Genomic DNA, 60948 nt, shown 5'->3' with positions numbered 1-60948 from the left:
AATTGGACTCGTTAGTACATGAATCTAGAGATGTAAGAACCATTAATATAATAGAATAAGTACATATCTTCATGCTTACCTTGGAGCTAGCAGTTGGCAGTTTTTTATAAGCGGGACGCGAAAAACACACAACAGTCACTCGTGACTCAACTCATGGCACTAACGGCTCAAGCGCGTCAGGCGAAACTTGCCGATGGTTGACGGAAATAGCCGAGTAAATACGATCGCGCTATTGTGTATACTTGCCGTTCATTCTCCATCGCTCCCATTACCCGATCGCTCCCATTGCCCCGCGCTCCCCTACTCCCTGTAGCTTGAATTGGATCGGCTCCGTTGTCGCGATGTTGAACGACGGCGGTCACGTGGCCTGTAACGGTCGGTGGTACAGCAAGCTGCTCCAGCTTGAGAGTGAGTTTTTGCACTATCTCCTTGAGTTCCGCAATCTCGTCTGTCTGTCTCTCGCCTGGTGTTTCGCTTGTGCCCTGCTGGAAGACATGGAGGCGACATTGCACGGTGATGTAAGTTCCTGGATACTGCTCTGCCAGCTGTTCCAGAGAGTGTTTAGGCTGTGGAGCTAGCACGGTCTGGATATTATGCGGCAGGCGATTGCTCCATATCGACTGGAGGAAGACATCAGGCACTGAAGGTCCAGCTAGGTCTTGCAGGTGTCGAAGAAATTACGATGGCTCCCTATCATCGAATTCCTCGTGGGTGAGTAATTGTTTCATCTTCTTTTCATGCGAGGCAGAAAGACGCTTGATCAGCTCTGATTTAATTTTCTCGTAGCGGTTATAAGCCGGATGATTAATAATAATATCCTTCACGGACTTAACGTACTGCATATCGAGGTTGTTTGTTACGCTATTAAATTTTATGGCGTCGTCAATAATATTGGGACTATCTATAAACTGACCTATCAGAGCGAACCACAATTCTGGATCTTCAGACGAGAACGGGGGAACTTTAATCTTTGTTTTCAGCATGTTAACTACTTCGCGGTCAGCCGTTGGCATCCGCTCTCGATCCAAATGTTTTTACTGACTCACTACTATCGCTCATTTTAAAATTGTTCACTTTGCGGGGTCCCCAGTTATGGCGGTAGGCGGTGAGTATATTTGTGTAGATGTGTAAGGGCGGCAAATTAAGCAAGCGATTCCTCTAATATATCACCTTTAATCATGAATTGCACGAACAATGGATTACACACAATACAGTCAGACACGAATGTACAGACGCAGATGCCATTTCCGCCACGTCAGCTCGTATCGGGTTCAGAAAACCTTTAATCTGAGCCGCCGTGTCTGCCATAGCCAACTCCGTCCCGAGTCCTGTGGTGGTGGTCGAGTTTGTGGCCATGTTTGTGATTGTAGTTTCTTTCACTTCCACCATTTCCTCAAGTATGCGGTTTGTCTTATTTATTAAGGCTGCCGTGGCCCCTCTGATTTCCTTCCCGATTTCTTCTTTGGAGACGGGTTTAGCTTTGAGGACTTTGAGCTCGTTCTTGATTTCCTCGTAGCTAGGCTCTTCCCGCCTCTTTGGCTCTTCGTCGGGGATTTGAGTATGTGTTGCTGAGTCTCAGAGAGATAGGTCTTGTTTAATGGAGTGTATGTCCGTTGCCAGTGAAGTGACTGTGCGGGTAAGATCGTTGATAGCAGCCTCTAGGTTGTTGGTCTTGGATTTTCTATTAGCCCGGTCATTTTGGTTTTTTTATTAAACATTTCAGTCTCCATCTGGACGGTCTTCACTGATTTCTTTACTACGCCGTCCAGTTCATAATAGAGTCAGCTCTGCACCTCCATAATCGAGCTGTGGGATCCCTCCGAGGAGTCGATGATTTCTCTCATGCGTTCGTCATGACCGAGTTTTAGCTCCTCCAGTCTTTTGGAGTGTGCCCTCTCTATTCGAACCATCTACCTGGCTGCTCTTGTTCGTTCCAACTCTAGATTTAAACGGTGTCTGTTTCTAGAGTCGGCCAATAAGAGTACCAATTCGTAGAGATTGCTGAGGGATTCGACTGCTGTTGTCCTCAGCTCTCTTTTTAGAGTTTTTAAACTCTCCAATGCATCTTTCCCCGTCTGAATAAATTCCCGGGCTCTCTCCGTCGCGAGGTCTTTGCATACTCCCGTATGCGACCCCATTGGTGGGAGTATGCTCAGTCGCCTGTCTGGCAGTCCGATGTCGGGCTATCCACGTCCGTCCAGTTCGCCTCGGAATCATCATCCCTCCCGAAATCCGGGGATGTTTCAATCTTTGTTGGGGTGTTAGAGATCACGTTAGAGTAGTTATCGACTTTTGGAAAGGTGTGGGTGGGTGGCGAGGTGGACTTTCGCGTATCTAGATCAGGTGTTTGTTTTTGTTGTTTGGATAGAGTGGCTTCTAAGGTGTTATCCAGCATGGAAATTTCGGCTAGTTGCCTCGCATCGTCCATGTTAATCTGTCTAGCCTAGCAGTTGATTGGGCCATCCTGGTCGTTACTAACCTCCGTAGGCCCCCTGTTTTGGTTTTTTTTTGGGCGGACATCGCCTGGGCCCAGGTTCTCCCCAGTTCGAGCGGACCCCTCTGGTTTCTTTTTCAATATTACTGATATCAGTATCGGTGACTACCACTCTTTCCAAAAAGGCATCACAGGCTTTTTCCTTATATTTTAGTACTAATTTATGCATACACAAACTGTCCTTTTGCTCAGTAACAAAATCAGGTTGATATTTGATTAATTCACAGTTGTTAAGTTTTCTTTTTTTCCCTTGCTCTAAAAACTTTTCAAATACTGTATTATTTAATGGCAAGCTAGGCCAACCTTTGGACAATTCTTTCGCTGTTATATACTTTAAAGTAGTCCCAACCCTGGAAAGTTTGGTTTTCATCCAATAACAGTCAATGGACATACAGGATGGCTCCTCACTCCTGCGATGTACCCACATCAGAAAAGCTATGGCATGCTTACAGCCCCCTAGTGAAGCCACACAACCATGACATTCAATTGATTTTACTGCTTCTTGCTGTTCGTCCACTACTAAAGTTACTCCATACAACTTTGCATGCACTTTATGTTCCGGGCACATTTTTCCTTTCACTGTGCACAGATTTCTTTCGCGCTTAAGTTGTACCTAGCTTATAGCGTCATCGCCATAGGATGCCCTGGAGGACCTAAAATAAAGAAATGAAATTAATAAATACACAGCTTAATATAAAAATAATATTTCAAAAATGCATCTTAACTCAGACATAACCTCTATTATTAATATGCTATTACTCAAATTTAATATTGTTATATCATTACATTTATGTAATATGTTGTAGTGTTATTATTATACTTACATGGAAGTTTTTATATTTCTAAATTCTGCTGAACAAAAGTCTTTATTAGATGCTAAAAATTCTCATAACATCAAACACATCAATTTTAGGCAAATTAGCACTGTTTGCCTTTGTAAATCCTTGTTCCATGATTCGTGTTATTACACTTATGATTTAGGAATAATTAAAAAATCTGAAACACAACCGAATCGTAAATAAAACCGGAGAACTAGCACATCAGTTTGTTTACTCGCAGTGACTCGTACCACAGAATACACTTGTACTCAAAGGTGACGTCATTTAACATAATATGGCGAACATCCAAAATTCGTAGTTTTATTTTATCGCAATTTTAATTAGCAATTAAAATTAGCAATCCCGTTCTTAATGAAACGATAAACAGGTGTTTAGTATTCCATAAAACAAGTTTCATTAAATAAATGCATTTGTTTAGTGATTTTCAATTACTGTCATCATGCCTATTACAAAAAGGTCTCGATTGTTGTACATATGGTGTGATGTACCGCTGTCCACATATGAAACACCACGCTGAATGCTGACTGAGAGTGCCGTTAAGAATGCCTTTCATGGTTTATCCTTATCAGACTTTTTTTTTCGGGTATCTTATTAGATTTCCTTGGGCAGTTCTTTATAAAATGTCCAGTCTTCTTGCATTTATGGCATTTTGGTGCTTTTCTGGTTGTTGACCTTCAGTCCTGCGCTCATATTCTTATAATAATTTACCTTTGACCACTCACTCGACACTATGTCACTGACACTTTTTATTCTAAAGTATATCTATTTATATATGCTTATCTAAGTATATATGCTGTCGTTATTGTCGAAGAACGAGCTTTTTTGGAACTGTTGATTTACTGACAAGTAAGAGGAAAAGAAAAGTGAGTGATAGAAAAATTAAGCTTAATTCCTATTACGATTCTAGCGTTTGTGATCCAGGCCCTTCTCACGAAAATCGTAATACCTCAATAACGTCTGAAAGTGGCGATGAAGAACAAACTTTGCCCTCAAGTTCATCAAAACCAGCAAAAAAAAAACGTAAAATAGTTTCTCTCAAGAATTTGTCAACTATCTGTGACCGATACGTGATATCCGACAGAGCAGCTGCTGCTGTCGCTTCTGTTGTTTTGCAAGATGTGAAAATTAACAACGAAGTAAACGATAAGTCGAAATTGCGACGTGCGAGACAAAAATTACGAAAAGAAACCTTATTATATTTATCTCAAGGCCAACTAGATACTATTCCTGCCTTATTTTTTGATGGACGAAAAGATAAGACCCTGAAAATTGTTATGAAAGGGGGAAAAAAGATACCGCTCAACATCCGTGGAAGAACATATTTCAATAATCAAAGAACTAGGAACAGTTTATGTCGGATATGCCGTTCCAAGCCATGGAACTGCAAGATCATCAAATCATCTGCCGTCATAAGTAGTAAGTGCTCTCCTGATTTGTCTAATCACTCTCCGGCAAAAATGTCGCATGCCAGGTGACTAACAAAGGCCAACAGGATTTTACGCCTATATGTATCTACTGAGATACCTACAAACGAACTGAAGCAACTCGCTACTTTTGTAGTTAAAGTATATGTTCCTATTTGGTTCGAAATCAAATTAAATCCGACATGTAAAGATGGACAAGGTACTTTTGCAAGTTTGTATTTTATTCTCGATATCTTCCGCAAGAATTAAAGAGTGTTGTTGATCCTGTAATAAAGCGAAATGCTTTTTTTGCGCACCCAGAGAACTTGCTCTTGTCTATGTTATCTGACGAACAAAAACATGTGAGAAAACTTGCCGCTAGACGTATTTTAAAGGCAAGGAAACCATCTGAATCCCTTCAGCTTCGAGTCTTTGAAGTGCGTAAGATAAATTTAAACGCTTCGTCTAACATCGACTTGATAGATTGGCAGCAATCTTACTCGCAACCACCTATATTGACCAATGTTCCGGATGAGACTCTTCATTCCCAAGTTGAGTCAGGTTGTGATGATGAAGTCCTTTTTCTGCGGCTACCATGTCATACTCAAGCTGTGGAGCGGACTTTAAAAACAGTAACAGAGGCATCTATGAAGCTATGCCACAAAACAGCAAGAGAAGCTTTAATTAAGAATAAAATTATTTCAAGAAAGCTTATGCTTAAGTTCGAAAGTAAGAAAGATTTTAACGTGATTTGAAGATATTTTTATTTTGTCTTATTATTTGTTTATTTTTCTTTTTTAATAATAAAATTTAGTCCAAAAGCACTTTATTTTGTTAGTTTACGTAGTTGTTTTTACCTACGAGCTAAATGAGATGAGAAAATTTCAGTTTTTCAAACTCAATGCGCGGGTTGAAGGGGTTGAAATAGAAAAAGAATATTTGTTATTTTTTTCCATAAAAAAGCGACCCGCCCTAATAAATAATATATTTATTTGTTGTGTAATATTGTGTAGTTTTATTGCAGTTGTGTCCAGGAAGTATTATTCCTATAAAATTTTTTTCTTGCAAATTGAGCAAGCATAACAAGTGAAGGGATCATTTTGCATATTGCCTTTGTCCGCATTTGGACGTAGAAGAGTTAGTTTTCAATGAAAGCATTAACAATACTCTTTGATCATATCTTCTATATAAAGTTTCCCGCATAGTATCATAATTAATTTCAGATACTTGTATCTGCTTAAGAAGATTTCTGCCTGTCCTCGAGTTTAAATATTGGCATTTATTAACTTTGTTTACTATCGTGAACTAAAGATAAAAACAAATCCAACCATTCTCTATAATCGCCAGAAAATTTTGGTAAGTGAATTGGTGGTAACTTAGCAACAACTGAAGTAGTTTCTCCTGAATCTTTATGAGTTTTAGACTTACAACCGTCACAAGCAGTATTTATTGCTTTTTTTAAGGGCCCGAAGACGGATCTATCCAGGGGCTGCAATTTGTGCGATCAGTGTGGAGGAAATGAAAGCAAAGTGATTCCATTTTCTTTACAAACATCCAATGTATTAATATGGATGTGAGAAGAATGGTTATCTAGCAATAGTAAGAAGAAACTTAAGCATAGAAATGCGTTGGAGAAGCATTTGCAAATTTCTTGAAATGTTCAAGAAAAACTAAGAATGACGCGTCTTGCATCCAGCCTGAAGGATTTGCAGTTTCTATCGATCCTGGCCCGTCTCTCACAAAATGTTCGTGATAACGAACGCGAGGAAATATAAATAAAGGGGGTATATTATTGCCCAAAGCATTTACTGCAACTGTAGCTGTGACCAATGTGCCTCGTTCAGCTGACGTCAGAGCACCCACTTGGCGTATGCCACGTCTTGCGACAACTGTATCGGGTTTATGGATGGTAGTTACGCCTGTTTCGTCTACATTGTATATATTCTGTGGCTCATAAGTGTGTCTGTCCAAAATATTTTGCAAATTGTTGTAAAAAGCTTCCACGTTTGTTTTATTAAAACTTGTTGCTCTTGAGAGGCTAGTAGCTTGAGCTACACGAACAGATAGTGATGGATTTCTATTAATGAATGAACGAAACCATTCCTCACCAGCCAAGCAGCAGGTCGCTTTAGATTATATTTATTAGTAAGCTCAAAAGCTAACATCCGTACTTCTCTCGGAGACAAACTAAAATAAATTTCAGCACAACGTGTTATGTATTTTGACAGGTGCTGTTCTTGTTCCTCAGAGAAAACTTTATTATGTGCAACATACCCCATGCCGATGCTGTCGTTATTGTGGTCATTGTCGAGTTCATCGCGTTTTCGAATTTACCGTAATAAAGACATACGATTGACTTCGTGCATTTCTGCAGCTCTCCGTAATGATGTTCCTCGTTTCACTTCAGTATAAGCTTCTTCATATTTTACAATTTCACATTGCCCTCTTTCCGCCTTTTTTACGCGTTTTCTTAGGATCTAAAAGCAAAAAACTAATTAAAAAATTGTCACAACGGTACCCAAAGTACTCTTTGACATTGTCATTGAAAACTTTAACTTAACCCCAATTTCACCCGTCCGCCGACGCGTAAACACTCATACTAAGTCGCTTCGTAACGTTTTAAGTTGTTAAAATAAAGAATAGTGGTAAAAAGTTGTCCGAATTGGACGAATTTGGTGTCAAAAGTTGAGGATTTGTGCAGTGTACATAGTGGTGAAAATATAGTGCCGAACGGATTTCATTTCACCCCTTTACAGGGGAAAATACCCGAAAAAGGTAAAATTTTGTACTCTGTGCAGGTAGCCATCAGGACAGAGACCGTTGAGGCGTGGGCCTACTGGGGCACACCTCAAGTACTAGAAAGATTGAACCTGTACAGGCCGAATGATCTGAAACTTCACAAGGACAACGTACGATACCAAATCAACACCCTGAGAAAGTACATGTTCTATGCGAACTTAGATGGAGACTGGGAAATCTTCAGAGCGTAAGCAACACCGAGAAGCGCGCAACATATACAGACGTACCTACACGCACGTCGCACCCCCCTGCACGAGACAACAAAGCAAGCGTGTGCGGATTTCATCTCTGCATTGTTACAACATCTAAAGACCATGAACGTGGAGCTCTGGGATATCGACACCTGGATTCATTTTCCGGAACAGACCGGAACACTGGAACAGTACTACGTCCGCGTCAGGTTACTTCCTGCTCATAACTGACGACAAAATGCTGACAATTTTCTCATTCAAACTCGCCCTACTCCAGGTGCTGCCTTATTTGTACTACACGCAGCATGAAAAAGAAATCGAATACCTGACGTCATCGTACTCGGAGATAGAGGCAGTATCACAAATTTCGTCTGTGAGCGTCAGGCTGCCATATGGGACTACCGACATGAGTGATACATAATGGTACGTCACGTTTTTTACTCGTCAACCTTCCCGAATCTATACCTCTGTTCACCATACTCGGGTATTACACTAAGTTGCTCCCATGTGCAACACCCTACACTGTTTCCACGGCTGCATTCCGAGACCACCTACAATATGATCTGATTAAAGGCATTTTCTCCCTAAGCACCTTTGACGTCGGCAGCGAGGACGATTTCCTCGCACTGCTATTATCTAACAACTACGACGAGGCATACATCATACAATCCTTTCCCTCCATCACAGTAAATATGACATAGCCTCTATACGCGGAAGACATATGCAAGGTAGAAGACGGCTGTAGGCTAAACGCGGACTGGGCTAGCTTTGCCGGGCTCAGTGTGAGAGATGTGGCCATAACATTTGGTGTGCATTATGGAGCACCTGTGGCACTACGTACCCTGGCTAACAGCTGGCGAGCTGCTCGAGGTGGTCTATCTGTCTCTGGACTGGGACTGTGAGGAGGAGTTGTTGGCGACGACACCTATCTTTCCTGACACTATGAGCGCGTCATCATCTATATATGCTAAATTGGTTGATTCAAATCAATTTTCAGACATTTAGTATAGTATGTGGAAGTACCACATATGTATGTTATATTTCAGCTTTTTTTATAATATGGTTAATATTATTTTTAATACTATTTAATTTATTTTAGTGATACCATTGATGATGACAGCATACCAGCATGGCTGAAAAAATGTGAAAATAGAGGAACAGCATCTGGCCCAGGAACATTAAATTTTTTAAAGCATAATAAGTTTTAGCCCTACTAATCTTCTCTGCGGATTTTAAAATTTCTACACAAAACGGTCCAAATTTCAATGAAGGAGGAAAAAATGTTTGGGATTTGAAATGAAACATTTAAAAATTATATACATATTGTTGTTTCATTATTTGTGCAATACAGTTTTTGTATATAGATATACACATTATTATTACTATTCTAGTCTTTATTTATTACATAACCCTTCAAATAAACAAAATATAAATATTACAATTCGATATCTAGTTGTATATAAATAATTATAATATTCTGTTATATTATTGACATTCTTTTTTAAGTAGTCTCATTAGAACTTCATTGACAATTAATTCTTATTCATTCGTTACTGCAAGATAAATATGATCTCATTTGCTTTATGCATGATTAATAGTAAAATTTGCTTACTTATGTATACTTACGTTAGAAAAAACTCTTCGAGTGATAATATCATGCCAAGGTAGCTTTATTTGGTCCTCGAACACGTTTTGAATAGATCACATAGATTTACAGTTTTCACTAGTCTTATTAAGTCGAAGTTAGTTTCGTTTTTTAAAATCGAAATCAAGCTCAAAAAATTCAACTTTCACACGTGGGTCGAAACTAGTTAAAGAAGCAGGAGGATGACCTGGCGCGTTGTCGATTAATAGCATCACTTTAAACGGGATTTGTTTAGATTGACAATAACGTTTGACTTCAGGTATGTAGTGATGACCAAACCAGTCTTCAAAAAGGGAACCCGTCACCCAAGCTTTACGATTCGACTTCCAAATCACGGGCAAACCAGCTTTAGATTTGTTTTTCAATGCTCTTGGATTTTCTGAGCGATAAACTAAGAGAGGTTTTAATTTAAAGTCACCAGCTGCATTCGCGCCAAGCATCACTGTCAATCGATCTTTGGCGGCCTTAAAACCTGGAAAGTTTTCTCTTCACGCGCAATAAAAGTTCTTTTAGGCATCTTCTTCCAAAACAGGCCAGTTTCATCTACGTTGAATATGGTTTGGCTGGTATAGCCACCTTCATTTATCATAGCTTTGAGTTTCTCTGGATAGAGACATGCAGCCTCTTTATCTGCACTTGCCGCCTCTCCACTTTCTGCAATTTTATGCCAGTTACAGCGACTTTTGAACCGGCTGAACCAACCGTTACTGGTTTTAAACGTTTCGTCTTTAGCCATCTCCCCAGCTTCTTCTTTTAATTTCTCGAAAATTTGTTTAGCTTCAAAGCACACCGTGCTCTGATCAATAGGACAATTTTTCACACTTACTTGATTATCACACCATAATTTTAACAACATTATCTTTGGAGTGTAAAGTTAACATTATTAAAGACTACGATGCAAAAATAAAAATTTGTGATTTACCGAAGAAGTATGATCTACCGGAATCGACAGTCAGATCAATTACGAAAAGTAAAGAAAAACATCTCGAAGCTGTGAAAAACGCTCAGTCTTTGAATTCAAGCATCATTTGTAAACGGAATGGTATTATCGCTGAGATGGAAACATTGTTAAAATGACATAAACATAACATAAGCAGCCTGTAAATTTCTCACTGCTGGACTAAGGCCTCCTCTCCCTTTGAGGAGAAGGTATGGAGCATATTCCATCACGCTGCTCCAATGCGGGTCGGCTACATTGACATGTAGCATGTGATAGCTAGCATTTGCGTCAGCAAACCAGTACGGACAGGGCGGCAACTCAGCCCTTACTCAACACTGTTAGAAGTCCACTCGCTAGAGACTTACCTTCCATGCAAATGTTGGCCGCCTATTCTGCCTCTTCTAACGGGTCACATCTAGACTCAGCCCCTGCCTTACGCGGGCTGGTTTACGCATCAGCAGCTTGCGGTGATATGTTCGAGTTGGACCGAACGACAAACCACTTAATACTTTCCACTTAGTAGCCTGTCACTCCAAAGGGGTTGTACCCAGTATTCTCTGCGCTTTCTTTTCTCCTCAGTCTCATCAGTTCACAGAGAACGACCGTCTCTTCGAAATCCATATCGTCAAATGACTTATGTTAGCAGGCGGAAGATCGCGAATGAAAACCGTCAAAAAACTATCAGTGCTGTGCCCAGTGACATCTATAGTTATTGATAAAATCTATTAGTACTTAACATTGTTTTAGTTGACAGGTTTTAAAACAGATGGCAAAGTGTCAAAATAATTATTTCACGGCGGCAATCACGGACACGGACAATCGTCTTGAAAAACAATTTTTTTTATAAGGTTGAGCAAGTGTTTTGTTACGATATTGACATAGTGGTGAATGTTATTTTTTTGGCTGTTTGGAGAGTGGTAAGATATCATACAATTTACATGATCAAATTACTTTGATCTCATAAATGTTTTAAGTTGAGGCTATTTTAATCTGTCCAGTGATAATATGCCACATTTAAAAAAAATCCCTTAGCTAACAACACCGCTCAAGTCCAAAATTGGCGGTATATACATTTTAATACCATTGGATGAAGCTACGCATTGCGCGTCGAACCATTGGTCTCATGAAATAGATTATAGCTTGCTAATATCGTGTGTCGGAATAAAACTCTCAACAAACTATATAATTATTATATATTCTTCAAGTTTAACAATATTCATTGAAAAAGAAAGTCGCGAATAAGAAATAAGAACAGTAAGCTGGTACACGAGAAAAATAGAAGAGAAGATATTGAAAGCGTAAGAAAGTTTAAAGAAATACAATAAGGCGAAATAAAAGCGTATTAAGCGGGCACGATAAAAGCGGACACAGGTTCGACGCAGGGAAACAATAACGGTCTACTGTAGCGGCCGTGGGTCGACTGGTGCTCCACGGTCCGTTGGCTCCGCCCACTTTCGCGCGTCACAAACTGGATATAATAGTGGGACCGAGACGGCCAGTTTGCATCGCTCGCAGCCCATCGATAGTGGTCACCACAAGATTTCAGCCAATCAGAAGCCGTAATTCAAAAAATAGTGACAGCGGTCAAGTCGGTTGGCATCGCAACACCGCACAAGTCGTTAGTCTGTCATACTTTTCGCGCGAAAATACTTCGCGCTCCGTGATCATTAAATTTTTATGTGAATTTTATCACTGAAACGAAGTTTTAATAGAGGATTAAGAGGTAAGCTATAGAATAAAGTGATGTATATTTTTTCTTAACTTAGGCGGTGTTTCAAAATATTTTTTTTTTTTAGGAAACTCAATAATTGAAATACGCTATGGATGGAGAAGAAATTGATTGCTGGAGTGATTTGAGTTCAGGTGATGAATGGTTATGTGCCCAATTACAAGAATCAGGACTGATGCCAAAACATAAACGGCGTAAACAAAGTTGTAAAGAAGATAAAAAAAGAATTAAACTAAGTAGTATGGGTTTGTTTTGAGGTCCGCATTTATTTTTTTGTTACTTATGTTTTTAATGCAATAATTCCTATTATATATTTTAGATTTGAATCAAAAAGATAACACTAGTTCTTCTGAAACCAAAGCATGCAATTCTCCTACTAAATATGAAACTATTGCAACACCAATAAATGGTGAAAACTTCGGGGAGTCCATAAAAAGTATTATAAGTAGCCAGGATAATGTAAACACAATATTTGACCAGAACATGGACTTGGATAATATTGAAAACATTGACATTCATAATCTACAAGTTGTAGAAAAAGTTGGTAATGACTTCTTTGATCTGCAACATATACCACCCGAATTTGCTACAGTGACCATCGAGTATCCTAAGCCTTCTGCATTGAATGTAGCCAATATCTCGGTAGAAAATGAGAATGTTGTACAAGAACTAGGAAATATTGACATCGAAGCTTTCCCTACGAATACTCAAGACCCAGTTTCGGATATAGTAATTAACACAGATACAGATATAACAGATGAAAATAAAACAACCCAAAACAATATACAGCAATCCAGTGGCTCTGCTACTCCATCATGTTCTTCACAAGTGGTCATACTCAGTAATGTTCCTAGTAAATGACAGAACAAGGCGTCAAAAGATGCAAATAAATATAAACGCGATATAAATAAAGAATTATGGATGAAAGGTGAAAATTATTTAGGATACAGAAGAGACAGAAAAGCAAAGATTAATGAAGATCCTGCAAGATCCATGAAACTACCGTGCACTTCTGCGTTTTGCAAGAAATCCAAACTCAGGTCATGTGACAACATAAACGAGCAACAGCGAAAATATTTGTTTGAAAATTTCTGGAAGAACATGAACTGGGAGCAGCGAAGATCATTTATAACTTCTCACTTTTTTCTCGGAATTCTTATGATGTGCAGTGCGATAGCAGGACTCTAATTTCAGGACATAAATCTCCTGTGGCAGCTACATCAAATAAGGATCAATGCCCTGAATCAGTTTTGGCAGTTAATCCTAATCAAAAACCTGTTGATGAGCAAAGAACTCCGGTATCCTTTGCTGCTATAGCAAAGACACCTACTACAGCACCATCTTCTAAGCGAGGTCAAATAAAGCGAAAACAACATGCTACCATTTTAACTGCAACTCCTATGAAAATTATTTTAGAAGATACAGAAAAGAAAAAGGTAGAGAAACTTAAGAAGACAGGAAAAAATGTTGCTAAAGAGAAGAACAAACCTAAGAAACAAAAATCATACAAGAGAAAAAATTTCCAGTCTAGTTCTTCAGATAGTGAAGATGAAGAGCACCTTTGCGACAATGACAACGATGAAAAAATGAATGTGGATGATGAAAATTATAACAAATGCATTATTTGCGAAGAACTTGGAAAAAATAACAAGTTGTTGCACCATCTGTTCAGGGTGGGATTCTCTATATGCATTTATCTGTGATCTGTGTATCCAAAAATAATATATACCATTTTCTAATTCGTCCTACCTCTAACAACAATAATTATTTTATAATACTACGTTAATCGAAGTTACTTAGTATGTTGATTTTAAGTTTAAAAACTTTACCATTTTTGTTAAATTGAAAAAGGCTGATCTTTCGTACAAATGGGGGATAATTTATACTAATTTGTGTTTGTGGACTTTACTATTATTTTATAACGTTGATCTCATTACTGTATCTTTTACCAAATATATTATTGGTTATATTCCAAAAAAATATGTATAAGATAGGTTATTGAGGATGCTCAAAATAAACCACAAATTGTTTCTCTGAAAATACAAAGAAACAACATTTAAAGTTAACTAATATCGCCTCCTCTATTATATCTCTTTATTTTCTTACAAAATCAAAGTTCAAAATAATCTAAACATTATCTGTCATTCTGTCATTCAACCATCAAATGCGCGGCAAACTGACTTTCAGTTACAGATTAAAAACGCGCGGAGCGCAGCAAATTTGGGATAATGAAATGTCATTTCATTACATATGTTTGATCATCATTACCCCCATACCCCCATAGTCAGGGGCCAATGCCGCTCAAGCATGTTGTTTTTTAAATGTTTTTCTACTACTAGTAGATCAAAGATATATGCTTTTATTGTTAAATTGTTTGATTACTTGATTAAATGATTACTCGAGAATTAAAGATTTTGTTACTTTTATCAATTTTGATTTAAAATATATAATTTAAAAAATACACATTCATTACCCTAAATCAAGATGTAGTATATACTTTCCATGGTTGAAATGTCTTTAGTTTTTAAACTTGTTTGCACTGACTTGCTCCTATAATGCACATTTACTTTTACTGTTACTTGAATACAGTTATTAACCATTATTATAGGATCAGTTGTGGTTTCTCTGTCTCGAGTTTTTGGTGTTTCTGAAAAGTTAAATATTCAAGTTTATTACACTTAAATACAATGTAAATAAATAAGTAGTTACATTTATGTACTTTATATACCTATCTAACATTATTTTTGATTTCCCATACTTCAAATTTTAATGTTACTTTTTAACCCACTATCAGTACTTATCTGCAGTAAGCGGAAGAACAAAGTGAACATTAAAGTTTCCAAGTAATAAATGAGTAAAGAAATGTTATAGCACTATATATGTTACATACCTTCATCAGGTTCAATAGCTTCCTGTACAATATTGTCATCTTTTTGCAGTCTCTGTCATGTCCTGACTTTGAACATGGCATCCTTCTTCAATTAGTTTGATAGAGCTTCTCATCCTTTTTCTTTTAGCAATTACTGCACACTGATAATTAGGGTCGCCCAACCGACGCTTGCGATCCTCTTAGCAGAGAAATTTACTTGGCACCACCTCATAGTCAAAAGAATCTTCGAACTAAAGCCCATTTTTTACTTCATGTAATTAATTGTATCTCTTTCCATCTGAAATGTAATAATCAAAGCTATTTAAAAACAGTTTCTGCTATTAAGTTGATCTAAACATTCTAATCAAAAGGTTTTAGGTTATGTATGTTTACTATACTTAAGGTCAGTTCGGCAATGACCGGCATACTTTATTAAAATTTTAATTTTTTGATCATATTAAGCCACCTTTACAATATTTGAGACAAATTTTACTTCGGGATGATTAAACATTTAGTTGACAATTAAACACAACTAAAAAAATTAATAAACCATCATTCGTTTATGAAAAAATCATTACTTTTGAAAAACCCCCAAGTGATGGATTTTTCTGTCATATCGGGTAAGTCCGGCTACTGGAAAAAAAATGTATAAACAGACAGTTTACATGATTGTACATATTGGCTATGTGTGTGTTTTTAAATATCAGTTTAAAATATCCCGCCAAATTTTAAATAAATGGTTCCTGGCGGCTTTTACGTCAAAAAAAGTATTTGTCGGATAAGTCCGGTATGCATCATCATTCAGAGTTAAAAAACAATTTTATTACTCAAATATTTTTATTTTTTCTACAATATCAATCTTTATTATTTCTTAAGTAGGTAATTAAATAGAAATAAAAAAACAGCACACTCAAAAATATTATGACTTTAAAAGATATTATAAAAACTCAAAAGTAGATCGAATTTTCATCACAATTTACAAAAAAATAGGTTAATGTTTCAAGATTTTGTATTAAATCAACTTTTTTTACTATAGATAAGGCAGGAACATCATCACGATCGATTTTTTTTTGTCATTTTAAATGTTAGCTTAGGTTTTTTTATTGTTTTATAAAATATTATAGAATACAATGGTTCTTCATTTTCATCCATCGTTTTAATAATATTTTCTATGCGCCCCACGTAGTATGTCCATTTTTGTCTAGTGTAGTATCTCACTAAAACGTCGTCCCCAGTACGGTATGTTGAGACTTCTTCATCATCATGGTTTGATATTAAATCCATTAGGTCTGAATCGCTATAGCAGCTGATTGAACCAGAAACACTGGTAGTCGTAGAAGATCGTCGTTTACGTATGCTTTTACAGACTCCCGATGGACCTGGTTTGGGGTTGGAAAAAATTGTGTCTTTAACATTTTTTTTATTATTTATTGATTCTTTATGTGACTGTTAAATAACATTATTGAAATATTTATTTTCTTTCTCTGATAATTTGGCATTCTTATGTTTTTGTTTTCTTTCTTTAACTTTCTCTTTTTCAATATCAGGTTTTTTTATTTGTACATTCGAAATAATATTAATTGGTGTCCGTAAACAAAAAGGGAGGTCACTTAGATTTTTTGCTATAAATGGTTGCAATTGACAATTACTTTTAGACATATTTGATATATTAATAACATCATCTGTAATTGGGGTTTTTGAGCTTGCATCTTTTTTTAACTTCTTATCGATTATTATTTTTTCGTATTTTGTTTGTTCTTCCCTTTTCTTCTGCAAAACATCCTTGTGAGTTATTACTTCAGCACCTGGTGCTACCTTTCGGCGTCGTGGTTTTGGTGAGCTGTCACCACGTTTTAGCTTTTGTAGTAGTAGTTCTTCGAATGTTATATTAAGATTCATTGAAATATTTGTTTTCTCTAAAATAGTCGGTATCTGATGTATTGCGATATCGTTGAAAAATTTTAGTGTTAATGTCAACAAGCTTTTTGGGTTTTTCTTTATATCTTGGTCCATATGCGAAACATCCCGAGTACTTTCATATGCTCTCCAATGTTTTAGTTTTAAGCTATCAAACTGATTTTCATTTATTTCTTCGCGATTTACAGGATTTATACCCGCTTTTCTAAATCCATTACGAAGCACCTGAGAATCTATCCCAGCCCATACTTGTCCAATCAATCTCGCAAACTCAGTTTTTGGCATAACGCTTCCGATGTTCAACCTCTGCCACTGAACCAATAAAGCATCCCACCGATCTTTAAATGGTTTCATTACTGCAATGTCTAAAGGTTGTAAAACGTGACTGGTGTGTGGTGGCAATTTTAAAATTGTTATATTTGCCTTACGGGCCTCTTCAATAATATTCAATCCAACATGTGTGGTGTGTCCATCGTATATAAGAAGCAAAGGGCATTTATCTTTGACAATGGGTAAGAAAGTTTTTTTAAAAAATGATTCAAAAACCTCTGTCTCCATCCATCCATTTTTTGTTGCAGCATAAGACGTACCTGGATAGGCTTCAGCAGAGGTCCAAGTGTCCCACACATTTTTGCCTTTATATACTATAAGAGGTGGTAATTTTTCACCCGAAGCGCTGGCACCAAGTAATACAGTCGTGTTGTCTTTTCCAGCAGTTGAGATAACCCTAGTCGCCGCATGGCCTTTAGCACCAACTATCTTCGTTTTCGCAGGGTCCTTAGAGAAGCTCGTTTCATCGAGGTTCCATATGGACGACGGTTTGTACTTTAAGTTTAAATCATTTATAGTCTTCTCTAATAGGTCAAAATATTAATATATTATAAAGGGATCTACAGCTTTTTTTCGTGAGTATTCAACTGCTTGTGGTTTTTTAATGGATAGCCCATGGCGTTCTTTAAATGCCAAAAACCAGTCTTTTCCGGGTATACCATTTTTAAATGGTGTAATCAGATTGTTTTTGTTGATATAATCTCCAACTAATTGCAAAACTTCTTTTCTGCTAAGCCCAAAGCCATATTTCTCCATAAAATGGAGATTTGTCGCCAATCTAAATTCATTCTCCGCAGACAGAGCTGTGTTTCGTCCAAGTGTTGTTGATTTAGTTCTTCTTTTATTTACATGATCCATAACAGTCATACGAGGTATTTGGTATATTTTTGAAGCCTTGTAGCCACTCATCCTGCCACTTTCAACCTCTTGTACAGCTTCTCTTAATTTCTCCTTAGAGTATAATCCTCTGTTAGATTTTCTGTTATACTTTCCCATTGTGTATTATCTAAATTACCTGAAAAAAATATTTACGATATTTACACTCTGTGAAGTTATATACGTTTGCAAACAAATAAGGTGAGGCATTAAGTCAGCTTAAGCCTACGTCAAATAAAAACACTCATATTATACAACAGATATTAGTTAGTACAAAAAAAATTGCTTAGGCAGAAAATGTTTACAAAATCTGGAAACGGCGAAGATCGGCGTAAGCCGGTCTTTGCCCTAAACGACTAGACGGACTTCGCCTCTAAACTGTTTTAAGGTTATAATGGTTTCATTACAAGTAATTTCTTAAAATATGAGTTTTATTCAATTCTGATATCATAATTAGGTAAATAAATAGATCATTAATGTACTTACTTGCACAGATCCGTATATCACTACATTTAAACACTCACAAAATATTTTTTTTAACAATGCGATGTCCTCTCGATGAACGTTGTGAGATAGACTAAATTTAAAATTAAGTTTTTTCTCTCTGGATCGTAACTAATGCCATCAATTTAAATTTTTTAATATTAAAACAGTAAACCATTTTTGTAAATCATGCTGCTATCTGTAGGGCTATTAAGAATTGGTAGTATTCCTGACTATACGGCCTTACCCGCCGGACGGTCTTCCCCGAATTGACCTTATTTGATTTTACAAAAAACTATTTTAACTTATTTCCTATTGCTATTCTAATCAAATATTACTGGCATACTTACATCCAAGTCATCTTCACACATAAAAACATTTGTATGAGATAAAATGCTTTTTGGGTCTCTTAGAGCTAACTGTAACCACTTATTACGTCTCTTAGGGTTCGTTAGAACAGAAACAAACAGTTTTTGTGGAGTTTTTATACAAGTATTTGTACATTGTGGCGCAATGCACCATTTATACACCATCTTTGCCAGTAAATTAACAGAAAAAATATTATAAACACGCTGAATGTTTACTTTGGACATTAGTTTACTTGTCTGTGACGTCAGTCGTCACACACAAGTCATGTCGTCCGGCATTACAGAAACAGCGTTTTTAGCGCGAATATTGTAATTTAAATTTTAACACAATGTTTTACGGAAAACACTGCAAAATTCTCAGAAATATACATGTGGTGCATTAATCATATACCAACGAATAATTTAAAACAATTTTTCAAAATCAGTCAAATAGCCTATTACATCATTTTATTAATTTTTATTTAAATGTACGTACGTTATAAAATAATTTGTTATACTACACTACCAAATAAAGTAAAACCAATAAATCAAATTGATGACTGACTTAAAATTTCTAATTATTATTTGAAACGAATAGCGTTTTGATAGAATTCATCAAATATGATGTTTTTTTGTTCTAATTTTAATAATAAATGTCCATTTTTGACTTAAAATATATTTTAAAAGGATCTAAGTTTATTTCTCCAATTAAAGTCGATTATATTCTTATTTAAATATTTTATTGTTTACAATTATATTCAACAATAATGTCAAGTGCCTTCTAGTTTATTCTCCCGTTGCGATAGTTACACAATTAAAGTAATTATAACTTATGAATTTGAAACTTATTAGTGTATATTTTACATAATATTAAATAAATACAACATAATATAATATCTTGGCTAATTAACCTTACAGCTCGGCCATCCTATATTAGTGGGTCCTCCCACTAACTGGTATAATTTTACATAAGAAGAAAAAAAATAAAAAAAAACACAGAATAATGCTAGCTTAATTAAGGTATACAATCAATTATAATATGTATATAGAACATACATTGGCCCAAAGACATCATAAAGGGCGGGTAAAAGTTAATTACAAATCGTAACAACAATATTGACAATTTTTGGTAAATTTATACTAATATTTAGGCTATTTATACAATTTATATAAATTTATTGATTGCATATTAAGTATATGTCAAAATCAGTAATAATCCATAATCACATTTCGAATTCATTTACTACATCATATTCATGTATCATATTCTCATGACATAATTATCATAATCACAAATCTTTATCATAATTCAATTTAATTAATAATACTTCTACATTCTCATTCTATTTCTTTTTCTTGCGCAATTTGTCACAGTCTAAGGTCATCTGTGCGACACCGTTATCATGGTGACATTCATTTCTGCACTGACCAGTCATGACAACTTACGCTCAGGTCTTAATAACTATCTTGCAATCATATGTGCGACATAAATTTCTGAATGCCATTCATTATCTGCACGGATTGCTCATATATTTTAAATATACATCAAAATATCAACATTCTTAGTAATGACACACACTACTTATATTCATTAACTTAAATCTTAAATAAATAAGTTAATAATATTGGAGAAATTTGATCAACTGAAAATAATAATCGTAAATAATCAATTGTTTATTGCATTACACACTTATTTTTAGATCTATGTTATATTATTATTATCATTTTAAAATTATATTTTGTTTTATACTTATTATTCTTTCTCTAAATCTCTGACTCTCTAATTTCTGAACTCTCACTCTGGTCACTGTCACTGTTATCACTGGAGTAACCTTTATAATTCATCCACGGATAAATTTTGTCTAACGCGACAACATTCTCATACCTCTTGTTACCTCTTTTTGTTAATGGAGTATCTTCAATGAGAAATCTGTCATTTGGTAATATCTTAAGGATCCTATAAGGGCCTTGAAATTTAGGGATGAGTTTATGTGATTTCCCTACGTGATCTTTGTCTATTACGGTTCTTTTTATTCTAACCAAATCACCTACATTATATTGTCTCTGACATGTCCTATGCTTATCAAACTGCTTCTTAGCATATTCCTGCTGTTTTTCTATTCTTTTCCTAGCCTCTGACCTTAACCTATCTAGTGCATCACCCTCAATTCGTTCAGTTGTATCAGTAATTACGTCGGCTAAAAGATTTTCAGCCGCATTCATCAGTCTGCATCCAAATAATAGCTCTGAGGGACTTTTCCCTGTTGTTTTATTAACAGTTGTATTAATACCTAACTGAACTTCTCCGATAAATTCATCCCATATATTATCATTTCCGTCATGACATTTTGCACTCAGAGCATCAGATATGGTGCGATTAAATCTCTCGCCTGTCCATTCGCTCTAGGGGTAGCCACTGCATTCAGAATGTGCTTTATTTTTAATTGATTAGTAAAATTTTTAAATTTTGCGCTTGTAAAACAAGTACCGCGATCCGTTATAAGACGAGAAGGAACACCAAAATAACTAAAGTGTTCTTTAAATAATTTTATTGCCGTTATCGATTTTGTATCTCTTACGGCTCGAATATTAATAAATTTCGTAAAAGCATCAACAATAACGAGTAGGTACATGTTACCCCTCTTAGAGCGAATAAACGGGCCTAAATGATCAGCATGAAGTGTATGAAATGGCTTCTCTAATTTAGGTATGGGATGAAGCATTCCTTCCTTGGCTCCCCCAGGTATCTTATGATGGGCGAACTCTAAACAAGCTGCGACATATTTCTTAACGAATTTACGCATTTTTGGAAACCAAAATGTGCCTCTTATGCGGTTCAAAGTTTTTTCAAAACCAAAATGACCCATATCGTCGTGGTTCATTCGCAATACTTGCCACCTATAGCCCCTTGGAACTACCCATCGCAATCCCTCATCTAAAATTTTGTACACATAATTACCCTTTAGCTGATAATTATTACGCACATCAGCTACAAATTTTGTCTTATCATCCTCAAATATATTTGTCATGCGCTTTATTTCACTGTCATCTTCTTGCACAGTAGCAATCCAATCTCGAATTTCATCTACATGTAAAACATCAAGGACATGTTCGGTGTCCATATCAGTGGGCTCACCAACAGGTCCACGACTAAGCGCATCTACGTGAGCCATATTCGAACCCGGTCTATACTCAATTTCGCAGTTATACTCTTGAAATTGAATCCACCAACGCGAAATTCGTGGTATAAGATCCCTTTTTGTTAGCGTAGTACGAAGCGCATTACAATCAGTGACTATTTTAAATTTTAGCCCTAATAAATAAACCCGAAAGCGATTCAATGACGCGACAACAGCTAAAGTCTCTAATTCAAAGGAATGAAACTTTTGTTCATCGACTGAAGTTTTACGGCTATAATACGCTACAGCCCTCAGTAAACCGTCTGTATCCCTTTGCAAGAGAATTCCAGCAATACCTAATTTTGATGCATCTGTGTGCATTTCGGTTTCTAAATTAGGGTTATATAACATTAATATTGGACGTTCAACTAACTTTGCTTTTAATATACTAAACGATTCTGACTGTTCAGTCGTCCATTTCCATTCAAATTTAGACCTTAGTAGATCTGTCAATGGACGGGCGATAATTGCAAAGTCTTTTACAAATCGACGAAAGAAACTAGCCAGCCCAATAAAGCGCCTAACATCATGAACGTTCCGCGGGGTTGGGAAGTTATCAATAGCTAACGTTTTTCGCGTTCCTGGACGTATCCCTTGACCACTTACTTGAAATCCTAAAAACTCTAGTTCAGTACAAAGGAAGTGTAAATAAAGATTAATTTTTAGCTATACTACTAAGATTATTTATAAACTAAATTATTTCTAATAACTAACTAACTAAAAACTAATTAATATATGTTGTTGTGGTTTATATGGACCCCATTCGGGTAAAAGCCTCCTCCAAGGACTTCCATCGTTCTTTTTATTTAGCCAAGGTCATCCAAATTTCTCCTGCTACCTTAATCAGTTCATCGGTCCATCTAGCGCCTGGGCGGCCTCTAGCCCTATGACCCCTAGGACCTTGCCATTTCACCACTCTGATGGTCCATCTATCGTCTTCGTAACGGGCTATGTGTCCCGCCCATCTCCATTTCATTTCTAGCGAGAAAGTTAGTGCGTCGGTTAATTTGGTTTTTTCGCGAATATGCTTATTTTTAATCTTGTCCCTTAACTTTATACCCAATAAGCTTCTTTCCATTCTTCTTTGTGTAGTTTGTATTTTGTTTCTTGTTTTTAGGTCGAAAGTCCAAGTTTGAGAACCGTAAGTAAGACATGGTAAAATCGCTGAATCCATAACTATTTTCTTTATTGACGGTGTGAGTTGTTGCGATTTGAGTATTTCTTTGTGTGCCCAGTACTTGTTCCAGGTTATGGATATTCTGCGATCTATTTCTTCCATGTTTCTTTCTTTTCTAAAAGAAATCTGTTTGTCCAAGTAAACGTAACTATCTACAAACTCTGGAGTGGTTTTATTTACGAAGATGGACGCGGTGTGGTGATTAGTCATTATTTTCGTTTTATCAAGATTCATTTCTAGACCGACCATGATGCTAGCTCCGTGTAGATCGCTAATCATGTTATTCAGTTGTGCAGGGCTCTCGGAGAGTAGGATTATATCGTCGGCGAAACGAAGATGGCTTAGGTATTCGCCCTTTATGTTTAAACCCTTCGACCATTTTAAGTTTTTCATTAGCTGTTGTAGTACAGCTATGAATAGTTTTGGTGAGAGCGGGTCGCCCTGTCTCACGCCTCTATTTATATTAATTCTTGTACCTATTCTATCAAGTTTTATTCGACTTGTACTTTCCATATATAAGTTTTTCATAATGTTTATGTACTTTTCTTCTATGTTCATTGACTCTAAAGCTTCCCAGACACTATCGTGCGATATAGTGTCGAAAGCTTTTTTGAAGTCAATGAACGCTACATATAAAGGTCTCTGGAATTCTGTATATTTTTCTATTACCTGGTCTAGAACTTGGATGTGGTCGTGTGTACTGAATCCTGATCTGAAGCCAGCTTGCTCTATAGGCTGGTGTGCGTCGATCGCTGCAGATATTCTTGCGAGCAGACAGGAGGCAAACAGTTTGTATTGGCAAGGCATTAAACTTATTGGACGATAGTTGCCTATATCCATTGGGTCTCCTTTTTTATACAACAAGATTATTTCTGATTCTGTCCATGAATGTGGCACGGCTTCCTCTTCTAATATTCTATTAAATAATATAATTATAGGCTTCAATAGTAGGGTTCTTGCAATTTTAATATATTCATTTGAGATTCCATCTTGGCCTGGGCTTTTTTCAGATTTAAGTTTTGTAATTTGTATTAAGATTTCAGGACCAGTAAATTCGGGAGTTGGGGATGTATTCTGAGTTTGGTTGGTAGTTTTCCTATGATGTGTACTATTAGAATGGCTGTAGAGGTTCGCATAAAAATCTGTAGCAACCTTTATGATATCCAGCCGAGTAGTAGCTTTATTTGAGCTCAAATGGAGACATGTAATCCAGTTCTTTGTTTTGTTCAATTCTTTATACGCCTTTTTTGCTGACCTTGACTTATCAATGTGTTTCTTTATAGTATTTATTCTGTATGTATTGTAGCAACTCTTTATTTCTTTATTTGTAGTTTTGTAGAGCATTTTTAATTTTTCTTTGTCGTTCTTATTTAGTTTTATTTTGCTTTGTAATTCGTTACGTTCTTTCATTAGTTCTAGTGCTTCATCAGATAATATTTTATTTCTTGTGTTTGTTTTTATATTTTTAATGCTGTTCAATATAGAGTGTTCGATCTTCTGGCAGTATTCGTCGGCTTTGTAGTTAGTGCTTGTCGATATAAGTTCAGGTATGTAACTTTTCGAGGTATCTTGCTCTTTCAATGTTTTCAGTGTTAGTGATGGGTTGGAAAAGTTACGCCTATTTCTCTTCTTTACGTTCAAGTTTAATGTGGCTCGCAGCATTCTATGGTCTGAAGCGAAATAGACCGATGACAGGATCTCGAACTTGGAAATAAGTTTTGGTTTTGTTGTCATGATATAATCGATTTCATTTTTTGTATTTTTATCTGGAGATGTCCATGTCCATCTTCTGTGTTTCTTCAAATTGAACATGGTGTTTGTGATTTTCAAATTGTTTTCGTTCGCATATTGAATCAGTCTCTCTCCACGAATTCTTCTGGCTCCATATCCGTATTGTCCAGTCACTGAGTGTTCGTGCAAAGTCAAAGTCAAAGTCAAAAATCTTTATTCAATATAGAAGTGTTTACACTTGCTTATTGATTGTCAAAAATCTACCACCGGTTCGGAATTTAGCACCTCGGACCTGAGAAGAACCGGCGAAAGAAACTCAGCGGGATATATATATATATTTTTTTTTTTAACCATTATTATGTACAATGATAATTATATTTTAGTTATTTGAAGCAGCCTGGAGGCGATCATTTCATTCCCAAGGTGTGCAGTCAACTAAAAAGTCATTAGTGTTGTAATATCCTTTAGCACACAAACGCTCTTTAACGATTCTTTTGAATTTTATAATTGAATAATTTTGAACGTTTTCTGGGATCCTGTTGTAAAAACGTATACATTGCCCCAAAAAAGAGTTACTAACCCTGTGTAATCGGGTACTTGGAGTAACAAGTTTATTCTTGTTGCAGTTTGTGCAGTTTCGGTTTCCCAATTTGAGCGTTGAAGTCGCCTATGGAGATTATGTTATCAGTCGAGATAGAGACGTGAGCTTTAGCAAGGTCATCATAGAATATGTCGATATCTTCCTGCGATGAGCCTTCAGTAGGTGCATGCGCTTGTATAATGGCACAAAGGTGCTTTTCCAGAGTAATTTCTAATAAATACACTCGATCTGATATCCCGATGAAAGTTATAATGTTTGCTTTGTATTTTTTCTTAACCAGAAAGCCCACACCCAATTGTCCTTTGGTTTTACCGAGGTAGTACATAACATAATCGTCATCTTCGATTATATTTTCTCCCATTCGGCGGATCTCGCACAGGCCCAGTATATCGTGATTGATGTTTTTTAAAGCTGCTTTTAACTGTATCAGTTTTGTTGCAGATGAGAGCGATCGAACATTGAATGTGCAAATGTTGTATTTGGTTTTATTTATTTCTTTCCTTGGAGGGTTTTGGTCATATTCTCCCGCGGCGACCAGCCCTGTTTTTTTTTTTTTTTTTAAGTAAATTTTTCATCTACAGGCGCGTGGCCCGTACCTTTGGTCGTTTAATATATTTTGTTAACAGTATACTGATTACTAATTTACATCTTAATTCCGCAAAAAAAACACTTTATTGATACGGAACGGTACAGTCCTTTATACGTTGTTGAATATATATCTTAATACATAAAACCCCTATGAAAGGGCACGTGGGTGAGGCTTCCAGGCAATGAACTAACTAATTATGTACAGTTAATTACAGTTCTAATCTTAAAACTAGGTGTTGTTGTACAGTATTTCTACTATTATGTACGTAGTTACTTATATATATTTTTTATTTTATTTTATTGTTTTTTTTTTATTGTAATTTTGGTGTTATTTTTTTTTTTTAATCCTTTTTTTTTTTTTATTTATTTTTTTTTTTTTTCTTTTTTTTTTTTTTCCTCTTACGTGCTATAACATTTCATTATATATATGTCCTATGACTATTGCTATTGTTACATATTTGAAATGGGGCTGGAAGCCTACTCCTGTTTTATAGCATAAATAATATAAACTTCACACAGCATCATTCGCCCTATATGTAATTGTGTGTCTGCGTGTATGTGTATATAGTATTTATTTATGTATATAAATATAATTATTGTTATAGTTATGTCATGTCCGGTGCTCCTCCCTCTCTTTTAAAGTCTTAATAAGTAGATCTCTGGTATTGTCGTCGCCGTTCCAGATCGCCATCCTTAAGTTGTAGTCCAGAATGGCGTCGTCTGACTCTCTCTCTGTGCGTTGTATGAGTCGTACTATGACGTCCTCTTGTGCTCTATCCGTGAAGTAGACACAGGTCTTAGTGTGTCGTGAGAGAGCGACCACTGCGAGGGGGACGCTTTTGGTGAGCATGGATTTGTTTGTTGTTGTACGTACAATGAACACCGTTTCGCATGTGAGCCCCTGTGCCTCGTGGATAGTCAGGGTTCGTGATCCCGATTCTGTCCCGTACCCTTGGCCGATCAGGAGTTCCTTTTCGGCCTGGGTGTGGGTCAAGTACAGGGTGTTCTCTGCGTTCGGGATGACTATTCCACTGTATGGTTTGTGGGTTAGGGAGCGCACTAGGAGGTTGGCGGAGTACATGCCCTCGTATACCTCACTCAGTGCATATGCGACATCCTGAGGGTTCCTGTACGTACACAACTGCTCTTTGCTGATGGCTGCTATGGCTTTTGGGTTATTATGTTTAATCGAGAACAGATTTTGCCTGTCTATGAAGGAAAGCTGGTTGATGTCTCCGACCAGGGTTAGTTCTTCAGCGCCTGCGATTTCCACGGCCATCACTATTGCTCCCAGATGGTTCATGAGAGCTTCGTCCACTATCAGGCGTTTGCAGTTTCCTTGCTCTGTGACGCCGTTTACTAATAGTGAGGCCATGGTTCGAACTTTTGTTTTGGTTATGGATCTGTCTTTGCCAAGGCGCAGGGCTATTTTTTCCCTTATGTCCTTGACTGCTTCCCTAGTGGAGACCAGCCCTGTTGGGAGATGGGAGGTGGGTAGAGGGTCCAGGTGTAGTTGCTATAAGTCGTTGCTATGCGATGCTATCTCCGAAGAGTTATTCCTGGTGTCTGTCTGAGTCAGGACTAGTTTTGGTTTTTGTATTACGTAATTGTTCATGTTAAATACTTTGTTTTTCTTCGATGGTTGTCTAGTGTCGCTACTAACAGGTTGGCTACTATGGCTTATCTCTGGTGATTCCGACAAGTTCCTTTTGTTTAGCTGGTTATTCGTAAAGTTCTTTTTATTTTGCAGTACGATAAGTTTATCGTATTTGATGAAGGCAGTATTGCCAGCTTTCTTTTCATTCTTCAGTTGGGCTTCTCTGCGTTTGTTGAGAACTTCTATGGGATAGTCATCCTTAATATAATATTGTGTGTTTTGTAGACATTTTTTGTTTTTCTAAATTTTGATTTGATTTGAGAAACCGTCAATTTACACGTGTAAAACTATTAAACGAGTAATTCCACTAGCAATGTGTTCGATATATCGAAACACAACTAAAATCGGATGTCGTCGGAATATCCGATGTCATCGATTTGATGTTGACGGTTATTTACCACTAATTATTGCATACCAGTCATCCATATTAGATGAAAGTTTTTTATATATATATTATTTTTAATTATTTAGTTTTTTATTATGCCAGGAACACAATTAATAAGTTTAAATAGTAAATTATCTTTGGAAAATATACATTACAATACAAAAAATAACGCAGATAATTATGTGCAGACATCAGAATCTAATATTTATATATTTTCTCAGTTGAGAATGTTATGTTAATATTGCTGAGCGATTATAATGATTCGAATAATCGCACATTCTGTTTTCTATCGATTAAACGCTCTAAAAAGTTTACGGTTATCTGTAATTGTAAAGTGTAAACTAAACTCTTAATCTAAGTCATTATTGCAAGTATGAAGAAGTTTTGCATTTTGCGTTCAGTATTAATTATTTATTTATCAGTCTTTCAAAATATATTGTGATATATATTGTATAAATTAGTGAAGTTGATCCTCGGTTCTGTACCTATGTCTATTATTATTCCTAATTTTTTGTTCTAGTGACTATAGTAGCGGCACGCTATGATGGCCGTTTTGACGTTTGCCCGCTCATGAAGTTTCGTATTTAATAAATAATTACATCGAAGGAGCAAATTGTTTTTCTTTATTGTCAATAGTGACGTGCAGTTAGTCATAAAATTTATCGAATGTGATTTCTAAACTACAAATATTAGGGTACCGCGAAGATAACTTTTTTATTTATTTTTTTGCGTAAACGTGTACGTCACACTCTCACACTCGACCTCGTAGTCGGTGTTATATTTGTGTTGACAGTAAATATTTTATCTATTTTATAAATTATTTATTTTATTTTATTTTTTCGTTCGAATATATTATTTAAACTTATTTTATATTTTTTTTATTAAACCTTTTTAATCAGATACTACTTGCAACAAAAACTTGAATTAAATTACTTGCAAAAAAACAAATATTTGAATATATTATATCGATAATAAATTTACATTTTACATCACTTTTTTAATGTGTCAAAACGGCCATCGTATCTTGCCTCTAGAATAGTGACTACTGGAAAGCAAAGTTTTGATAATTGTGCGTATTTTATATTTAGAACGTATTTTAACAATGTTTTTAACTATTTATTACCTCATAATCTAATTTAGAATACTAGAGGTATTGTAAAATAGATTAAATCAGGCTTCTACGAGGTAAGTTTTTTCATGTTTATTACTTACAACTGTCATTATTTATACGTCGCGCAACTATATAATGTGAATCGAATAGAAATCGTGTATTTTTATATTTACATCAAATAAGTGCCAATCCACGCAGAGTGTTCGTATCAACAGGATTATCGTTTGTAACATAAACATATCCGTCGCTAATAGATTATGTTCACAACTTTACGCTGTATTTACAGGAACAGTTTTAATCTGATTGACGGATCTCTAAAATGCACTGCTGTATAATTTGTAGGGAAAAAAAATGTTGTCCAAGAATTACTTCATTCGTTAAGAATAAGCAAAGTATATAAAAAATCAAATATGTTTGTATTTTATAGAAGCAACACTTTTTTAAAATTTTTAATTTATCAATTATGATTATGTACGGTTCTAGAATCTTAAAATATATATTGTAAAAGATGAGCGAGATCTCCTGCATACGTGGTTTACTTAAATGTAGATAAACACTCATTGTTTCTAAAGGTAAACACTTATAAAACAATTAAAATATTATGACTCTGCTCGGGTTAGGGTTATTTTGTGTGACTTGGACTATTAAATATCAAATAAATAAAATTATCATATATAATGTTTGAAGATTCTGTTTTAGAAAGAGGACAATTAAAAATGTAATCAAAGTTTAATATTGTTTTATTATTAATCAGAACACTTTTCATCCACAAATTTATTATTCATTTGATTAAAATTTATGATGCCAGTGGCTCACTTGGTTAGGCAGAGAACCCTATTCTGACTCCAGGTGTCACGGGTTTGATTCCAAGGCAAAAATTTATGTGATATGAGCAACAGTTCATATATTTTAAGGCATTAATGTCTTAAAATATTTAATCAGTCTCAGGAAACTTATTGTTTTTAAATGTTCATGTCTGAATTTGTTCCGGCATGTTCATTTTCTTTAATTGGTAATTTTTTCCAAAATAACAATTTGTGATTTTTTTATTTTATTTATTTAGGTTTATCAACAGTTGTTACAATATAAAACTTACTACAGATACAATTAAAATAAACTAAATATCATACGCAATTGTACAATTTATTATAGATAAACACTGCAGGCTTATTTAAAAACTTATAGACTATGTGCTTAAAATACTTAAAATCAGTTAGACTATGTAAAATATAAATATAATATAAAACAATAAAGAGAAAAAAAAATATAGGGAAAAAGAACAATCACCTTAAATAACGGAGACCTTACTTAATAAAAAAAAAATAAAAACAAAAAAACTACATATACTATACAAACGAAAAAACTATACGATACAAAAATCTGAACTACTATTAATATTTGCTTAGGGTAGTTTAAGTATCTTTTTAATTTTTTTGCGAAATTGAATTAATGAGTCATTGTATACATCAAGTGCATTACTGAATTTATTATACAGGCCGGACAAACGTGGAACTGGCAAATATCGGGCTAAAACCATACGTCGCCTTGGAACAGAAAAAACGTTCTCAATTCTCTTACGTGGATATCTGTACGGTACTCTCAATTTAAATTCGCTCAAAAGCTGTGGACAGTCTGTCTTGTCTCGGAGAATTTTATAGAAAAGAGTCAGATTCAAGAAATCTCTGCGTTTGTCCAAATCCATCATGTTAAATCTACGCAATTTGTCTTCGTAACTTAAATTCCTGTTACTTTCTCTTAGAGCAAAAACGAGATGCCACAAGAATCTTTTCTGTATCCGTTCTAACCGTAAGATATAACATGCATAGTGAGGTCGCCAGATGATGGAACAATATTCTAAGATACTCCGAACTAAACTATTGTATAGAGTAATTTTAGTACTGGCCTTCCGGAACTCTTTCGTGTTACGCAGCACAAATCCTACCATTCTCGATGCCTTTGCTACAGTATTATCTATATGTGGTAGAAAGGTTAGTTTATTGTCAAATAGGACTCCAAGATCACGTACGTTCAACATTCATTAAAGGAAAGTTGTTAATATAGTAGGAATGTGATAAGTTGTTTTTAGTCTTGCGAGTGAAATTCATGTGAAAACATTTTTTAGCATTAAGATTCATTCCGTTTATTTGGCACCATTTTATTATGTTATTTAGGTCTTTTTGAAGCTTGTCCATATCTGCTCTTGTTTCAATAATTTTAAGAATCTTCAGATCGTCTGCATATAAGTATGGCGATGAATGTTTAATGAAATCTACAATATCGTTAATGAAAATATTAAAAAGAATCGGGCCAAGATAGGATCCCTGAGGAATACCAGATGCAATGGTATAATTTGAAGATACAAATCCATTAACAACTACGAAAAACGTTCTATTATGAAGATAAGATTTAATCCAGTTTAAAAGGGGTTCAGAGATGCCGTAAGCAGCCACCTTTGTAATTAACAAGTTATGTGGGACTCTGTCAAAAGCTTTGCTAAAGTCGGTGTAAATAACATGTGCCTGCTTACCGTTATCTAAAGCTTCTCCCACCTGCTCTGTAAATGTCGTCAAATTTGTAGTAGTTGACCTACACTTTACAAACCCGTGTTGATACTGAGTTAAGTACTGTTTAAAGTAATTTTGAATAGAGGGACACACGAATGATTCAAATATTTTTCCAAAACAATTCAAAATAGAAATGGGTCGATAGTTGTTTACAAAAGTGTTGTCTTCATCTTTGAATATTGGAATTACCTTAGCCACTTTCCATTGTTCAGGAAAGATACCTGAATGTAAAGACGCGTTGTAAATCGCAAGCAATGGTGTGACTAAGCTGCGAGAGCATTCCTTAATAAACAAAGGTGGTATACCATCAGGACCAGCACCTTTAGTCATATCTATCCTTTCAAGTTTTTTAATAAGTTCTGGTTTAGTCAACTGCAATGTGGAAAATATATCTGAGTACTTCTTATTAATGGAATTGGAATCTAGATGATTGTTTTGGCAGTATACTGAAGAAAAGTAGGTACCGAACATGATGGGGGATTATGCTTGATAGTTTTTCAAGTATATCAGCTTTTCTTCAAGGTTCTATATTTATCTTTTATGAAACGAAGAGAAATGTACATAGTATCTTCGAAATTCCTTATACATGAGATAATAACTGTCACGGGAAAAACTGACCTCTACCATATTTTTTAAATAAGCTCTAGGGTTGGATATTGGTATTCTTCTTTGTGACAATTGGTGACATAGACTGTACAATTACTTTTGAGTTGTTAATTGTAGATACACATTCCTCAAAATCAGTGAAATCGTAGAGTTTGCCTTTTTTTTTCATGGCCAACTCTACTTGGCGGTGAACTTGATCACAGCTCATAAATGTGTGGCCGGGCTCAAAGTAATGAAGAACGATTTTTTTAATAGCAATGGCTTCACTGTTTATCATGTGGACAAGCATTGAGTATAAGAGCCAATTTTTGTTTTGTGCACTACAATTATCAAGCCAGATATGTACGTACTAAACGTCTCTATTACGCAAAAGAAAATGATAGAAGGCAGACATTATGTCCTCCTGTTATCGACCTGCAATTCCATCATGCCAAATAAATGTAAAGGATTTGCATTCGGTGGTAATCTTACCAAGTGGTGCAAAGGTTTGATTATATGCTATAAGGCGCTGACAGACAATTGCAGATTTAAATGTTTGTAATCTGGGCAACATGATCACTTTTTCCAGAGCTGCACTGTAAAATATTTGTGAACTATTTTGAGGTTCGTCTTTGTGTTCTGTGTAGAGCTGTCGTGCTTTTGCTGTCGTGCCTTTGGTGATGTTGAATCCAATTCACATAAACTGTACAATCTTCTATTAGCTGGTAAGTAGCATCATGACATGTTTGTTTTTTGTGGATATTATAAGTTTCGCATAATTCACACTCTTCATTTCCAAGTGTATTAAACGATAAGTTCATATTATTTTTAACGTGCGACCTGTATAAGCTGTACGAAATAGATTTATCAGGGTAAGTCTCACAAAAATGTTTATGCATTTGAGTTATGCTAATATCACTTGGTAGGTGTCTTCGCAAAGGCGCATGTTCCCGCCTGTAATGTGGTTCTAAAGGGTTAAACGATTCGACGTGTTGATTAAGTAAACTGCGATCAAATTTCGGTGTCTTCTGGTGTTTACCACGTTTATCTGTGAAAGGATCACTAGAAGTTCTATGTAGGATCCTGTCATTTACTTTCAAATATCCTACAGTAGTAAGAATTATTAAAAAGAATTTTGCATACATCTATTTTAGTACCGTCCGTTTTTTTTAATGTAAAACTTCTTTTTGGTTGTCGTTTTGGTTGACTCGTAATTTATCTTTTTGGTACAAATGCAATGCAAATGAACAAATGCATGTTGCACTTGCCACGACATATCCCAATAAGCTTTATTTATAGTTTCCCTTTCTTCCTCATTAAAAAATCATACTCATACATTTCCTATAACATTTTTCGTTGCACCCATGCTTGACACTATGTTTGTTTTTTTTTTCATTTTTGGCATCCAATTTTCGCTGCTGTAAAGGAGTATCATATTTTTTTCGTTTTCGTGGTGCTTGCAGTGACTCAGGTAATGTAGACTCATAATTGCCATCAACAGAAGTGCAAAACTTTCGCAGGAATCCTCGCTCAAGCGAAGTTTTCACGTTACTAATAGATCCAATTGAATTTCTATGACGTTGTTCCAAGGTTCTTTTTTTGCTAGAATTAACATGATTCTTAACTTCATAATCTAAGGGTAATATGTAACAGTAATAACGATCAACGGTTTGGCTACGCTTACGGAGGAATAGTCTCTCGGGCATAGAATTCTCGCAACAAGCAGCACCAACCGAGTGTCTACGTCCTCGCTTCAAAATTTGCTCATTGTCAAAAGTAAAATTCTTGGTAAAATCACTTGACAAATTAGTTTGTGGCCTTTTTTTCTTTTTTTGAATTATCTTCTCAGATACATCTGACATGTTGCTTCCTGAGGAATCAGATGGACAGTAATCTTTGTCAAAAACAGAATCATCAGTCATCAGTCATCTGCTCTTCATAAGTTCCACGAGGAACAGATTTCTTCATCATTGTTTTTTTGTCCGGCAGTTTGCAGTTCACTAGCCTGTTAGATTGCACAGTACCTAGGCTATAGATTCCTTGTTTGGCAAGATAGGTAACTAAAGGTACAGAGGTGTAAAAATTATCAAAATAAATTATATGATTTATATGCCTTGTGACACCTCTAGCAAGTCGGACTACAACATTTCCCACTGGCCCAAAATCTGGTTCATCTGGAAGCCGTTCATTCTCTTGGCCAGTATATATTTCAAATTTATGAGCATAACCTTTCACGCTGCACATCACATATAATTTAAACCCCCACTTATGGGGCTTATTAGGTAAATACTGCTTCATGAAGTGTGCCACTTTTGTGGCACACATCTGTTCATCAATTGAGAGTTTTTGTTCCATAGGAACTAAAGCAAATTTCTCATTTAGATGGCTAATTATAGGCCTTATCTTATGGAGCCTATCATGTTGTGGGTGTTCCTTGGGTAAATGTTTCTCGTTATTGTTGAAATGTAGAAATCTACGAATAGTCTCAAATCGGTTGACAGTCATTATGTCCTTGATTGGTTGAAAACCTACAGTATTTGACCAGTATAGCCGTACATTGGGATATTTTATAACAGACATGTATATCAGTATCGCCATAAACTTTCTTAGCTCAGTTTCAGATAAATTTAATGGTTTAGTCACATTTTTTTGAACGGAATACAAATTAGACTCTTCCACAATCCTTTGAACTATTTCTGATGTAATAAAATGTGAAAAAATACTATAGGGAGTACCAGTAGTAGCCTTATCCTTCAGTTCAGGTGGGTATGTAGTGTCTCCATGAAAAGCTGTCTGGTCAGAATTCAAAACAATTTTTTTTACCTTCCATACGAGTCCTCTCATAGTTGCTCGGCGACTAGCTTGACTTGTTGAGGGGAATGGAATCTGTGGCACTTGATCATTTGCTGTAGCTTCATTTATCAATGGCGGGTCTCCTGCCATGAATGGATCATTATCGGGGTCATCATTTTCCTCTTCTAATGGACTCTCAAGATCGTGAATCAAATCGTCTCCATTTTCATAAAAATTCTCATTACCTTCTGTATCCGAGTCCTCAAGATCATCTTCCGAAATCTCTCCATCATTTATTAGAGCTAAATACTCTTCTATTTGCTTTTGATTCAAGTATGGCATCTGAAAACCAATAAAAGTGATAGTTAGTAACTAAACAGGGACATTTTCTAGTAAATGCATATTGTTGCAGATTTACAACAACAAAATAAACAAAATTTCCGAACACACCAAAAGTTTTTTTTATAACTTATAAATTGTACTAAAAGAAGATGAATTATTACGTAAAATAACTAATTTTGTTTGAACGTACCTTCGAAAACCAAATAATTACACTGCAAAGCAAATACACAATTTTCATCCGCTCCAAAATTACGATCGGCTTTGATTTGTCAATGTCAATTTAAATTTGACAGTCGTGAAGAAAAAAAGTGTGCTGCCACTCGATTAAATATATCACCATGATAGTAATAATCCTGCAACAGCATGCATTGAACTCATACTAATAATTTTAAGTCGTTTGAATGGTATGTTGCAGTTTTACTACTTTATGCATTTAAGGGTTAATGTTGTATATCGCACTACCGGAGAAAAAGTTTCACTGTAGTCTATACCATACTTCTGAGAACAACCTTTAGCCACAAGCCTGGCTCGATAACGGACATAATTTTCACCATCACACTTCTTCTTGAGAACCCATTTGCATTTGACAATGTTGCCACTTGGAGGTATATCAACAACATCCCAAGCATTATTATCTCTGAAGCTATGTAGAGTTTGTACAAAAGAAAAAAAACGCAAAGAAACCTCTTATTTTTGTCCCGTGTGCCCAGAAAAACCAGCTTTGTGTGTTCTCAATTGCTTCAAAATATATCACACTGATCCCAGATTTGTTTCATAATCTGATTTTATATACATTTTTTAGTTTTATGAATGCCAAAAATTGCTAGAGACTGATAAAAATGATTACTTTTGAGTTACTGATATATAAGACTGATTTGATTTAGTTTCGGAAGAATTAATGTACATTTTTGTTTCTAATTAGTTACTTTTTATTTAAAATAGTATTTACAATAAAAAATAAGATTTTATGTAAAACGTTGTGATTTATAAAACGTCCAAAAATTTTTAAAGACTGTTTGATACTTATGTTTTTTTTTTTAGTTTAGAGTCAATAAAGTTACTTTTTTCTTAATGCTTATTTTATTTAAGATGCCAAACTATGAAAAAATGTTCACTTAAGGAGGCTAGCTAACATTCGTTTCATATAAACTGTCGTCAAAGTCCTACGGACATATCCGTACCCGGCCTGCGGCAAAGCAAATATATACGTATATATACGTATCGGCACTCAATGGGTTAAAACATTTACATATTTTCAGAAAAATATTAATGTAGATAATGCAGAGGCACCACCTCCTCCAATACCTTCAAGCTCACCAGTGTTGGATCCACCATCTCCAAACTCTCTGGGTTTAAAACCTAGAAAAATTAAGAAAAAGGTATATAAAAGTAGTTTCATATCAAGAAAAAGATGTTGTAATATTGAACTTAGCTTTCAATGTTTATGTTCTCTTATTGCAGTGTTTCAGTACCACAAGTAAAGTTGGTTCACCTGTAGAACGAATTGCTGCTTGTGAAATGGAATGCAGGACAAAATGGAAGTTGAAAATGAAAAAAATAAAACAGATAATTTAACGTTAGAGGCAGAATTATTAAAAAATAAAATAGAATATTATAAAAAAAAGGTAACTAAATTTTTAAATATAAATCTTATTTTGGTTTTTTTTTATATTCTTTAAGTGCTGCTGCAAGTGAGGAGAAGTTTATTCATCGAAGTGCCTTGCAATAAAAGCTTGCAAGATTGCAGCATTTCTACCTCGCCTATGGTTCGAGTCCATGTTACTGGGCTGTTCTGGTAGCTCTTCTGTACTGGGCTCACAATTATCCTCTACCACATTTGTATCTTTATGTACAATTGCAATATTGTGCAAAACTGCCATAACAGTAGTTTTAACAATCCCTAATTTCATTGGCATGCCATGGAGCAGGTATTGAAAGCGCTGTTTCCATACACCAAAACAACGTTCTACAACATTTCTTGTTGCAATATGTGCCTCATTATAATTTTGTTCAGCATGGTTATGTGGATTTATTATCGGTGTAAACAAATATGGCTCTAGTCTGTATCCAAAGTCATCTAGCAATCTTCCTCTAAACTCCCCTGCTTCAAAGCGTTCTCTAAGGATGGATTCGTTAAATATCATCATGAGTGCTTCCTCGCCACCTTGCAACTATGTCTCTGATGCGCAGACTAGCATCACAGGTCACCTACAACAATCCTGACTAGATTTTATAACATAAAAGAAAAACTTCCTTAGTATAATCATTAACATACGTACCTGAACATTGAGAGAGTAATAACCCTTTCTATTAACATAATATTGAGCTAAATCACCGCCATGCTTTTTTATTTTAATATGGGTACAATCAATGCAGTCAATTATTGATGGGAAGTTCCTTATTTGGCGGAATTAAACCATCAGCTTCTGTTCTTCTGCAAGAGATGTAGGCATCTTTATAAACTCTGATGAATGTCGTGCTAGCGCCCGCGCCACCCTGTTGCATATATGGCTAGTAGTAGCTTGAGATAATCCATGAAGGTCTCCAGCATCTTCTTGAACCTAAAAAAACACATTTTAAAATGAGTAAAGAAACATTAATAATGAAAAGGATGAACATTATGTATAAGTTCGCATACCTTACGACGTCCCCAACATCTTATTGCCGTCAATACTTGCAACTCTGGTGAGGTACCGTGGTTCTGTTGAGTTATATAGCTGTTGCATTAAATTGAAAATGGTACTATTGTAATGACAAGAGCGATGTAAGTAATGAGTAATTTGAGAAAATTATTCGTCTGATTGATACTCTTCTAATGGAACATAATCTATATTGTCTTGTTCTTCATCTCCTTCTTCTTCCTGCTGGGTACAATTAAATTGTTCAAAGAGCGATGCATCAGACGTCTCCTCGCATATATCGTAAGAATCCTCTTCTACTGGCGATTAAACATTGGAGCACGATTGGCCTCGACAACTGATTCATGCTAATGAACTTTTGTACGATGATCCAATGTAAGTAATTTTGTTTCCTATAATAATATTTTTCTTAATTTTTTTTTAAATTTTATAGGTGGATTAGGTAAACGGACTAGCAAATAAGCCTGATGGTAAGTGGTCACCACTGCCCATAGACATATACCTACTAAGTATTGTTAGTTGGCGGTAAATATATGAGGGATACCAGTAATTTACTGCTATACTTTCCTTTAAAACAATGAAAATATTGGTATAGGCAAATGTTTTAGTGTACTAAATCATTGTAAAAAAATAAAAAATGCTGGCTGAAGATGAGCTTGACCGGTTGGGGTCTTCATCGCTTTCTTGCTGAGGAATAATATTGTTTGCCTGTATTTTTAAAATCTATAGCCAACTGGCGTTTAAATATTGAACAGCCAGAGTTTCCTGATCAAACGATGCTCACTTGGAATCGAGGGTCTAAATACAAAAGCAGCATTGATCATCAAATTGTTTTGCCGGCTTTTCATACACAAATCTGTCGTGCAAGAGAGACGTGTGATGTATCTAAATAGCATTTAGTCCAATAGTAAAAAAAACACTTAGAGTAAGCTGCTTCTCTTGTAATATTTTTGTGCAAATTTTGGCAGGTCTCAGAGAACTGCATAGGCCATAGATTGTGTCCCGAAAGTTGTTCGACAAATATAATGGTTCTCCGGGCTTTTTGGAGCAACATTCCCTTAAACTTTTCAATCGCTCTAACATGTCAAATGTGGAATTCTAACGCATGTTATTATCTAAAATTGTTTTTTTTTTTTTGCCGATTTTATCAGATTTCTCATAGAAGGCGTCGGACTTTTCTGACAATTGTGCGCGCTTGTTCAATCGTGTGTATTGGTTCATGTTCTCTCAGAGTATCTTGATCCGCTAGCTGCAGTGACGGTGCAGCTCACCGAACTGATGTACCTATCGTTTATTTAACTGGTATTAATCGTCACTCTTAACAATTTACCTTTAAATCAAAGCGGTATCGCAATTTTATACTGATAACGTAACCTTTATACCTTAACCGCTTTCAAGCTGGTTGAAATACAGCTCAAGCTGAGTTATCGGAGGCGTCGCTGAATATTGCGAGTTTAGCTTGATGAGACGGGTGAGCGAGAGAGTTGCGTTAGAGATGCTTACCTTACACGCTTCGAATGCTTGCAATGATACGTTGGTCCACTGTATTAATGTTTTATCTCGCTTCTTGACGTGTAAATTTGAATTTAACGGAGCTATGGTTAGTTGTGGCGTGCGGTATTAGGCTGGCCTAGGTTGCATTTGGCCGAGTTAATAGTGATGACGTTTCCTCTAATCTTTTAAATACTGTTCGTAAGTGACCGCGATGTTCGGTCTCGTTAGATAATACAATATGAACATCGTCGATGAACGAGAACAAGTAGTCTAGTCCTCGGAATACTTCAAGTATGAAGCGTTGAAAACCCACCAAAGTTATTCTCGATTTATTTATTAAAATGATAACTCAAGATATGCCCCTCCGACTGATCACGAGGGGATTAAAAATTTTATAAGATCATTATATTTTAGGTATCAATTACCGTCAAGAAGTATTAAAACATTCGTCGGTTATATTTGGCTCGCCTACCACCACCACGTGCTACAGGTCCAATCGTCTGACACCGACTCACTAGTTTTGCATATCGATAGTCCACTATCGATAGACTATCGATAGTATCGATAGCTCCCCATGAGCAATACTATCGATAATATTGTAAAAACCATTACTTTTAACCTAAACTATCGATAGTATCAATAGTATCGCTGCTACCAATAGTATTGGTTACAGAGAGCTAGCGATATAATTTAATTTAAGAACAAAATAAAAACTATTCGAAAATTTAACTGTTAATTTTAATAACAGTTCGTTGATGTGTTTGCTACCGAGTCAGTTTCGGCGGTCTGTAAATATACGACCAGCTTTCGAAATAACCCTTTCTGTTGGAGTTGAGCTTCCAGGAATGCACAGGAATTTCATTGCTGTGTTTTAATCGGTTTTCCTGTCGATACCAGTACTCTGTGGGCCATTCAGTAAATGGAATTGTTGTTTTTTCCAGATGCTGCCTCTTGTCGACTATGATATCTGTAGTAACTGAAGTAGCACCTTTAGATTCGTTGTCGCCAAACGTTGCTATCGTTTTTTTAGCTTAGCTTCGATTTTTCGTCAAAGGAACTCCTCCTTTCCTTCCTTAAGCAGCGTCTTCAGATCCTTCAAGTATGTGTTTAGGTTGGAGGAGGTAGGAGGTTGTTTAGGATCTAACAAAAGATAAATATGTAGCATTTTCTTTTTTGGTGATTAAAATAACATTTTATGCATAAGATTGTGTTTTTAATCCAATACTTTTAAACTGTGGATTAAGAATCGTACCAACCATACATGGACTTCTTGGTTCGTGACTTTTCAGTCTTTTGTGAACTGATGTTTTTATAGATGTAATTACTGTTTTCAAAAAATCAGAATTGCATTGATTTTACAAAGCGACCATTTGTAAGCTGTGTCCTTTCATCAGTGGAATTATTAAAGAAATTGTGACGTAATCTTCGTCTGATATTTCAACAGTGCAAGTCTCCAATGGTTCGAATATATTTATTAATTCTTCAACGACTGAATATTCATTCGTAGTAAGATTTGCTGGTGTATTCGGAAGCTCACTTAATGTCAATGTCAGCTCTTACTCCTAGTATGTAAAATGCAGAAATCCACCTAGTTTCTACAATTTTTTCTAAAATTAGTAATTTTAAATCAGGTTTATTAATTTCTCTTTGGATAGATCGTAACTTATCTGACGCCGATGTACTGTGTTTAAAGTGAGTGGCAATCATGCTACATTTTTCTTTCATTAGCTTCAGCAATAAATTATTTGATGACCAAATTCAACGAGTGCGCAAAACATGCAACATCTCTGCGTATTTTGAAAGATTTCTGCTACTTTTAACATTGTTGCAGCGTTATCCGTCACTAGAGCTACGATTTCGTGACGACATTTCCACTCTTGCAAAACTCATCTATAACCTGCAACCTATTAATTAACCTATTAATCAACCTAAAAATTATTATAATTTAAAAGTTACTAAAAAGACCTAAATGAATATTACTGATATTTGACAAATTTGTTAAAAATAAACGTTTCAAAAATGTTATAATTCAGTGTGATTTGAACACTGCAGACACATAAACGGTGAGAAATTATCATCTTTAGAATGCTGCTGACCCTGGCCTGTTAATTATTTCGGTGATGACCGAAATAATTAACAGGGTTTACTCAGAGCGCTCTTGGCAGTTTATATGGTTCAATTCACTTGCTACTAGCTTTAGAAAGAATTCGTTGCATTGAGCATGATCATTTTTCAGTTGAAGATCCTGTCGTATGTTACATTTTTGTACAATTTATAGGAATCAAACCTTCTTGTGGAGTCATCCTCTTCCTTCGCACGTAGTCTTCGAACAGATTTAAGTAGAATAAAAAATAATTATTTACATGTTATATTTTATTGTATATATGAAATCTGGGAACCAATTAAATTAAAATAATTAAAACTTACCTTGAGTTTCCATCTTGCAAGAAAAACGTTAAATTCCACGGATTTAGACATAGAGTTTGCATAAGGGCCATATTCCATAAACAAAAATACTGTCATTGTCTCTGGGAACGGGAATTCACCAAAAGTATATTTACAAAAAAGATTCGTTGCGTACCGTATTTACTCACTCTTGTAAATTATATTCATCAAAGAATAGTTACGTGGGAAATTATAATACTACCTACGTTATCGAAAATATATATAGGTAGGTATATAGTTTAATGAAAGTGCAAAACTAAAAGTAATTATAAACTAAAACTTATTAATACTTACATATAAAAATTTTAATATTGTCAAAACATATTTAAACTTGTTTATAAATTTTCAGAATGCCAAAAGTACAGTCAAAAACTAGAGGTCACTTTGACAAAGTAGACGAAAGCGGGACCAAAGTACGGTGTAAATTGTGTTCTGCCGTGCTAACAACTGGAGGCGGAACATCAAATATGTTATCACATTTGAAAAGAAAGCATTCGGAGATTGTGAGTACACAAACAAATTCTTCTATATCATCTGGTGATAACAATGATAGCGTATCCACTATAGAGCAGTCTCTTAGTCCAAATTTTAAGGAAATAGACGAAGCACTAACTTTGATGTTAGCTACCGATTTTCAACCGTTTTCGATGGTGGATGATAAGGTGTTTAGAAACTTTGTTCGGCATATTAACCCAAATTACAGAATTCCAGAAAAACGAACGATTCGTTACGAATTAATGCCCAAATTGTTTAACGAATTGAAAGCAAAGTTAAAAAGAATCTTATCTGATATTGATAACTTGTCACTGACCACAGATTTATGGACAAGTAATTCTATGGAGAGTACACTTTTTTTATAGAGATGATCTTAAAAGTTGTGTACTAACTACTACACTTTTAACAGAGTCACACAGCAGATCATTTAAAAGATGTTGTCCATCAAATATTGACTGAATGGGAAATCCGGGATAAAGTTATTTGCATCACGACAGATAATGGGGCCAATATAGTAAAAATGGTGAGACTGTTAGGACTACGTAGCATGCCTTGTTTTGCACATACTCTAAATTTGGTTGTAGAATATTCCTTAAAAGTTCCTGGATTAATTGATTTGATAGAAAAGTGCAAAAAAATTGTTAAATATTTCAAAAAATCTAATATTGCCACACTGACACTTCGTAAAGAACAAAAAGAAAGAAACCCAAATGTAGAACCATTACAATCGATACAGGAAGTTCGCACCCGCTGGAATAGCGTTTATTATATGATAAAAAGAATTTTAAAATTAATTGACAGTATAACCGCGGCACAAAGAAAACTGCCCCAAGCGCCTGATATAATTAGCCCAGAAGAAGAGAATATTTTAAAAGATGTAGTGATTTTACTAGACATATTTGAGCAAGCCACTGAAATGATAAGCGGAGATCAATATCCGACATCTAGTTTAATAATACCGATTATTTATGGGTTGTTTGATAACATTCAAAGTTTGGGCCCCTGAGTCTCCACAACTGTCGGTACAATATTTCTGCAAACACTAAAAGAAAATATGAACAATCATTTATCGGATTACGAATCTCGAACAGTTTGTCGCATATCCACCATACTGCATCCCCTTTTCAGGAATAGCTTCAGACATTTGAATAATAAATTGGCTGCTAAAGAAGCCGTAAAGGCGGAAATAAATAATATTATCCGAGTCAGAAACCTACCCCAAGTCACAGACATAGACACGTTAAGTATTGCAAGTACTAGCGAAACAGGTCGCCCAAATTTGCTAGGATTTTTAAAAAATAATCTCAATAATGGAGGTATCACGTCAGCCACAGCAATCAACTTAATAAAAATGTACACGGAAACACAATTTCCACATAACAGCCATAACTGGGATGATGTGGTTCAATTTTGGAAATTCAATAAACATTTGGAGCCTTTGGACGAAATAGTGTTCAAATATCTAGCTGTGCCAGCAACTTCTGTTCGGTCTGAGAGAGTATTTTCTGCGACAGGTCACATATTAAATTATCGAAGAAATATGTTGCGCCATGATGCAATTGATATGTTATGTTTTTTGAATCAAAATCAGAATTTATTATCTTTATAATACATATGTATAGAAATAAGATCCAGAGTCCTATCAATCTCCCATTGTGTTTTTTTTTTCAATTAATAAAAAACATATTTTGAAATTAATGGTTTTCTTCACCGGATATCACCGGTGAATCTCCGGAGTTCGGCAAATCACCGGTGAATATCACCGGTCCGCCAGATTTCGCTCCGGTGCAAACCACTAGTGTGGCCGTCGTCGCTCGCCGCCGAGAACCGCGCAGGGCGGCGCGGGCGCGGGCGCGCGTCGGGGAATGCGATAGCATTGTCTTGTTTCTTAGAATTTACGTATATATAAACGGTCGTACATAATTTGTACGTTGAATTAATTTAATTTTTTTTTTTGGAAACAAGACATGCTATACCATCAAAGATGGGTATTGTTATATCTTCTATTCTTGCTTGTTTGGCCATTTTAATGATTATTACGTTTTTTAATTCCTTACACAATTGAGCGTAGTGTAAAATATTCCACGTGTTCTCCCTCACGACTATTTTTTGATCACACAGTATATTATTTATTAACCACCTAACCACGCTCTGCTACCATGTTTTATTTATGGGAGCGATTGGTGATTTTAATAAATAATGCGGAATTATTGTTTTATACTTTAATTAACAGAGACAAAATATCGACTACATCGGTACGGAGGCCATGACAGAGATTTCACCTTTTAACTATAGATGGCGCTAGACGTTCACAGACTATAATTATAAATTTACCACAGATTATAACAAGTAAGATTACCGGAAAATAAAAGGAAAGCCAAAGATACTTATCAAATAATGAAGACAACAATTATAATTATCCCCAAGATGACTTGAATACGAGAAGATCGCAATCAAAAGAAAGTTCCTTTGGATGCTATAAGAAATCTCATCAAATCATGAAGAGCTGCAATATCAAGATATCATATTCTGTAATCTGTCGCCTTAAGCCACTTTGTATAATATGACAAAATTAAACCGATAGAAACATACGAGAAATATACGATTTTTCAAAAGTAGTGCTAAGAGACAGTATCAATTCGCTGAATTCCAGGAGTTTCTTGACTTGAAACCACACGAAGTGCATCATACATCGCAAACACATTGGCTCTCTATTTGCAGTTGTGGAAAGAATACTCGAACAGTGGAATGCAATGAAACTGTTCTTTACAAAGACATGGCTTAGTGATAAGTTTATTTCAACAGAACTCATATTTAACTTGCATGAATTTTGCACAAATTTACAGAATTTATTTTTTTTACAGACAGTAAGCGTTGTCATAACTTCTCTAAACAACAAAATTCAAAGTTTATACCGTGACATACTACGCTGTTTTTTAAACAGGGATGATGTTATTAAACATGATCTTGAAACAATTTATTTCGAAAATAAAGAAAAATTCCAGGAAAAATATATTATAATAATTTGACTTTACCAGTTGACAAATTTTGGGGGGACTTACACGTATGCCAAGATTATAAGGAGCTATAACAATTCGCATTAGACGCCTTGTATATTTCCTATTCTAATGCTCAGTCTAAACGAGTATTCAGTAATGATGGTTGGACCTCTCGGAATAATCATAGCTACATACGTACAGTAGCGTGCAAAAGTTTTGGGCCACTCTGATTTTTCCAATAGATTGAAAAAAAAAAAAAATCTACTCGTCCATTGTCTAAAATATGTAAAATAGTTAGAATATAGACGGAAACATCAAATATTTCATTGGTTCGTAACATATTTTACATGTACTACGTAAAATAACTTTCATCGATGTGTAAAAGTATAGGGCCACTACTCGCCGCGGCTTTGTACTCCCTGTTTGTTTACTTATTTACGTCTGCTGGTATCAAAACATACTCCACAAAGGAAAAGTAGTCTTCTTGTGGCCACGATGCCGAAACACACGAATATTCAGGTTCGCGAAATCGTAGGGAAGCTTTCTTCAGAGGGACAAAGCTCACGTTTTATTGCAAGGGCTTTATCTGTGTGTGTAAATTTAGTAAAATTGGATTCTTTCATTTTCAACCTACTCTGAAAGCATCCTGAAGATGCTACTGCAAAAAAATTGTACAAACTACAACTTTGAGTGATTACTTTATCAATAATAATTTACGTAAATATTTTACGTCGGTTTTAAAAGCTTCATAACTTCGATGAAAATAGTTTACTTCTGCGTTTATAATAGTAATAAATGGATGAACCCAAAATCTTCTTTGTTTCTTTTGCCTGTATCTCCTAAGCAATAACAAAAGTGCACACTCCTTTTTACGATCCGTGTCACGACCTAGTTTTTAAAATATGTCCAGTACGGTTGACGGTCGTCAAAGGAATGTTCACCTTAATCGTGGAAGGAGATTTGCCGCACGAAATCGCATCACAGCAATTCCTGTTGCAACTTTCTGCTTAGCGAATTAGCATCACAGTTTTGTGTACGGTCCCATAGTGTCGTTTGGCGACCTGCTCCAACTGCCTCCAGTGAGACAACTGCCGCCGTTCAAAAACTTGAAGTCATCTGATGTCCTTAAATGCTAAGGATCTCTTGGTGCTCCAAATTTATGGAAAGAACTATTATGTTATGAGGAATTAACTATCAATATGACGCAAAAAACGAGCAACTTTTCGACGAAATGTTGAATCGTTTAAGAGTGGGTATAGTAACAAGTCAAGACAGTTGCAATTTATCTAATCGACCCCTCAATAAATCGCTAAAAATCGAAACGACTGACTTAAAGAAACCATATCTTATATTAGACTGCTGTCTGATGTTACAATATATTTATTTCCTACTAAAAATATGTGTTACCAGTTTAATACTGCAATGGAGCAACCAGAAATTAAATTAGATAAGACGAAATAGGCTGTCCACGGTATTTAAAACAACGAGCAAATGAAGAACTCAAAATGAACAAGGATGATTCGTCGATAACTGCTGGCTTAGAAAATGTCATCACGATAAAAATAGGTGTACGTGTAATTTTGCGAAGAAACGTAGACGTCAGTAAAGGTCTGGTAAAAGGATTGGGAAAATTGAGAAGGTACATTGGGACATCGACATCAACAATAGCTCACGTAAAATTACAATACAATTTAAACATAATTTAAATTACGAACTAGAACGAGTCAAGGGCAAGTTTCAGATATTAAGTAATGTATATGTTCATAGGGAACAATTCCGTATTAGTTTAGCACATGCTATTACTACCCACAAATCACAAGGCCTTCTCCTTGACAGTGCTCTTCTCGACATAGGCTCCTCTATATTTAGTAAAGGGAAGGCTTACGTTGGACTCTTCAGAGTCAAAACCCTAATCTGCATTGAGCGCCATAGTGAAGCATTATCTGAGGATGCCGAATGGCTCTGTAGTGTTCCTTCCTATTTTATCGGCTCCGAGACGCACACACCCACTCACTCTTACCGTTACCAGCTGACTAAGCTGTCGCACGGCCGCGTGTGCGCTCGAGACGACACAATGCTTCCCTCTCTTTCACACACATACACTACATCTCTTCCTTGTTTTAAAAATAAAACAATTAGGACTTTTATTGATTTATTTAGTATACCAATCACTTTTTACAAAACTGAAAATATTTTTTTTTTTTTTTGTCTTTTTTTATTGTCATATTTGTCTTCATTCTCCTCTACGGGACTCTCTTCTGATGTCCATTCTAATTTTTGTTCTTCGGTCCCTTGTTTATAGTTCTCCACTCCCCTTCTACTTTATTTAAATGTACTACATTGCGTCTTAACTGCTGTCCTGTTTCGTCGTTCTGAACTTCAACATCACCTCCATTTCTAGATTTAACAGTATGCATTGCTGTATCAAAGTTAAGACTGAGTTTATTAGTTTTATTTGCATTCTTCACATACACTTTATCACCCACTTGTAGGTCTGCTTCGCGTGCTCTTCTCCTTTTATCTGTGTACTCTCTCCCTTTTTCTTTTTGTTCTTTGTCTTTATCTCTTTCATCAATGTCTTCAAAACTTTGTTCTGCGATGTCTATCATAGGAATCTTATCTCTAAATTTTCTTCTAAAGAAGAGTTCAGCCGGTGTTTTCCCAGTCACGCTATGTGGGGTGCCATTGTACATTGTCAAATATTCTGTCAGTGCTTCCTTCCAGTTTTTTCTCTCTACTTGGCATATTTTGAGCCGTTTAATAATATCCCTGTTTTGTCTTTCCACCTCTCCGTTTTGCTGTGGCCAATAGGGGATAGAATTAAACAGTTTTATATCATTCTCTTGGCAATACGCCTTGAATTCCCTACTTACAAATTGTTTCCCATTATCGGAGGTTATTGTAACTGGGTGTCCTAGACGGCTAAAAATATCTTTTAACAATCGAATCATTTCCTTGCTGCTTACGTCTCGACACGATTTTATTTCTTTGTACCTTGAGAAGTAATCAATCACAACTAAAAGGTAATCCCCACTTGGTAGCGGTCCTAAGAGGTCTATTGCAATGTCAATCTATGATTGGGTAGGTGATTCTCTTCTTTTTAGTGGGTTTGGTGCCGATACTAGTGTGCATCCTTTACAAGACCGAACCAAATTTTCCACGTCTTTGTCATATTTAGGCCACCAAACTTTCGCTCTAAGTCTCAACTTCATAGCCACTACTCCTGGATGGCCCTCGTGAGCAGCATCTAAAACGAGCTGTCGTAATCGAGTCGGGATAACAATTTTATTGCCTCTTAATAGATAATATCGCTTCTTTTTAGTGGGTTTCTGAGTCCTTACAGGCGTCACCTGCTTCCGGACCACCAGTCACTAGTCTGGTAACGTCACACTACTTTATAATTGAAACAGGCGTCACCTGTGGTTATAAGCACCTAGTACTATAATCTACACTAACGTAATTAAACAGGCTCCGAAATTGAGTATTAGTTCTTAAGTTTTTTATTCTTTACAAACTAATATATAATAATAAAATTCTGAGCCAATCGAGAATCGAACCCGGGCTCAAATCGTGTGTAAAAATATTTATCTTAATCTACGGTTACATTCAACAATTTAGTAATAACAATCGAGTTAACACTGTGTATACGAAGTTGTAAACAAAGATCGTACTTAATTTACGTGTCCCCACCGTGTACAATAATCAGTCTGGCACTAGGATAAAGTGAATAGTTATCATTATACAAGTAAACTTAACATAATTATATGTGTTTTTATTGAATTCGGTGACTTACTTTTTTATTGTAACTAAATGAATAATTAATAAAAGTTAACGTTTGTAAATATGACTCTCTGATATTTTTTGTTGTAGTTTTTTCTTTTTTTTTTCACTGTTATCCAGTTTCTCCTCGTCGCCAATTTATGTAGTGTTCCTTCCTATTTTATCGGCTCCGAGACGCACACACCCACTCACTCTTACCGTTACCAGCTGACTAAGCTGTCGCACGGCCGCGTGTGCGCTCGAGATGACACAATGCTTCCCTCTCTTTCACACACATACACTACAGGCTCGATAAAGACGAAGTTGAAAGACGCTTAGCGTAAATATTTGGAAAACAAACTGTAGATCTCGTAAATGATATTCCAAACAAAACGGAGCTACCTATATCCTAACTCGTAGAAATTTTACAAGGGCCTCCAACATCCAGCGAAGGTATTTCTGTTTCTTCACCACCACATACTATGTCTTCTCTACTCTACTTACTTTCAGTCTTCTCTACTTTTATCAACTAACAAAACAAGTATAGTTTCTGTGTCACCGCTTTGTTTTGCTACACCTTCTTTGCTTCTATTGTTACTGTTTCTAAAAGCGGTTACATTAACTGTGCGCTCTTTGTTGAATGGTTAAATCACTTTAATAAAATAGTGAGTGGGCTTCACTTGAAAACAAAGTTCTGCTGCTTATGGATACATGCATGTGTCAGATTAAGTAAGAAATAAATGAATAATTAGACTATTACAAACAAGGCTTACACTATGTATTGTATGTTTTAATCAATTATGTAATAATCATGTTTTAATTTAAGTTATTTTTGAATTGTATTGATAACATTGATATTAAATAAGAGGATACTTTAACTTTTCTGTTCATTATTGTGAGTCACGTGATTTGTAGTGAGGCTTATATAAGTGATGGAAGCTCGGTACATAACACTTTACTTTACGTTTACTTTTCACTTGATCCTGGACCAGCAAGCTTCTGCTAACATTTAAGGTACGATATAATTTTGTGATATAATATAATTGTTATTGCTTGTTAAATTATTGATGAATATATGAATTGTGTTTTTGCAAATATCAATATACAAAGTTAGTATTATATATACAAAGTTAGTATAATTGTATTTAACTAAAATGACTGTATTTTTGGATATTGAAAAAGAGTAACTACTGAGTTTCTTGCCGATTCTTCTCGGTAGAATCTACATTCCGAATCGGTGGTAGATTTACTTTAAATAGTTTGTTAAATGACGATTCAAAAGTGCTTGTAAAAGCCTACTTGAATAAAGTATATTTTGATTAAGGTAATTGGTTTTTATTGCAATTATTAATTGATACAATATTACGTTTACTACAGCTATTATAATGGTTAAATAAATATTTGTGTTTCATAAAAAAAAGTCTAACACATGCATATGGATACGACACACTCAAAAAATTTGAAGCTCTGGCCAAAAGATAATGGATCGAATTCGAACACTGAGTACTTATTATATCCAAAGCAGAAATCCAACACATTGACTTGATTAACCAATGTTTTTATATTCAAAGTGTTGCTGTAGTTTCCGCTTGAAAATATTTTTTGTGTTTTCCTCTGCAGTAAAGAAAAGTAAATCATCCACCCAGATAGCTATAAAAGTATTCTTCTCTGCATTATAATAGACACGCGGGTCTGTTTTGCAAATGCTATAGTTTTAAGAGGAAACGATCCCCTTCCATCACTAGTAGCGATGATTCAGAAGAACTTATTAGGGAATGATGACCTCGAATGCAAATCGTTCTTAATAATGATGCTAATGATAAAACGGGTCCAAAGGTTGATGAGATTCTATGCGTTCGCTGTTAGCGATAGCCACATGAAACGTATACTTCGAATCCAGACATTTGCGATGATTGTTTTCAATAAGAACTATGCACAATCATTATATTACAAATAACATTTTTAACAAAACTATTTATATGTTCACGTTACTTTATTAATATAGTTTATATTGTATTTTTTCTCATTATTATTAGTTGTGTAGATTGTTCTCAATACACTAAATTTTTTTTGGGTTATCTCAGTCTGAAGTACGTAAACTGGCATACGAGTTGGCGATTAAAAACGGAAAAACAATTCCTGAAAGACGGCGCGATAGGCAAATGGCTGGTAAAGTATTCCTGCTCAAGTAAATAATAATCATAATGACAGCACTGTTTTTTATATCAGTGGAAATAATTTCTTCTCTGTTGAAAACCCGGTGCCTATACTATAAGATTCTCAGACAAGTGAACATCTATTGCCAAATACGGCAAATCGTTCTGATAATAATTCAAAGCACCCAACTCAAGTAGATATTCGAAATTCATAGAACTCCAGCCAAGTGTTTATAACGATTTCAATAGTAGTGAGGATATTCCTTTGCCCAAGCTAAAACAGCACAAGAATAATAGAGACTCGAAAATTGAATCAAGTCTGCTCCACTACACTTAATGAGTCATATTCGTCTTTTTGTGAAATTTCAAAAACCCCCGAGAAGACGTCAAGTCCAAAAACGAAAGCTAGAGCAAAAGCTATTAATAGTCTGGCACAGAAGCAAACATAATCAATGTTCACAGAGAAAAATAATAAGCCATTGGATGGTCCAATGCAAGTAAACAAAAAATTGAAAAATAGGCCAGGTCCATCTAGAATCTTCTCAAAAAAGGAAACATTCTACTAAAACAGACAAGACTGAGCAGTCACATCTAAGGTTTCTAATCAAAATGGCAAAGGGCGTTATAAATAATCTAAAAACTTTTGGTATTGTTACGTTTGCGATGAGACTATGCTTTTTATGTCAAACGTACGCCCATGAAGACAAAGTGATGAAGTTTAACAAAGAAAACACTTGTTTAGTTAAAACTATTTTGATTGCTATTAACTTGTCAAAATTTTTAAAAGGAGGTTAATTGCATTGATTTATTTTTATTTTAGAATTTATATTTTAAAAAATATTCTTCTTCTGTCAAAATTTAAAAATGTTGTTTTAATATATCTTTTTTGTCACAAAACTAAAATCGTTTTCTTTATTAATTTTCACAAAAATATTAACATTGAATAAATAATTCTAAAAATATTAACAACACTAATAAATTTGTTTGCACTCGGTGCGGTCCGGACTATTTCTAAATATTTATTTCATTAGATTTACTTACTTTTATTCTAGTTTAACATATCATTGTGATTTATCTATCAAGGATCTCAAAGTTTACGTTTTCTTTTTTAATACTTAGCATTTTAAGTATAAAATGAGGAAGACTTATTGAATCTCATTGTTGATTTTATCTTTCAATTTATATTTCTTGTAAAGATGGTTCTTATTTGTACTAAATACAAAAAAAATAACGCCAATTTCTATATTTTTAATGGCCGTTAATGTTGTATACTGTATTTTTTCTCATTATTGTTATTATTATAGTTGTTTTGATTGATGTCAATACTAGAGTACACCCATATTATTCTTATAAGAAAGCTTATTGATGTGTTGATAACATTGTTCTCTTATCACCTAAGAGTTAAAAATAAATAATTTGATTGAAAACTTTACTACGTTTTTAAGTTTACTATCTTTAATTCAGTGGTACGACTTTAACAACTATGGTACGATTTAAAAACTTGGTGGTACGATTAAAACGTCTAGTCGGCTAAATGGTACCGATGGTAGTCCTTTATAAAAAAACATTTTTAAGCATGTGAAACATGAAACTGATTTCTCTGTTTTAGCAAGGTAAAATATGAAACTTTATTTTGCATATCCATTAACCCTAGAAGGCTAACCTACGCCTCGAAGGCGCACATGCTGAATTAAAATCGTTGTCTCTTTCTAAGTAGCGCGCAATTCTTTTTGTCATTTTTTGTCAACTCAATCATCGGTGTTCAGCGTCGCGGGACGGCCGTTTTTACTTGGTAAGTATCATACTTTTATAGATATAATGAGGTAATGTGCTCCAGAGGCGCATGGTTGTTTTTTGTGTGATTTTTATCATCTCTTTCATCATGACGAGCCGAAGAGAATTGACTGATAATGAAATATGTCAATTGATGACTGAAGAGGAAGACAAAGAGCATGGTGAACGTTAGGAAAGTGACAGTGAGTCTGAAGATTATGTGCAAAGTGATTTCGAAGACGAGTTTATCGATGATGAGATACCAAAAGTTTCGAATAATACACAAAATGAAGACGATATATCTCCACCTGTATCCTCAGAGCTCATTGGAACTTCAGAAACATCGCGTCGTGACCGGCGAATAATCGTTCCTTATTGCCGTGTGATTCGGGGTAAGAACCAACATTGCTGGTCTACTACTAAAGGACAAAATCGTGGAAGAATATCTGCCATAAATATTGTGCGAACTAACGCATGTTTCGAAATATATATATATATATATATATATATATATATATATATATATATATGTGACCCAATATTATGTTTCAATTTGTTTGTTATTGACATAGTCGTTGGAGGAGATAGTCCGTTCTCCATATAACGTAAAGATAACATGACTAAAGCCACTTTCGAAGATACGTCTTCTTCAGAGGTCCGAGCTTTGCTTGGGACACTGACCTTGAGTGCAGCAATGAAAGACAATCACTTGTCTACCGAAGAGCTGTTCGATAGTACTTTTTCAGAAACAAGATACGTGGCAGTGATGAGCCGAGATCGTTTTGCTTTTTTGATTAGATGTCTTAGATTTGATGACAAGGCCATACGGGTATCTTTAAGTCAAGAAGATCCATTTATCCCCATCAGAAAAATATGGGGATTGTTTATAACTCAGTGTAAACTGAATTATACACCGGGGGAGCACGTCACAATCGATGATTAATTATTAGGTTTTCGAGAAAGGTTTTTAAATGTATATCCCAACAAACCCAGTAAATATGGGATCAAAATACCTATGCTGTATGACAGCGATACGAAAAATATGCTAAATGCAATGACATATATTGGGAGAGCCACGAACACTAATGGGTTGCCAAAAGGAGAATATTATCTGAAGGAGTTGTCTCGGCCCTTGGCAAAAAATATATAGATTTTCTTCCATTTCAACATTAAGGTGAAGCTTAATGATGAAATTCTGAAATTGATTGGAAGGTGTTACTCTTTGAAAATGTGGCTAGACCTTGTGCACGTTGTGCGTGTTGACGAACCAATCATTGAGCCTCATCAAAAATATAATATTGAAGTATTTTTTCACATTGTGGATACAGCCATAAACTCCTTAAAATTACGATTTTAACAGATTTCTGAGCACAGTAAACGTTTTGCTTTTTTGTATAACAAAGATGCCTTATGAGAACTCTCAAAAGATCCACATTTAATGTCAGAAGATCGATAACTGTTCAAAACAGTTTGTAAAGATAAAAACCAAACTAAAAATACAGTTTATTCAAGTAGGCTTTTACAAGCACTTTTGAATCATCATTTAACAAACTATAATAAGTGAAGCTACTACCAATTTGAAAAGTAGATTCTACAAAGAAGAAACAATAAGTAACTCATTAGTTACTCTTTTTCAACATTTAAAGTACAAAGATACATTTGTTAAATACCAAATATGTATATAATATATCCTGCCTGGAAGTCAACAAGTATTAGTTCCCCACTTTTTTATCATCCATATAATTTTATATTGAATAATATGCTTGTTTCATTAATATAGTGTACAAATCATATGAATTTATGAATCAAGATTGATTCATGGGTTCAGTAAATAATAATAATAAAATTTTTTTAAAGGTAAACAGGCTTTGTAACAAAGAATCTACCACTATCAAATGAACACTTAGTGAGCCACAGTTTGAAAAACACTGACACATAATTTAAAAATAAAAAAATAGATTATGTCTAACTGTCTATGTTACAACTTTATTAAAGTACTAGCAACATATTTGATTTATTATATGACAATGTTTAGTTAAAAACCTCTTCTGATACACACTGAATATAATACAATTTCGTATCAAAAAATCTGCGAATTTTGCGTAATATACATTTAATAAAAACAGCGTTATTTTAACTTAATATATATAAATATAAGATATAAACAGCTTTGACGATAAAATAAATATAAAACTGCCAAATCGATGTTAACCTTTACAGCATTATCACATTTAATTGTTTCATTCTTCATTTACGTTTCATTCAATCCTTGAATAATGAACAATGATTTTCATTTGAGCAATAACCAAAACACAACCAAAACATTGTACATGTTTAAATTTATTCGCGTCACTTTCACTACAGTTTAAAAGACAATTTAATTCAATCCTTAGTTTAATTATTTAATAGCTTGGTTTAAAATTCAGTACTTCAGTCTTCAATTATAAATATATTATAGTTATGGCTTCTGCCAATAGGTTGACAATTCTGCCAGTGTCAGGGTTGAAAAATATACGTGATAGCTTGAAACAGTCGTTTTTCGTTATGCCAAATGACCAGTAGCACTATCTCACAACAAGTAATACACAAGAAACAACGCAGGACAACACAAATATTAGTGAAACTAAGCGATATTAGTACAAAAAACCTAATTAGAGATCGCACACGTGTAGTAAACAATACCCATTCCGTCTTCAAGACTTCGACATCAATATACAATTATACACCTATGTCAAAGTCAAAATAGGATAGCAATTTATTGCCCACTAAAAGAAGCTAACTATCAGTTTAACCAACGTGAGAAATAAATGTAAAAGAGAGTCAAGTGTTTCTATTGTCTATTGTTATTTAAATCGATAATTATTGTACACATATGATAAATATTTTAAATTTCTGAATTTAGTTTTAATAGTGGGAAGAAAACCACAATCAATAGTATATATTACATAAAAGCTCAGTGTTTATTACATTTTCCACCATTAAAACATGTATAATATATTATGTACTTATATATGAAGTTCAATTTTCATTAATCATCGAATTAAAATATTTTTGAATATAGAATTTGATAGCTAGCATAGTTATAACACTATATATTAGCATTGCGCCAGATAAATGGACGCATAAACTTTTTTCAAATAAGACTTTAAATTCCCAGTTGTCGCTTTATATGATAAATTTTGCTTGCAGCGTCTGCATTCAGCTCGGATATCATCCTTTTCATCAAAGTCAATCCACACAGCCCCCCGTTATCGTGCTGGTGGTGTCATGTTCTCAGGACAATTTTATTATTATTCTCAACTAAACTATTCACCTAACTAATTCACTCAACTAAACTATTCACATTAAGTTATTTGTAATGTTTTAAACAGTACATTCGTCTTTGTTTAATTTAACAATGTTCTGCTTGTGAAAGAGATGAAAAGAATATGATATGGAAATCGATCATCACTCTTGGTCTCGGCCTCCATCTTCTCGCCGATGGGTGACGTGGGTAGGGCGACCGAGTTCCTTCAACTGCGACGGTGAGCCCTATGGCGCTCTCTATGTCGAGGGCGAAGTCGTTAAGACGCTCGATAGCGTCGGGTAAATTGCTGATAGAGCAGTTTGAGGAGCTGCTGCTTTGTCAGAGAGTTGACGGAGTCCATATTTATGGCCCGAGAGAAAAATACAGTAGTGTGATCCCTATATGGAATCTGCCCGTTGGTGACAGAAGCGTTTGCCTACTTCAAATGAGTGTGTACCTATTACTTACAACAGCTGTACTTACGCACGGGTGGCGGCTTTGCAAAACTTAACTTGGAACTCGCGTAGTAATACAACACTTATTCCGATCACGAACTGCACTTGCTGTTGTTTATTTAACGCGACATTAAATCGTGAAGACACGGCCTCAAAGGTCGACGCGGCCCTTTGCAACACAAGGGTCGACACTCAGGTAAGCGACCAGGTAGTAATAACAGGCAGGTAGGCACGCGGCTACTACCTGCCGACTGTTTCCAGGTAGAGATAGATATCTAATTCTCTCAAATCACAATACAATAATGTTGACACCATAGAACTAAAGCGGAATTAAAAAAACATTGCTGATAATTTCGTTATCAGTACCACGAAGTATCACATAAAACTAAATTGCCACTAAATTTTGGTCTCAAGGGAAAGATTTGAAATCGGCACAGGTCTAAAGCCCAAACAGAATAAAAGAACGAGACCTAAGGATATAAATTCTTCGAGATTAAGTTTGAGACTTCGTAGGGGGAAGTGAAAACAAGACTGAAATGCAGAAGCATTTTTTGACAGATAACTTAGACAATTTATACAAAAAGCATCAATCAGAAGGAGGCAAAGTATCTCGAAAAACTTTTGATCTACATACACCATTTTAGGTTTAATGACTTGAAGACTTGACTTGAAAATCTTAAATTTGAATGTATTCTTTTGTGAGATCTGCAAAGATATTTTTATAGATATAGCATCACATTGAAAAATAAGTCACAATGAAAGTGTAGCAGTTTATTATTGACAAAGGTAACCACTGATCAAATCAAGTCAAATCAAATAGGCTTTTACAAGCACTTTTGAATCGTCATTTAACAAACTATTTAAAGTAAAGCTACCACCGGTTCGGAATGTAGATTCTACCGAGAAGAACCGGCAAGAAACTCAGTAGTTACTCTTTTTCAACATCTATCGTGACGCAAATTGTTGTTTTATTAAGTATGATAACAAATCAATGCAACTAACGCCCTCTTTATGCATATATTTATTTATGACAATAAAATAATAATTCAGTTCGTGGTTGTTAACCGTTATTTTATTAGAAGCGCTCGTCTTCGTATAAAATCAGCGAAAACGTGATCGCGGACTTGTCACCAACTGCCAAAAACACTTCCTAGGTAGCCATAGGTGACCGAGTAGTTGTCAATTGTAAATGCTGATGGGGTTCATCGGTTCCTGCTATGGCGCTCGTATGTGGTAAGAAGATGCAGTCGATGAAGGGTACACTTAAATAATTGTATATAATTTAAAATTGTTCGGGACAATATTCTTTGTAAACACCAAATATTTTGTAGTAATACGTAAAATAGTTACAGATAAATAGTATATTTATAAATCATATAGTTTTTTATATAATTTTAGATTTCATATGGTCATAGTGCATTATAGTTATAGAACACATATTTAAATTTATAGAATTATACCATAGCCTAGGTAATATATTTGTCACATATACATACTTGTTATCCTTTAAGTTTAATAGTAAGAATGTAAAATAGCAATTGAAATAGAAACGTTTTTAAATTAATGTATAGAAAGAGACAGCAATAAGCCGCACGCTATTGGCCAATAAATAAAGGTACGCAATAGAGCGGTGTCGGCGTCCTGCGCGCTTGTGCGTCCGCGCGCTGTACCTGCTATAAAAACCCGGTCAACGGGCGAAGAAATTCATTCACTCAGCGACAGCGGGACAGTGTATAGTCACAAGCAAGCAAGCAAGACTCCAACTCAGCTAGATAGCAAAGAATTAAAAAGTGCATTATCATTTCAACGTGCAAAAGGTGGCAGCCAAGACTAGAAGTGTATACTTGAATGATCATCTCGTGAAAGAACCAATCGATACCGTCTCTACCCGGAGTACTGATGAGATTCCGTCAGCGTAAGATAGCGATTATGGCCGACATAAAAGAAATGTTCATGCAAATTAAAATTAAATATCGATACTCACTGTGCTACATCTGGCGAGGAAATACAAGAGACAACGCACCACCGGAAGAATATGGAATTGCCTCACGCATATTCGGGGTTACGTGTTCACCCGCCATAGCGATATACGCCAAGAATCGCAATGCGACGAAGCACGTGGCTACGGTTCCCGAATTATGCGACGTCGTAGTGAGGGATCATTACGTCGTTGACCTCCTCAATAGTTACGACATTGAAGAGGAAGCAATTCATTCGGCGCAGTGTGACTCGCAACTACACGAAGAAACGAATCTACGAGCTTTGTCCGCGGACATCCAACTCCGAAACAATCTCGAACGCACTGGCAGTAGAAACAGTGGAACCAGTAATCACTCTGGACATAAACTGTTGAGAAGCAAATTTTTGAGTTTAATGTATTTATTATAACTAATTCTCTCAAATTACAATACAATGAAGATTAAGTACATTACTGGTAATTTCGTTATACCACACTAGGTTAGTACCACATAGTATCGCATGAAACCAAATTGTCACTGGAGGTATCGAGGGATGGATTTGAAATCGGCACAGGTCTAAAAACCAAATACACCTTGGCAAAAATACATCTGGCCCACGCTGGTCGGGTCGAGTAGATGCTTGTAAAAGTTTGAAAGAGTAATCTCCAGGAATTCTCGATGCTTTGATTGCTAATGAGACCAATCCTGAGCGTAATCCTGAACGTAGACGCATAAGATTGAAATTAGAACGGCTTGAAGCTGCTTTTATAATCGTGTTTTGGGGCTTCCTTTCGTTCACATGAACAATACCAGCAAAAAATGCAGTCTGTTGCTATTGACAATTATACGAATGTATAAGAGTTTAATTCTAATAACTTTTGCAGAAAGAGAACATCCATAATTACTATTATGAGACGCAAATCTTGAAATTCTCACTAGCCAAAGAATATGTAACGGATAACATGAGAATTCGGAAGAGAAAGCTCACAGCAATGAATCGAAGCCGAAGATATTACTTCTTCATTATCTGGTCGGGAAACATTCAGAGTGAAAGTATTTGTAGACAGACTTGTGGTTGACTCTTACAAGAGACGAAAATCGTACTGTAATTTTAACAGTAAATTTTAAACAACTTGGCCAAATTGGTCACTGAAGATTTACAAATTAGAGCATGTTCGTAACAATGTATTCCGGTGATTTAGAAAACTGTTTTGTGAATGAATATACCTGCGTTCCTACTTAACAACGGTAGCTCGAGACGGGAAACTGCACCAAACAACCAACGCAATTTTAGGTTCTAAGAAATGAAGAACTTGACACTTTTTATCCAAACGTTGGAATAGCTTTAATAATGTGTGTAACGACGGCAGTCTGCAATTGCAGTGGTGTGAGGAGCATTTCCCGCCTAAAAAGAGTGACAATTTATCAATCGCTCAACCATGCCTGGCATTAGATTAAATTAGCAATACTTAGATCTATTGATTATTTATTGCAATCTTTCAACTATGACTATATTACTGACAATTTCGCAAGACAAAAGGCGCCTTTATAGGCGAGCGAAATATTTTATTGTCAGAGTTAGTTTTTGTTTCAGAGTACCTTTAAGTTTACTTTAAGTGTACATAAAAATTCAGATCGTGTTAAAAATTTTAACCCTGTATTAATTGTTTAAATAAATAATTCTTCTAAATTTTATTTTTATTTACCAAGTACTAATAAATACTTAAAATTAATAATTAAAATTAATAAAAGCTCCAGACAATTCATGACGACGAGCAAAAAAATTGTTTTTTGGCCCCTCAATATAAGTATTGAATTTTATTTTTGAATGAACAAGCAAATCTATGTTGATTAATACACTATTAGTTTGAATCAAAAAGCGACATTTAGTCAATGTTTCATAATAATCTGTTT

The 60948-nt window shown here is 35.2% G+C and overlaps 1 protein-coding gene, 1 long non-coding RNA gene and 1 pseudogene across 2 annotated transcripts; all 3 read right to left on the bottom strand.

Moving 5' to 3' along the window:
- Positions 1-2474: 2474 nt before the first annotated feature.
- Positions 2475-3554, bottom strand: LOC135194312 (uncharacterized; annotated as a pseudogene).
- A 16533-nt stretch (positions 3555-20087) lies between these two features.
- Positions 20088-22035, bottom strand: LOC135194311 (uncharacterized). The gene is made up of 2 exons (XM_064219626.1): positions 21847-22035; positions 20088-21265 (listed from the first exon to the last, which is right to left on the bottom strand). Exons 1-2 carry the CDS (start codon positions 22033-22035, stop codon positions 20627-20629), a joined length of 828 nt encoding a protein of 275 aa, XP_064075696.1. The 3' UTR covers positions 20088-20626.
- Positions 22036-37265: 15230 nt separating this feature from the next.
- Positions 37266-38270, bottom strand: LOC135194379 (uncharacterized). The gene is made up of 3 exons (XR_010309756.1): positions 38214-38270; positions 37855-38136; positions 37266-37783 (listed from the first exon to the last, which is right to left on the bottom strand). It is a non-coding gene; the product is annotated as an uncharacterized LOC135194379 (long non-coding RNA).
- Positions 38271-60948: the final 22678 nt, after the last annotated feature.

The sequence above is a fragment of the Vanessa tameamea genome, chromosome 29 (assembly GCF_037043105.1).
Source record: "Vanessa tameamea isolate UH-Manoa-2023 chromosome 29, ilVanTame1 primary haplotype, whole genome shotgun sequence".
NCBI classification, from domain to species: domain Eukaryota; kingdom Metazoa; phylum Arthropoda; class Insecta; order Lepidoptera; family Nymphalidae; genus Vanessa; species Vanessa tameamea.
Note: the sequence above shows the minus strand (reverse complement) of the source record. Positions and strands in the feature narration are given on the sequence as shown.

Excerpts from the sequence above, each read along its gene's own strand:
- LOC135194311 (XM_064219626.1), bottom strand. The coding sequence starts at position 22,035 with ATGGCTCACGTAGATGCGCTTAGTCGTGGACCTGTTGGTGAGCCCACT. Across the intron at positions 21,266-21,846 it reads AGACAAAATTTGTAGCTGAT|AGCGAATGGACAGGCGAGAG; the intron begins GTGCGTAATAAT and ends GGCTACCCCTAG.